The 72,089-nt window shown below is 38.0% G+C and overlaps 1 pseudogene; it reads right to left on the minus strand.

Annotated features, from left to right (window-relative positions):
* Positions 1 to 10,275: 10,275 nt before the first annotated feature.
* On the minus strand, positions 10,276 to 26,590 carry LOC135698497 (uncharacterized; annotated as a pseudogene).
* Positions 26,591 to 72,089: the final 45,499 nt, after the last annotated feature.

The raw sequence follows: 72,089 nt of genomic DNA on the forward strand, positions 1-72,089 counted from the left end.
AGCTTGTGTTCTCCAAAGTTCGGCCTGCGGACTTCACTAAGTCCCAGGATTTTAAGCTTCATACGGCGGGCCTCACTGGTGAGTTGTGCCAATTTTTCCTGTTAGGCTAGCGTCAATACATTCCATGTTCCAATTCTTGTCCGTTGTTTAGCGATAAAAGTCGTTGCCATAAAATCAGTTCGTATTGTTTCACTATAGGTTTCTGTAACAATTTGAAGGTTTCGGAGACAGTAGGTGGTTGACCTAAGGTCTTCTATCCTAGAAATCATCCATGATAATAAATAGAAAAATTATGACTTTGAGCAGTTCTAAAAAAATCCACAGAGAGCTGAAAATTATTCACTTTAACCGATGTTCCGGTTATTCTCCAGTCACAACTCCGAGTTCATTCTGATGAGACGTCTATGATCTTTCAGAGGAGCATTCATGGTCTCCAGGGTCTATTTTCCGATCATAACTCTGAATTCATAATTATAAGACGTCTATGAGTTGACCACTTTTACGGATGTTTCGGATCTTTCGGAGGACCATCTACTGCATAATGGTCCCAAAGCCGTATTTAGGACGACACAAATGTTTGCGCCCAAACCATCAGGCTTATGTACATAGGTTTATCATGAAAGTTTCTTCATATTTTTGGCAGATCTTTTAATGTTGGTGAAATTAGGGTGGTCTATAAAATTGATGAAATGAAAATACAAAGTTTTTTTTTATTATTTGAGATAGACCAATGCAATATTCTAAAAAGTTGTAGAACAATCAATTCGAAGCAACTTTGCTCAATACACCGAATTTCTAACACTTATGGTTCATTTTCAGCAAGGAGTTAGGGTGGCTAATAAAACAGATTTCTTTGAATATCTTTTCATACGTTCATTCCTCGTAACCAATTTAGAACTTTTGATGACGCACAGTTTTGCTTGAACAATTATATTTATTGATGAGAAATTAAATAAAAATTTTCTTCGAAAAAAAAATCTTTTCAATTGTCAATATCTCTCGATAGAGTAAATCGATTTTCAACCTTTTGATTGCTTTTGAAATATCGTGTTCCTCTGCATTTTGGTGAGAGCGTTTTTTGTTTAAAGTATTTTATTGTAAATAAAAAAAAAAGTCTTATTTTTCAGCAAAAACTAGCCATAACTTTTAGTTAGTTGCTTGAGCAAAAATATGCGTCATTAAAAGTTCTAAAAGTATTAAGAACTAAGTTTTACGAGAAATTAACGTATAAACTGATATTTTAATAATCAGATTTTCTAGGGGCCAACTTCACCTGCTTGCTTAAAATAATCATAATTCATGACCATAAGAGATAGATGCGTTCAGCAAAGTTGCTTCAAATTGATTGTTCTACAACGTTTTAGAACATTGTATTGGTTTATCTCAAATAATAAAAAAGTTTGTATTTTCAATTCACCAATTTTATGGACCACTTCTATTTCACTAACATTAAAAGATTGGCTAACAAATACGAAGAAACTTTTCCGAAGACAAAAATATACCTAAAAGTGATGGTTTGGGCGCAAATACTTATGTCTTCCTAAATACGGCTTTGGGACCATTGTGTACTGGTCCCCAGGATCAATTTTCTGGTCATAGCTCCAAATTCATTTTAATAAGACGCCAAAGAGTGTTTAAAAAAAACCAGACCTCTAAGCTCAGTGTCAAGAACTGTACACTTTTATGGATGTTCCGGATTTTCCTAATGAACCATCTTGTGGTCCCAATGGTCTATTTTCCAGTCACAACTCCCATTTTTGCTGATAAGGCATCTATGTGTGATTTCGAAAAATCAGAAGATCTCTTGGATCAGTTTCATGAATTCACCTATTTTAGTGATGATTTGGATCCTCTGGAGGGCCATTCCGTGGACCCAAGGGTCAATTTGCCGATCACAACTCAGAATTCATATTGATAAGATGTCAATGAGTGGTTTTGAAAAAAAAAATCGTGGTGCATCTAGGACGATTCACGATGCACTTCCACAGTTATTAATTGAGAGCTTTCGATGCTTGGTACCATTTTTGCATTGGTATAATTGTGTGGAAAGTCCAATCATGGAAGTCGAGAAATTTTCCAACCCGAAAAATTCCTAGACCGGACCGGGAATCGAACCCAACCACCTCCAGCATGGTCTTGCTTTGTAGCTGCACCTTTACCGACTGAGCTAAGGGAGGCCACCCATCCCGTGGTCACCAGGGTCTTTATTATGGTCACGACTTTGAATTAATTCTGATAACACATCTAAGAGTGGATTTGAAAATATCGCGGTGCCCTAGGATCAGTTTCATGAATCGACTACTGATCGCGCACGAATAGGACCCAATTTGTACGTTGTGTGATAGTTGAAAATAATGATTTACGATCAATTTACTGACCGTCCTGCCATGGCGGAGGTAAAAGTACTACAGACATTTATTTACTGTAACATAATAAGAACAGTACATAAAAAGCTATAACAATGATACGGGGACAAGTGGTGACATCTATGGGTAGGCACAGTACCTATTTTATGTTAAGGGTAGAGGCAGTAGTAGTCGTAGTAACAACTACTTTTACGGATGTTCCGGATGTTTGAGTGGACCACCTCGTGGTTTCCAGTGACCAAATTCCGGTCATTACTGCACATTAGTTATGATAAGAGTTTTATGAGAGGTTTTGAAAAAAAACCGTGGATGTTTAGGATCAGTTTAATGAATTTACTTCTTTAACGGATGTTCTGGATTTAGTAGTGAGCCATTGCGTGGTCTCCAGGATCTATATTCCGGTCACAACTTCGAATTCATTCTGATAAGACGTCTATGAGTGGTTCCGAAAAATACGCGGAGTTTTAGGATTAGTTTCATGCATTGACCACTTTTACGTATGTTCCGTATATTCTAGTGGACCATCCTGTAGTCCCCAGTGACCATATTCCGAGCACAACATCGGATTAATTTTGATTAGACGTTTATGAGCGGTTTCGTAAAAAAATAATTTCCGAATTAATGCTGATTAGACGTCTATGAGTGGTTTTGAACAAACCATGGAGCTCAGTTTCTTTAATTTGCTAGTTTTACGGATGTTCCGGATCTTTCGGTTGACCATTACGTGGTCTCCAGGGTCTATATTTCGATCACAACTCCGGATTCATGCTAATAAAACGTTGATGAGTGGTTTAAAAAAAATCATGGAGCTCTAGTATCGGTTTCATGAATTGACCACTTTTACGGATGTTCCGGATCTACCGGTAAACTACACCGTGGTCCTAAGGTTTAATAGTCCGGTCACAGCTCCAAATTAATTCTGACAAGACGTCTATGAGTGGTTTCAACAAATCCGAGGAGCTATAGGATCAGTTTCATGAATTGACCAATTTTACAGGTGTTCCGGATCTTTTGGTGGACCATCCTGAAGACCCCAGAGTCCAAATTAAGGTCAAAGCTCCGAATTAATTGTAATAAGACGTCTGTGAGTGGCTACGAAAAAAACACGTAGCTCTCAGATCAGTTTCAGGAATTGACTACTTGAAATCCCCTTGACTTCAAATTAAGGTCATAAATCCGAATTAATTGTGGTAAGACATCTATGAGTAGTTTTGAAAAAAAAACATGGAGCTCTAGGATCAGTTTAATGAATTAACAACTTCTACGGATGTTCCAGATTTTTCGGTGAATCATCCCAGGGTTCATTTTCTGGTCATAACTCCGAATTAATTCTGATACTGCCCGCGAACGGTTGGTTTTGTTTTCGCTGGCGCTGATTTCATCTGTTTTTCGCATATTTTTTAATTGTACCAAATCAAACAAATATAAGTTTTCGCGTGTGGATAAGTGTAAATAAAGATCTATCACGTCTTAAGAAGTTTTTTTAGTGATATTGTAACTAACTTGAAAAATCTGGGACAAGAATTTGTTTCGAGTAGCTTCCGGAGGATGCACCCGAATGAGGTGTCAAGCAAAAATTCGGTGCAAATGAACAACTTCGAATGTGATTCAAAATGTCGTGTTGGGTCGTAAAAACAACGCGGAAGATTGTTTCGATTAACGCGAGTGAACAAACCGGTCCTTTTTCGGAGGCAGAATTTGGTGAGATCCATCTGATTTATAATCAATCATAAATGCATATTTTTTATATATATTACTAAATACGCGCCAGATTTCGAAACATCACATTTCGAAATCTGGAAGTGTGTTTGCAGTACCATTATTCATATGATAATGGTAGTGTTTACATGCGGGGCTTATTGTATGTGAAAGTAACCTCGGAATGGACGTGAATTACCAGGCATTCTGAAATGGGTTGCTGAATCTGCAGTAGAGCTATCGCTTTCTAACTCCCGGACTAAACTTGCTTTAAATTATTACATCAAGGATTGTTGTAAGCAAATTTCTTCCATAATACCACTGCCGGCCAGTGGGGGTTAGATTGAATACACACACACACACACACATAACTCCGAATTAATTCTGATAAGACGTCTACGAGTAATATATAATAAATCACGTAGTTGTAGGATCAGTTTCATGAATTTGCCACTTTAACGGATGTTCCGGCTCTTCCAGAGGCCCAGACTTCTGTCTTTCTAGATGCAAAATTGTCTCAATAGGAGGTCATCTATCTTGTTAATAACTTTTCAGAAGACACCAGGAAGTTATCTCTTAAAATTACCCTACAATAAGTGTTTGTCCCCAATTAGCTCTAATCCCATATGATACCCCAAATAACATTTTAAGTTTTATGAAATACTACAAAGCAAATATAAAACAACATTCATAAAACCCTGGTCAAGGCTATTTTGTCATTAATGTATCCACCAAAACCTCATTACGACTAGAATATGTCTAGTTGGCCCACCCTGGAGAAGGTTCTGAAGGGTGTGTTCTCGAAGCTCTTCAAGATTGATTTACTGCAAAATGTTATATGACGAACGCATTGAGAACCATTTGAAAGGTACAACAAAAGCTACTTAGCAACAATAAAAACCTTTTCCGAGCCATTACCCTTAGCCGCTTGCTAAATACACTAAGAAATCATCAATCAAGATAGAAAAGGATTTATGAATCTAATCTTATCAAAATAATTAAAATAGAAACTGATGGTATAAAAATCTTGTTGGATATCCAAATTTATTACAATAGTTCTCATTAAGTGGCAATTGAAATGTACGTGAAAACATCGAAAAAATTAAGTCAACACTCGTAAAACGTCGATTTGACTAATTATTTAAGATTGAAAAAAAAATATATATATTCTTCAGATCGAGCTTGGCCGAGATTTTCATGGGTCATTTGTGGAAAAGTAGTTTTGCCTTCAAGAATTCCTTAACAAATTAATAAGGTTTCAAAATGGCTTTTATGAAGAAAACTTGCAGGCTGAATTGTATTTATCTAAAGCCATTTTGCTTGACCCTAACCCGTTCAGATTTATAGTAGCATTCATGGAGGCAAAGTTGCCTGCAAAAAGTTAAACGTCAAAGTTTGTTTATCTTTCGATAGTTGCGCTGTGGGATCCAGGGTTCTTCCAGGTGGTTTTCTCCCGATAGATTGGGAGCAGTTACTCAGACAGTTTGCGATACTGTTACAACATTTCGCATGTCAAACAGCTGAAAGCGCATTCGTTCCCGAAAAAGATCCCCCTCTTCCGGATGGTTACAGAAGTGCTCCATCCAACGATGCAGGGATGTACGCTTGAATGAAATTTTCGAAGAGTAGATTCTTTCGCCGAATAAAATCGCTGCTATGGATCGGAAACCATATAATCTCCGCTAACTAACAGTTTCAGTGGTTTGCTGTCGGTTGTCATCTAATCGCAAGATCTGGAGAAGACGGGTATGTTTTTTAAACTTTCGACAATTCGAGGGCCCCGCTCAGTTTGCTCTTCTCCGCCAGATGGTCAGTCGTTGATGGTGTAATGGTTCTTCTAAAGAAGTTAATTTTCCTGAAATCGACTTGAATTTTTCATCCTACTTTGTTTATCCTTCGAGATGTCCTTGTCATGAATTTGGCATTTATTAGCTATGAGGAACCATCTTTTAAGTTCAATTTGTAACGAGAGTAATTGAAGGGTTAATGATGCACTTTAAAAAGCCTAAAAAGCAACAATAAATGCTTTTTGCTCTAATGCAAAACCTAATGGTTTTATGGTTGCTTTTATAATGATAGAACACGTTTATAAAGTATTTTATCAAGACATTAATAAAAAATTGCTAATGACGTTTATGCTTGAATTACAGAACAGTTTGAAGGAGGGATTGATAACTGTTTAAATTTATTTTTAAAACAAGACAGTTTTTGATTTTCTTGCCAGACTATAAAAGGTTTTTAAAACAGCAAACAGCAGAATTACTAAGCAGGAATGTTCTACACTTTGAAATGCTATATTTAAACTAAATGGATTGTTCATTGCCGTTATAAAATCATCATAAATCAGAGTGGATGCTAAATGGTTACTGAATTGTTACTTGGGACGTGTATTCGTTAATGCCGGTTCCTATTGTGCGGTCTCTATTAACCGTACTGTAGGAATCTTGACTGTATTTGGCTAATGATGTGTAGGCCATCGTCAGGCCTTCTCCTTTAAAATTTTTTTTTCGAACTTATGGGCTACTTATTCAGTGGTTTCTTTTTTTTAGCACTCTAAACATTGTTTCATCATTCCTGCAGTCTCTATTGTGTGAAAAACACAATTCCATGGAGAAAAAAAAATCCATCCCGAAAAACTCCTTGTCTGCACCGGGAATCGAGCAACTTTATATACCACGCCTTTCCTGACAAAGCTTTCGGGAAGCCCCACTTCAGCGACTTATTGCGTTGTAAATCCAACCCTTCAATCGCATAATGCCGTACCGGTGAAGACAAGACATCATTTGACAGCCAGGCACTTAGCAGTCCCAGGTTTACCACTTACCAACATCCGAACACAAACTGCAGGAAAACTCAGTGGCACTGCTAAATTCCATTGACCTGTTTCTTCCTTCTCGACTCCATTCGAATTCCTATCACGATGACGGAGAGAAATGCCGCGCACGCCAAGCTCCAATGGCACACCGCACCGTACCAAGGCGCCTAACAAATGGAAATCAATTTCCGTCACACGCAATCCCTTCGCACCGGTGCATGCCGTCACGGCACATCCCCACCTACCAAATGTGGAATCAATCGATGAGTGTCAAAACACTTGTAAAACGGTGGAACGACAACCCAGAGAGGGTTACCGGCTCTCTAATCAAATGTTAAACCACATGTTTGACCCATGTTGTTAAGGCAATTGCCTTCCTTGCTGCTCCAACTACGTTCATATCTGCACACCAGCTACGAACGGAAATTGTTGCGTGACATTTGCTAATTAGTTTAGTGCTAGCAGCTATTTCTTTCTTTGCCCTCTGCTAATGGTTGAGGATGGGGGCCGATAGGTATTCGTTTAAGGGGTCAGTAATGGCATGGATTCAAAAAAGAAGTGTCCATATCTTTGATTGAATCAGTGCTCGTTTTTTTTTTGCTTCATTACAATGGTTGGAAAAATGGCATTTGTATGGTGGCATACACGAGTACTTGGAAAGGAATCCCATTCAATTTTAATGCCTTATTTTGATTGACAGTCGATTACTCAGTGCAGAAAGCGGTGCAATTTCAGTTTTACAACCCACCGTAAGCAATTTATCTGGCCATCTGCTGCAATTTGACGTAATCGCCACTATGGTGACCCATTCTTCTTGCTATGCTTCAATACTTCAATGAAATGGCATACTGCTGTATCGCGAATATAATGTTGGTAGTTCGCAATAAATCGGAACGCTTTGCATCACCTTACACGGTACTTTAACATAATAGTTATTTTTTTATGTTTCAATCGATTCGACGATAAGTCTAATCGTAATGCGCATTTAAAGGGCTGGCAGCAGGTCACTCTTAAGTGGCTAGGTCATTATTTTCTTAAAATTCCGTCACTATAGTCACTTTTTTCGATCAATGTTGAGAGTAAAGCATTTGTATTAAACAAATCACAGTAAAACGCTTGCTGTGGTAACACACTTGTGTACGATAGATTCAATGAATATCGAACAAGAAAATTGTGACTACGAACACACGTAACGTTAACTGTCCAATTGGTTATGACTCGCTAATATTGTTATATTTCCTTTTCAACGCATTAGTCTAGACATTTGAAAGGTGGCCAGTAGCCACACAACCGGCAAAACCGGGAGAAGTGGGAATACAAAGTCTAAGAATTATAAATTTAATTTACTATAGCCAAGATATGTTCCGAGCCAGTTCTCTAAAGCAAACCCCACACGCATCAATATATTGACGCGAAGGGGAATTATTGACAATAATATTGATGATGTGAATTCAGAAATATTGTCAATCTCGATATATTGACGTCAATATAGAATGTATAGACAATACGATTATTGTCAATAAAAGTAATCGTGTAGGGTCCACTTAAGCCTTCAACAAAACGCTGGTCACTAGAACTGGTAGAATGATACAAAACACCATACTTACCTATCTTCATGCCACACACAACTGTAATGCCCAAGAATCGATAACTTCGTTGATGCGAAGGTCGAATTGAACTGATTCTTTGACATAGAATGTGATAAACAAGCAGCAATAATACTGATCAAATGCTTCAGTTTCTAAAATATGAGTTTCAGCTAATAAAACTAAAAGAAGACGCATTCGTGAGCAGTGTTGCCAGCATTCCAGATTTATCTGGACTTTCCAGACTTTCAGTCGTCTTGCCAGATACACAGACAGATCAGGTATAATTTAAATATGTTCCAGATTTTCCCAGATTTTTTAAACATGTTGCCTTAAAAATATCACTGCAATTGATTAACCTTCTAATCAAAAAATAAAAGCCAAACTTGCTACTTCAATTATTAACGTTAATCATTACTGCCACATCGTATATGGAATTGTTACAACATGTTTGCATATTGATGGGTTGCAGAATCATGAAAATTAAGACACTTTCTAAAGATTATAGGCTGAAAAAAATCTTCAAAGTTTTATAAATATCGGCCTGATTTTTTTTTCGTAGGATTACGTCTTTTGGCAACATATTGGGAGTGCAATTTCAAAAAACCAAAATCAATTGCATAACCGAAAAGTGGTCAGGTTTTGGCCACTTATAACTCTGTCAATAGCAGATGGATTTTAATTCTAAACAAGCTAATCGATTGGAATTTTTTCTAAGAGTCTGCTAGAAAGGATAGTTTATCAATTTTCAATAGGTCACTATTGAAAACTGCACAAATGTCCAACTGTTACAATAGTGATCAAAATTATCACCGATTGCATGCAAAAAGTGCTTTCCCTAACACAGATTTCATAATCGCATTCCATCCAGTCTCGCCGAACGGTGCTTATTCAATTCAATGAGGTGGTGTCCGATCGGTCATGATCAGCAGCATCAGCAACTGTGCTTTCAGCGCGTGGCGTTGAAGATTGTTCGCCAGTACACAATGAAAGGCTGCCCGCAAGCAACGAGCGTCCATTCACCGAAGAAGCCGCACCGCTACTGATTGGAGTGGTTTCCTTAACACAGTCGCCGAATATTGATACCGAGCACGTAATCCTACGTCAATCGATTGGATCTCTTAGATAATTTATTTCTTTTTGAATCCTGGGTTTAGAAAAACCTAAATTTCATATGGAGGAATTTTGATAATTTTGGAATTTAGAGATATCTAAAACTGTTCAGGATTAAAAACAATAAATTGAACTTTGGAAAATTAGCAGCTGATTCAAAAATTCAAAAGCAGCTGATAATTTTTAGCATTTTTTAAAGTACCTGATAATATTGAGTTACTTTAGCAGTCTGAATTACCTTAGAAAATAGTTCAGAGTGAAGTGTGAAGCGAATTCCTTGTGAATGGAGATTTCAAGATAATTCTAAGTAGAGTTCTATGCATTTGCTTCGTATCCTTGAACCGCCAATTATTTTTGTACACTAGGGCACTGAGGGAGCCGAAAAAATCCTTAATGGGACGGCACTGGGGCAAGTTGGTCTGGTTCCTTTCTTTCGGCATGTATGGTATAAGATACTCCAGCGTCTTCATGGCGTGATGGGAAGACGCCTTGTCCGGCCAGAAGACATACTTCCCATCCGCAAGATGCTCCTTTAAGAACGACAGAAGAATTTTCTCAAGACATTCCTCCTGGTACACTTGTTGATTGACGGCCAGACCGCTCGGCTTAAACCACGGTTTTGAAATCCCTCTGTCCAATATGGCGATGCACAGCACAACTTTTTTTTTGTTTTCAAATGTATGCTTAAACTTACATTTTACTTCGGGGGTGTGGCCGACTTGTGGCTGGAATAGTAGCTGTCATTTCCTGGAATGTGGGTCTTCGAGAGCGGAAAGTAACTTTCGTCGTCCAGCACGAACGACGTCCCGCGGTAGCTTTTCGTCATCCACAGGCACTGCGATTTCACGGTCGCTATCGCCTCGTCCGTGTACTCGGGGGACCGAGTCTTCTTCCGACAGATGATGCCCTCCATCGAGGGTTCGGTGAATCAAGGTATGGGAGCAATGATATTTTCGGCTGGTGTCTCGCAAACTCGTTCCGTCCTTGTTGTCGAACAGCTTTTTCAACGCTTCCTTTTCCTTCTTCGTCATTATCTTCGCCGGACGGCCGCTACCGGCCTTCCGCTCCACGCTCAGGGATGCCAGGATCCGGTAAACTGTACTCACGGGCACGTTTTCGTCTCAAAAGTGGTCTACCGTAAACTTTTTTCCACGATGACCATGCGTTTCGTAAAACCGTACAGCACGCTCGCGGAGTGCTTGCTGTTTCGACGCCATCTTCGATTGAACTGACAACACCCCAACGAAAAGAAACATGTCACCCAGTTTGAGGGAGTCCAGAGAGCAATTCTCTTGGGACTTGGGACTAATAAATCTGGGAGAAATTCAATGAGTATGCTAATACAAATCGTGCGTTTCAATGGAATTCTGTCCAATTAGGAGATTAATTTAAATAAATTTTAAAAAAATATAAAAAGAATTATGTGAGTAGAACATCTAGCAATTTCTGGGAAACTTTCAAGGCCATTTTGATAAAGTACTTGAGTACTTAGGAAATACTGAAGATAATTTCAAAACAATTGTGACATTACCTACAAAGCAGTTCTACAGCGAATTATCGGATAAGTCTGAGAAGTGTGTGACGGTCACTATGCGAGTTATTGGGAATTATTACCTGTTTGATGAAATAACATGTTAGTATTGCTAAAATCGTCAAAAAGTTAAAAACGTACTGACTGGGAGATTGGCATATCAACTTGATTTCAATAGGATTTTTTAGAGCATTTCAGATTTTTCCAGATTTTATATTTTAACTGACCCAGATTTTTGTAAAAAATGCCTGGCAACGCTGTTGGTGAGTGACTACCGACCGAGTCGGACGTGTGTGCTGTTGCTGAGGCGTACAGTGTTTTGTGCTGGTTACAGGAAAGTGTTCTGCGGAAGCCGGTCTGGTGGTACGGATTAGGAGACGGTTTGTTCGTTGGTGGAGCGTTCACCGATAGAGTGTGATGAAGATGCGGTGAAGACCGGAGTATTAAATGCGAGGAGGAGTCCATTGTCAGCGGTGAAAATTATTCAGCAAGTAGAATAAGAAGCAAGATGAAGCTGCAAGTGTGTGTCTGTGTTTGGCAAGATAGGTGCAGAAGGGTAATCGGCAGCATCAGATGGCCCAACGACGGGCATACAGTGAGCAGATGGATAAATAGGATAGTGTTGGAGGAGTGTTAGGAAATTAATTGAAATCCAAACGGCGTCATTGGCAGTGCATTAAATATTAGAAGAAGAAGAAGAAGACGAAGAAGAAGAAAAGAACAATTGTTATACGTGGCGAGAAAAAGCAGAAAAAGCGGCAACCGAAAGCGCATGTTCGAGGGGCGTAGGGGCAGGCTCATCCTCATCCTCTCGAAAACGAAAACGAAAAATACTATTGGCATTAGTGATTCGTCATCTTCTAATCTATGGGAGCTCTTCGAAATCACCGTGAATACATGGATTCCTTTACAACATATCGGGTGAGATCTTTTCTTTATTGTTCTCTTAACATTCATTCTATTATTAAATGACTGGGTATGGGACGGTCTATCCATGGCACCTGATTGAAGCGATTTGGATGGGGAAAGTGGAGTTGCCAACTTCCTGTCGTTAACTGATCGTGAATTGAAGGCGGGCCCTTCTTCCCCACTCATTGGGACATCCCCTCGTGCGATGGATCTTTCATTACCGGGTTGTAAGATTTTATTGTTAGAAGGAGATTCTGTTTGATCCCGCGTACTAAGCGTAAGTGTCTCTGCTTACAGGTTCGCCCTCCATTTTTGGCCCTTCATACAATGGTAAATTGAATACAATCAGGTGTTGTACTTGATCAAGTCGTACGAGGTGGACAGTCCACTGTCTAATGGTTGTGCCTGCAACAATGTGTGGTTTCCTTTACATACATACATACATACATACATACATAAAACTAAAAGATGACGTTTTACCTCAACAATGTGACGTAATGCTACGTAGTTTGTTGACAACCTCGCAATATTCAAATACAATTATTTTTAGTTTTAAAGCTTCAAAAAGTTGCTGGAACGATTAAAGCCGAAGAGTTTCGTCCTATCAACATGTTGCACACTTTAGAGAAAATCTTAGAACTTTTTGTTAAAGGCCAGCTTTTTTTAAACTTTATAAGGCCAGCTTGTTGGAGTTTTGAATAGCAACTCTTTGTTGATACCAAAACAATCAAGATATCGGGAAGGTCATTCTTGTGAAACTGTGTTGAATTTGGTGTTAGCAAAGTGGAAAGACAACTTGGACCGTAAACATACCATTGTTGCTGTTTTTTGGATCTGAAACGCGCTTTTGAAACAATTTCTAGGCCCTTAATGTTAAGTACAATCAAGCGCTTTGGAATCACGAGTACTGCATATAAATGATTTGAAAACTATTTATCTGACAGAACTCAACGGACTGTTTTTAATGATTCTGTTTCCAGTCCCGTGAGGAATAACCTTAGAGTTCCCAAGGGAAGTGTATTAGGGCCCCTGTTATTTATTATGTATATTATTTGCAGATGATACTGTATTATTCATTGCAGCTAAGGATTTAGAAGTTACCGTCTCACACTTGAATGAAGATTTGCAGTATCTAAGTAGATGGTTGAAGTGTAAGCAGTTAAAATTGAATACAAGTAAAACTAAATTTATGGTAATTTCGCGGAATCGATTAAATGAGAACGTCTCTGTTGTAATTGATGATGAGACTATTGATCGCGTTCAGGAGATTAAATATCTTGGCGTGATTATTGATGACAAACTTAAGTTCAACTCTCACATTGACAATGTCATCAAGAAAATTGCCAAGAAGTATGGAATTCTATGTCGATTGAAAAATGATTTAACTATTGCTAATAAAATACAGCTATACAAATCAATCATCTCTCCTCATCTAGACTTTTGCCCTTTCATTTTATAACTGACCAATACAACACAAATATCGAGATGACAGCGCTTGCATAATAAACTAATGCGTTTGATTATGAGATACAATAGATTCAATTCCTCAACTAACAATGGTTGCCGGTGAAGCAAATAATTGTATATTTGACTATGGTGTTAATTTTTAAAGTAGTTAAGGGTTTGTGTGATCGAATTGAAAGAGTAAGTGACTTTCATAGATATAATACTAGAAACGCGGTTGAGATAAGACCACCACATTCCTTGATTTGTGCTTCACAAAATTCATTATATTTTAATGGAATAAATGATTTCAATTCGATGCCTAGACACATTAAACGTGCAACAACATTAGCATAATTTAAGATACATTGCATTTCACACGTTAAAACTGTCTTTTAAACGGTTAGCCAGTGATTTTTTTAATGATGTATCTTGACGAAAGTATTTTTATCGGATTATTTTGTATTGATAGCTATTAAAGGGTGTCCACGATGAAATTGCCACACACAAAATTGATTCGCAAAATTCGAGTTTTCATCCGATTGCCATCAAATTTTCAGGGATTGAGAAATAACTATTAAACTTCATTTTACCATTTTACTCGTATTTTATTTACAGTCCATACGCAAATGCCCGCACCTTGGCCTTAACCCCGGCCATAAGATTCTGCACAACCTGTGAATCAACCGTTTTTTGCATGTAAACCCATACTTTCTTCAGTTCCTCGACTGTCTTCACTACCTTAGGTCGTTTAAGAAGGTGCTGCTTCATAATCGCCCAGTACTTCTCGATGGGGCGGAGCTCCGGAGTGTTGGGAGGGTTGAACATTTTCGGCACGAAATTGACCTTATTGTCCGCATACCACTTCAGCACGTCCTTGGAGTAGTGGCATGAGGCCAAATCCGGCCAGAACATTGTTGGGACGTTGTGGGCCTTCAGGAGAGGAAGCAGCCGCTTCTGGAGGCACTCTTTTATGTACACCTGTCCGTTCATCGTGTCCTGGGTCACGAAAGGTGCACTCCGCTTCCCGCACGTGCAGATGGCTTGCCAAACCAGGAATTTCTTCGCAAATTTGGACATCTTCTGAGTGCGGACATGCTCCGGAACGCTGAACTTATCCTTGGCCGTGAAAAACAGGTTGCCGGGGATCTGTTTGAAGTCGGCCTTCACATATGTTTCGTCGTCCATGATGCAGCATTCAACTTTCGTCAGCATGTTGAGGTACAACTTCCTGGCACGGGTTTTGGCGGACTTGTTCTGCTTCTCGTCGCGATTAGGGGCCTTTTGTACCTTGAACGTTCGAAGCCCAGCCTTAGTTTTGGCCTTCTGGACAAAACTTCGGCTTAGGTGCAGCTTCTTAGCCACATCCCTAACGGAGGCGTTCGGATTTCGGTTGAAGGCCCCAACTACGCGGTTGTGATTTTTGGTGTTGTACGGAATACTTTTTCCTTCACTTCTGGGCTTCCGATCGATGGTCAACCGTTCCTCGAACCGCTTAATCACTCGCGACACCGTGGAATTCGCGATTCCCAACGTTTTAGCGATGGAACGATGCGAGAGATCCTTGTTCTCGTGATGAATGCGCAAGATTTTATCACGCACGAGCTGTTCTTTCGACTCCATTTCCGCAAGTTTTGATCACAGGACTTTAAAACTTGCAGGATGTAAATAATGCACTATGAACTAAATCCACCCAAATTTTCATTAAATTCTACCCAACGGTTAAAAAGTTAGAGCAATTTCATAGTGTGGCAATTTCATCGTGGACACCCTTTATAACGGCTTTTTATTAATTATTATAGCACTGCAAACACTATTTTAATCGCCACAATGGTGATGATGATTTTTTATATTTGATTAAATAGTAGTATTAAAAAATTGTTTGAGTCGTCTGCAAAGATTTTAGATAAAGAGGACTGAATTTAACATTTGAAAAAAAATAATTCAATTTTGTAGCTTATTTGGAAGACACCTTGAGTTAGTAGCAAGTTTTCTGACAAATGTTGGGGGTTCGTGAGCATTCCTGACATTGCTGAAAATTATGATAGCATCAGATTGCGGGGTTGCTAGTTTAATAGGATACCTTTTTGATTGTTCATTAACTCTTGATTGCTTGTAATACTTATGAATATTTTAGGTGGACAAAAAGGTGAACTAAGAGCTGGACGCCTGAGCTTTTCCACATTTATAACGCTGTGAAGCAACTGTAATTTCTATCTGTAAATGTAACCAGTTTGTTTTGTTCGATAACCTAGCTAAAATGTTTACATATAATTATCTTAAAGATAAATCGTCCAGCTCAAACCTTTGTAGGGGCAAGAGGTGGGACCATCATTATTATTATCAAAACAATGTTGACACCACAATGACAAGACTCAATTATTTAAACAAGGCTGACATGGTTTATTTTAAATTGAAATTTAGTGAAAGTAATAGTTTCTAAGTATGTACGTGTGCGCAGAAATTTTTAAAACGGTGTACGCAAACTAATAACACTATCGGGAAGAGGAGACTTTCTCCCATCCGATGGTGTTTGTTGGTTTGGATTGCCGAGGTTCGTTTCACGTCCAAAGGGCATTACAAATTTTGTTCGCAAAATCTGATAAGCCCATTTCAATTGTTGGTCGAGAATTGTGTGGGTCAGATTAAGACCCAGGAATTGTTAAGAGTAGATAGAAAAGGCGAATTCTAGAATGTTTTGTTAAGGAAAATATCAATTTACCTAGAGAAAAATCAAAATACACGTAAATACGTCCGTCCCTAAAAGGGCAAACCTATAGAATATTGTTTTACAACAACCACGGAATTTTTAATCTGATTGCCAGTATTTTTTAAAATCTACCCGGTTTATACCACCCGAACCACCGCTAAGCGACCCAAAGCAAACTTCGAAAAAACGATCCGCAAATTTGTTATGCTTCCGCACACAGAGACATCAATCGATCCGATATTATTATGTGCAAACTCGATCCATCTGCACTGCAAAGCGCACTCTGACCCTTCCAGTTATTTTGCCTCGGTCGATGGGTGGGACCAAAATTTGATAGAATATTTATGCATTCATCACCACCAACATTGCTGCAGTCATCTCGGATTCATCATCATCGTCGATATCAACATCATTCGATCATGCGGAAGCACATAAAATAGTTTGAAATTTTAATAAATTGGCTCCTATGGATGCACGGGGGAGGACCTAGATTGTGTTTGTCTACAATGGGTGCTGTTGAGCATATCCAGATTAATTCACGCGAAGCTCGAAGAGGAATGTTTTTGTAATGCATACGCACGTCCCTATTTGAATATCATTTTTTTAAATTGGGGAAAAACTGACAAGTTTTAAAATAATAGATTTTCAGTGGACGGACATACCAGTGTCATCAGCATCCATAATGACAACTATGGTGAAATTGGTTATGCATACATTTTAATTAAAAATTAGTTCAGTATTCATACGGAAAATGTACCCCGGTGGAAGCGACTTCCAACCCTCGCACAGGTAAGCAGGTTTACTGATAATTCCACACAGACTCATATCTAACTCGACGTACCGTGGGAGCTCGCGAAATGCGCATCAATAGATTGGTCGTAAATGAATTTTGAAAAGCAATATTTATTGCACCTGAACGCAAAAAAGTGTTCCCCGTGGTGGGAGTGGTACGTGATTAGAGCGATAAATCCAACACGCACGTTATGAAACACGTGGCTGTATAGTGTTTTAATTAGTTTTCAATTAGCACGGTTTGTTTAGGGTCTACTACAGACAAGTAAACAGCGGGTGAATTATGAAAGTGCTATTCGATGTGCTAATGGCAGGATTTCGTATTTCTGTAAGCATGCCGAGTGGGATATGGATTGATTTCACAAATAATTTGCCGTGTTTTCCGGATGGGTAAATAATATATTTCAGACGAGATGATAATATTCCTTTTTTATATGTCATCCGCGGCAAGGAGCGGTCCTCCAGACACTGTTGATAGCGTTCGTCACATGCTACGACTTGGTATAGTTTGCTGTAAGTGGTGTGAGAAAACCATGCGACCTTTCTCGGGTGCTGGGTAAGAATAATCCTAGTCACTGATAGTCGTGCGCCAAATATCAGGAATTTGTGAATGAAAAGGTAAACCATGCCACCAGTGAGAACGGTACAGAATGTCCGTCGGATTCAGCCTACGAGAATACTTTAGAGCAGCGCTGCCCGCGGGCAGGACGTGCACTCTGAATCTCAGCAACGTTATCATTCCAGTCCAATTTTATTCATAATTATGAATTTTAGCCCAGAATGAATGAGAAATAAACAAAATGCATCTTGAAACATTTTTGAAAATTCAAGTTTCAATGTTAATCGATTTAAAAAAAAATTCAAGTTTCAAGTGGGGCAGGCTTTCTCTTGAGCAAAGTGGGGCAGGAGGAAGTACTAAGTTTTAAAATTCAGGTATCAGTTGAAGATTGTTCTTATACATTTCTCGATTGCATTTTCGAGGGGACGCCCGGAGAGCTTTGAGATTTGAGCGTTGTTGCTGTTGTGGGCAGACACGTTGATCGCCGATTGCTCCCAGGTAGAAGCTCAGTCTCGCAAACAGACTATACCAAATGATAGAGGAATCATGCCTCTGCCTGTTTGTTTTGTTAGTTTTTGAGAATGAGCTTTGGTTCGCGGGAGGTCGTTGATTGACGTATTTGTTTCGTTTATTTGCAGAGGCGATTGCACCCTGGTCTCAAAGTTCTCCGGACGTGTCTGCTTTTGTGGGGGGGTGCGTTTGATAATCGGTTTGGTGTGACTGATAGCTCGCCCGCACGTGCTGCACCGCTAACAGGTAGGGGGTGGTTTTGACGACGAAATATGATAGAGAAAACAGTCGTTTTAAAACGCAATAGATCGGTCGAGATAGCTTAAAAGATGTGTAATATTTGTACGCTGGTAAAATCCTCAAGCGTGAAGTAAGGGAGGTACGGTAGCTCAAAAATGTGAATGTTTTATGGATTCTGTTCCCGTCTTAGGCCGCGGCCGAAATGGACGCGACGCGACCAATTCAAGAGAATCTTATTATTTATTATTATTTCTTGCGTGAGTCGCATCGTGTCGCGAAACAACAAACGTCGCGTAAAAGTAGAATTCAATGAAGGCCTAAGCACTTTTTTGTCTCCAAATTTAAAAGATTATCAGTAGTAGAGGCTTATTCTTGTGTAAAGGGCACCACCGAGGAGTTTGAGTTTGAATAAAACCCAGATCCTATTATATTATTATCACAGACAAAAAGACATTACACATTGAATATTTTTCAATATAAAACATCGTTCCTTAAACACTACCGCCATCTATTGATTATACTGTGATGGGCAGTATACTGAACAGATAGCGATAGTGTGTAAACGTCTAACGCAAGAGAATTGATTATGCGCGCCACATGTGGCGGCATGCTTGGCATGCACAGTTGTACACACCAGTAGCTCATTTGTTAATAACTTTTAACTCGGTTTTTCAAATTTGTTTTTTTTTTAAGTAATTGATTGATTAGAATCATAGCTTACTATAGATATGCTAAGAGTAGATCAATCTGAACATTTGAATCAACACCAATGAATTTTTACCCTTAAGGTCTGAGATGTGCAGCGAGTTTATTTCTAATCATATGTATGTATGTATGTATGTATGTATGTATGAAAGTAGCCACCATCCTAGCTTGGGTCTTGCCCTGCATGCGGCTCCACTTAGCAGAAAGATCAAATTTTGTTATCGTGCTGAATTCAACATATTGCTGTATGAAGGGCCAAAATGGGTTGAGCGGATCCGTAAGCAGAGACACTTGTAAGTAAACGCGGAACCCGTGGAAATAAGAGAATCTCCTTCCAACATTATGATCCAACAAAACCAATAACGAAATTCGCAAAACTAGCTAAGATTTCCACGGGATGGTTTGTTTCAGAAGGGCGTGTTAACTTCATTGCAACTGTTGGAGTAGAATGCACATGATCACTATCGAATCCGTAGGATAAAGAAAATGACAGTGTACATTCCCTCCTAGACTCCAGTTGGCACTCCACTCCATTGTCCAATTGCAGCTTCAATGATGCCCTGATGCTCCCTCCCATCCCATCGTTTAATAAATTTAGTGTATGAATTCATATATTATCATGCAATATTTATTGTAAGTGCAGTATGCAATGATATTTTATATATGTTCAATAAATAATTATATAATTATTAAAATAAAACAAAATACAAACAACTCCGATTTTAGTGTCGCTCAATTTCGTTAAACCGAAAACAACAAATCAAGAATGTGTATGTCAAATGGTAAATGCTTAATATTAAATGATACATGTTAAATGTAAATTGTTAATTGATACATGTTACATGTTCATTTGTCTTCTTGTTAGTACCAACTTTTAGTACTCAATTTTGAGTAGCTCTAGTTTCGATCTACTCAAATTCCGTCGAAACTAGGGCTACTCAAAATTGATACTAACAAGATGACAAATGAACATGTAACATGTGACAATTAACAATTTACATTTAACATGTAACATTTAATCTTCAGCATTTAGCGTTTGACATACACATTAAGCATTTAACGTCTAACATTAAACATTTAACATTCGAAAATAAACTTTGACATGCACATTTAACATTTAACAATTAACATCTTACATTTATACAATTACCATCTATCATTTGGCATTAAACATTTAACATTCATTTGAAAATAACCAATTTAATATATAACACTTAACATTTATCATTTAACATTTAAAATTTCAAATTCAACATTTAGCATTTCACATTTAAAATTAATCATTTAAAGTGTTACGTGTAAAATGTAACAATTAACATTTAACATTTAGCATTTGACATTTAGCATTAAACATTTAGCATTTAACATTTAACATTGACAATTTCCATTTAACATCTAACATATTACATTTAGTATTTAGCATTTAACCTTTACCATTGAGCATTCAACATTAAGCATTTAACAATTACCAAAAATATTTAAAATTTTACATTTAACATTTAACAATTAATATTTAACATTAAACAATTAACATTTGACATGCAACATTTAACATGTAACATCTAACATTAAAAATTTAACATGTAACATTTATCATGTAACATTTATCATGTAAAATTTAACGTGTTACATTTAACATTCAGCTTTTAGAATTCATCATTTAGCAATTAACATTAAGCATTTTTAATTTTACATTTGAAATTAAGAATTTTTTTTTTTTTTATTATAGTCACTTTAACACTCTTGGGTCATTCGTGACTTGTCCGGGGTGAGATTTGAACTCGTGACTTTGGCGTGAGAGGTAAGGATGTTAACCACTACACCGGGGTCGCCCCCAAAAATTTAGAATATATTATGTAGCATTTAACATATAACAATTAACATTTAACGATTACCATTTAATATTTAACATTTTACATTTAACAATTTCTTATTAACAGTTTGTTAAACATTTAACATGTAACATTAAACAAAACAACAGGGGCAACGTAATCGCAGTTTCCTAGTCGATCACCAGTTAAGTTCGATGGCACTACAACAGTCTTTTGCGTGCACGTGCTTGAAAACACTTCAAGGAGTGCTTTGACGCTATTGCTGACGCATCGCAACGCGTGTACTATGACATGTGTAAGCGTTTCACCAAGCATTTTGCATCAGCGGTGCCAGATATACAGATATGTCAGTATTTATACAGATATTTGAACTTTCGTACTGACCCAATACAGACTACAGACATTATACAATTGGTTCCTGAAATTTAACATATTTGAACAGCTTCATGCAATTATGGACTTGAAACCATTGAAAATGCTCCACCCGGCTGCCACACGCTGGTTGTCATTAGAGCAGGTGGTGAAACGGATGCTAGGAAGATTTCCAGCTCTCAGAGTATACTTAAATTATACTAATTCGAATGTGGACTTGATGCCGAGAAGATGAAAGAAATCAGCGGTATCTTGGAGAACCCCATGACGGAGCTTTGCTTGAGGTTTTTGGAATTTGTTCTACCAAAAGTTAACAAACTAAACCGCTTGTTCCAATCGGAAGCGCCTTAAATATTCCAACTCAATTCTGAGCTAGTTCGTTTGCTCAAGAAAATCCTTGATAATTTCATGAGACCAGACTACATTGCGAAGCTTGAAGACCTGGATTCGTTAATTTTGCAACCCAGAAACTACTGTGGAAAAAGTTTATATGGGTACTGGCGTACATAAACAGTTGGATGATGTCAAGCTTGAGGATCTGCATCACTTCAGAACAATGGCGATGAACTTCTACATAACGCTTGTAAATCACATCGGGAAACGTATCAATATGGATGATATGATTCTCGTAAACCATTGTCAGGTTTTTGAGGTAGGGCATTGACTCAAAAAATCTCAAAAATAAAACGCACCCCTCAATGTACCCAGGTTTGCGGATGTTCCCAAATGTAATCAACGAATTCGAAATGCAAATGGTAGACGATGAATTCTGCGAGGTGAGAAACATGGATTTGCCAATGGATACTAATTTTGATGATGGTGTTTAATTTTGGGGAGTGGTACAGGCCACCAAACGGGTGAATGGCGAAATCGATTTTCCTTATCTCAGACGATTAGTGCCAACCCTACTTGCATTGCCACACTTCTCAGCGGCAATTGAGTGGATGTTTTCGTCGATCACCCTAAACAAAACTAAACTGCGTAACAGGATCGATGCAGCTATGATGCAGGGAATCCTAGTGTCCAAGGAATATGGAAAAGCCATCAAATAAAAAAGGAATCACTGAAATCATAAAAACAGCTTTTCGACTATTTTCAAGCAACATGTATGATAAGACGGATAAGACTAAATAATAAAATCTGTTCGGTAAGTTCTGATCAAACGGCGCCGGTGGTGTAATGGTAAGCGTGATTACCTCTCACCCCAGCAGGCCTGGGTTCAATCCCAGTCGGCGCCGCCGGGATGTTCTGAGGCATAACATCTCTGATCACGCCTTCCTTCGGATGGGAAGTAAAGCCGTTGGTCCCCGGTTCATGACTTGATGGATCGATAGGTAAGGTCCAGGTGTGGGAGCTGCCTTCCTGGCACGTCGGTAGCGTTGGTGCTCAGCACGGAAAACAAGATCGACGGAAAAAAACAAACCAAAGGAAAAAAAAAAAAAGTTCTGAACATTTCTCTTTTATTTTTATTTGAAATAATAGATTTTCCCTTCTTCTAGCCTTACCCACATGCCTATGTTCCTTTTTTACGTTGACACTTAATTCCGATGGTTCGGTACATGGACATTGAATGGGATTTTTTTTCTCGTGATTTTAAACAGCAAAATGCTTTTTAAGTTTTGACTTCGAATTTTTGTACTAAAATTTGAAAAACCGCAAAAACGCACTTTATTAAGTTTAAAAATGCTTATTTGTTTAGTTTAGTGTGTGGCGAGTAATTTAAATACATGTATAAAATACATGTGGGAAATACGAAATCTGCAATGTGGTGATTTTTCTAGAATACAGACAAATACAGACATATTTTTTGACACTCATACAGACTTTTGAAAAAATCATCTGGCATCACTGTTTTGCATGGACGTGCGTGAAGTAAAGCAAAACAAAAAGGTTGGAAAAGTGGAGGATTTTAAACGAACCGTTTCGAACGATTTTTCAATTAATTTCTATGATGGTTAGTACAAACTGAATCATTTAACTTCCGTGATGCTAATTTTACATAATGTTACATAATTATTGTTGTGCAAAATACCATTTTTGACTTTTGAAAATAAACCGTTGTTGCCAGTAAAAATTTAAAAGCTTTTTTAAAACTGAAAAATATGAATTAAAACTTACTTTATCGAATAAAATTACTATTGGCTATTGTAAATCAACATGTTTATTAGAAGTGGTGAAAAGCATTCTGATCGCAAATTATTTTTAATAACTAATGTATGCATTTTTCTGTGACCATTTCTTTCACTCTCAGGAGCAATCAGTGGGTGTAAATGAAACCTGCAATGTGCCTGTGGATCTGACGGATGTTTTCAACTACGCTGCCGGAGGAAGCCGTTTTGTCGTTGAAGGCGAAAGGGTGTTTAAAGCTTGACATTTGCTGATTGTGGGGGTTGAAGAGATGTACAGTGATGGTTTCCGAGTTTTTTTTTCTACCTGCCTCCAATCATCATCACCCAGCTCAGAACCGCATACAATCAAAATCCGGACAAAGAAAACATGCTCCTGCAAAGCTAGTAAAGGAAAGTGTAAACACGTCATGGCAGTTTTGTATCATTTGCTGAAGTAAGTAGTTCGCATGTAATTGATGATAGTCAACTAATTATTCCAATTGTTTTGTTTGTAGGAACCCCATTCTGCCTATACTGACTGTGACTGATTTAAAACAGAGGTGGGGCAAAATTGCTGTAAAAACTGCTTCGGATATGTACAAGGCAACACGCCTAAAGGATCTTTGTTTCTGCAAACAGTGGTTAGGCGATTATACTCTTGTGGATAGCAGTATACTAAACGATTCTGTAGTTGAAGAAACTCCAATCATAAAGCGAGGTATAGCATATCAGATTATAACTACTGATGAGACCGAAAACTCGGAAATTTTTAAACATTTCACTGAAGGTGAGTATTGAGAATCAGTGTGACTGTTCAAACTTCCCCCTATTTTTTATTATTATAAAACCTTCCTTTTGTATTATTTTTCTCGTTTTCTAGTTTTCCCAGAGAGCTCTATTGGCTTTGAAGTTTTTGGTAGGCCATCTATTTCTGCAATGGAGAACAATGCAAGAGATATTAATGCGGGTAATGTGAACGAGCTCTTAAATCTCGAATTATCCAACAAGAGACTTTCCTCGGATTCACTATGTTCCCTCGTATCATGTGATGAAGACTTTGATTCAGTGGTATTGAAAACTCACCTACGCAAACTGTTCGAGATGGATAATGAACTCCACTACAGGGACTTTATGGGGCCTCTGGAAGCAGATTTACACGTATTTTATGAGCTCAAAATTTGCGTGTCTTCTCGTGAGAGCGTCAGTATATGTCTTCAAACTCTTCAGCAGAACACGGAGGAGTGGATAGAAGAACGAGCTTTAAGGATCACAGCCTCTAATGCGTACCAACTATTTACATACTTTGAAACTGAATCTTTTAAAGACTGGAGAAGGAAAGTTACCAAGCTTATTATTCCTGGTGAATTAACCACTCCGGCAATTGACCACGGACGTATATGTGAAGCCAAAGCTTTGAATGCTTATATGTACACGACAGGAAAGACTGTCATTCGTTGTGGACTGGTTATACCGCCTCATGTGCCATGGATTGGATGTTCCCCAGACGGAGTGATGGTCGATGAACGTAGAGTAGTTGAGATTAAATGCCCTCTGGCGGGTAAAACCACCCCCATTTCTGATATATTGAAAAGTTTACCTTATTTAACTAAAAATTCTTTCTTACTTCGTAAAAAACATAAGTATTTCTGTCAGGTGCAGTTTAATATGTTTATTCTTAAGTGTACAACGGCTGACCTGGCAATTTATTCGGAATTTGATAATAAGTGTTACATAATTACAATTGATTTTGATCAAGAGTATGTAACTAACCTGTTGAACAGTTTGAAGCAGGTTTATTTCAATGTGTATTTGAAGTATTTGTATACATTAAAAAATTAAGAGTAAAATAAAAACAACAATCGTGATCAATTAAAATCTCTTATTCGATAATATAGGGTTGGACAAATTAACTATTGCGCAGGCAACAATCATGAGTTCATCCAGGACTGGCAAGAATCGAGTGTCTACCTTGGAGTTAAAAAACGAAAAAATCCTTATTCGTTGTATAGCACGTTCGACATGCACTCTAGCTGCTGCTATAGAAATTTTTAGGGTTGCATCCATCTTACTCAACTGTTTCTGGGGATCATTTAAGAAGGGTGGTCTTATAAGCTTAATGCCTCTTTGTTTGCATTCGTCCCCAATCATGAATCCCTTGTCAGTCATTACTGCTTGTCCAGGCTTGCAACAGTCTAGAATCTTCTCTTCCACAATAATTTGCTTGTCGTAAGTTTTGCCACCTTATCCAGCACTAACGAATGAAATAGTTCCACCAGGTGTTACGCCAACCAAATATTTTGCAGTCTCGCAGAATTTATAGTGTGAATACGTATTGATTCTGCAATGGAGACATTTTGGTTTCATGATTGGGATCTCTGTACAGTCCAGCACCACGATAACGTCTTCAAAATCAGGCCTGAAGTAGTAGGGGATATTTTGTTGTATTTGCTCCTCAGTCGGCCAATATATGAGAGGTTTCAGAGCAGTGCTTAAGAATGGTAAAATTCTATGGAAGCAAGAAGAAATGGAAGCAAGAAGAAACCGTCTGAGTATGCAGCCGTAATAGCACAGATCGGAAGGATACATTAGTTTTCAATTTAATGAAAACAATTAATATTTCCTCTTCTAAGGCGACCGAAGAGTGAGGTCTACAACAATACTGCTTCAATAGAGTAACAGCTTTAACAATGGCTTCAAGCATGGCTCTTGATTTTAGTCCTGTCCAGGCCAATAGATCGTCATCGTTTCCAAAGGAGAGCGCAGATGTTCGCTTCACTTTAAGGAAGTCCAGATCGTATGTATCAACTTGGACTTCGCTGTCCACGTTCATCAGCAGTAAGGTCCTGGTCAGGATGCTCCATTGTATCTTCAAGGGTACTTTTATTGCGCACTCGTTTAGCAGCACGCTCTGCGCGTTCCTTCTTTAGAATTCTTTTGGCTTCCGTTATAGGAGCTTCGGGTAAGTTTTCGTCAGGAACCGCGCATGGCCTCAAAATCAGTCTATCAGTCGATCGATTTATTACTATGAATGAAAAATATATTTAGCTTGTTTAAATTAAGGAAAAAGCGATGTAAATAGTGCATACTTACTGGGTGGAATAAAGTTTGCCGCTGCGTATGCACGAGAGTACTTTGCTGGTTCAATCTTCAGTCTCAACCGTTGAATCCATTCCGAGTACCGCTCTTTATCCGTTTTCGCTGGGAACGAATGAAATGATATTCCCGGCCGATATCTGAAGCTGTTATTATTTTCATCGTCGTGAACCTCGCCGTCAGCATCACAATCTACATCACCTTCCATGTTTTCCGGGCAATTCCACATTTTTTTTAATATCTATTTTTCCCCAGTTCTAATAGAAAGATTCCAAACGACAAGTATTCCAAGTATTGCTATGCCATTGATCGTTGCTACGTATTTTGAGCATTTTTAGAACATTTAACCAATATTTCCATTCAACATTAAATAAAATAAAATTACCTTCGGCAGCGATCACCTTAAGCATGGTTCACTCTTTCGTGATAATTTTACACATTTGTATTAAATAAAAACGTTAAACGATGTGAAAAAGCTTCTCAAAGCTCTATTTCATCACTATCACTTCATAAAACAGTGAGATACTGCTAAAATTCTAGGTAACAACTCACTCAAATTGTAGTTAAAAATCCACGGTTTGTTAACTTTTTCTTCACTCACTCTTAAAACATCTGTAGATGGCGACACCGTACCTTCGATGACGCGAATGTCATCGGCCTTACTATGTCATCGGCCAAAGACTAGCACAATGCACAACCGTGCGCTACACGATTAGTTAAATGACTGATTGCACCATGCAGTCATGCACAAAGGCGAAGATCATGCTTCGGGTAGTTTCCTCATCGCATGTATATGTATGTGTGGGTGTGCGTTTCTTTGATCATCAAATAATCGATACACGCTGACTTAAGTATATTCAAGTCGTTTTTATTATAAGACTACACGCCAAATCAAGTTTACTCAAGGTATAGTTATCGTTATTCACTATGATTATTATTCTGTGCCAACTCTATCTACCACAGTGATGAGTGTTAATTGCTGCATGCAAGGAAGAAGGAAAGGATCATCTAAAGGAAACGACGATAAGGAAGGAGGTACGTTGTATGGTGAAGGTCGTGTGGAGGTCGGAATCAAAACAGTCGGGCAGTTTTCCGACAATTTGTTTTCCGTCAATCTTGTTTTTCGTACTGAGTACCAATGCTACCGACGCCAAGGAGACAGCTTCTATACCTGGATCCTATCTATCGACCCATCAACTCATGGACCGGGGTTCAACGGCTTTACTTCCCGTGATCAGATATTGTATACCTCCAACAATCCCGGCAGCGCTGACTGGGATTTAACCCAGGCCCTTTGGGGTGAGCTTACCACTACACCACCGGCACCGCTATCTGTCAAATTGTTATGTTCCATAGAAGATCAACCGAAGATCTTGGTAGGTAGTACAGTCCACCCATAAAAATGTCTTGAGTGTCCTCAACCAATTAAGCAAATTTTATGGAGGAGCCAAGTTTATGGTTAATCCTAATCATTTACAATAAAATCAACTCAACTCATCCAGACATCTGAGAAATTGCGGTAGGAGAACGGCTTGATCAGCACAAATAGATTTATCATGTATTAGTTTTTTTCATAATTTAGACATTTTTTGAGTTATTTGCAAATATTTAATTTGGCTTGTCCCTTGATACGAACCCACAGACCATTCAGAAAATTTATTTTTTCTCTTCCCTGAATACGGACTCAGCAATTTGGCCGAAATTTAAATAAGTAATAGGTATCAGGATCAGACCTCACCATAGGTGGATACATTCTGGCTATCAATATTTCTGTTATTTCACACGAAAAAGGCATATATAGCCGATAGGTGGAATGATGTGGGCCATTATTTTCCCATTACCAAATACAAGCAAGAAAAAATCACCGGTCGTGAAGTACGCATTTCAACGCTGGAACAGTCATTAATTTCATAGATACAACTTGTGGTCACAGATTCACCGAAAAACTTGTTAATCCTTTTCAAAAACTTTTCCAGACTGTCCCTTCATCACACAACCACACATTCTTTGGAGAGTTGAAAAGCTGTGGAAAAGACATAGCTTCCTCATTGGAGCCCCACCACAGTCAGACACGAAAGCAAGTTGCTTCATGTTATCTCCCTGGTAAAACCGCAAAATAAACTACACAACAGTTTATTCGTCGTTTGTCGAAACTTGAAACCTAGGTAGGAGCTTCTTCTTTTTGTCCATTACGTCCCAACAGGATCTTTACGCCTTCTCACATTTGCTATTTAACAAGTCAACTAAGTCTGAACCATTTATTGCATTCTAAAGTTGGTAGCACACATTTCAAAACTCGAAGAAAATTTTGATTAGACCAGGAGTTGAACCTAGCGCATAAAGCATAATTTTGTAGTATAACAGACGAGGCTAAAGGTGGCCCTAGACCACTGTATGCAGGTAGATACCAACACTTTTCGTATCTAACAAAAGACTCTTTGAATGACAATTCGAAAGGACTCACTTCACTTAAATGACGCCGACGAGCACAGGCCCCTTTACACAAAATCCACCACCTACACATTCTCCTCTGTTCTCTCACCACACTCATGCGTGCTATTGTTCTGTGAAACCACAATTCCCTTTGCTTTCGTGCTCTGGTCCCGACCGGTAAATTCGGATGAATCCAATCGTCGTAGTCATCACTTTTCTTCTGCTGGCGGGAATCTCGACGGAGGCGTAGGTATGTGTTTGAATCGAAAACCACTCGGCGTTGGCAAGCATTGTACCTGTAATACCGGCAAGAAGAACCAGACTCACATTCGTAAAGTTTTCCACCCGAAAACGTGCCAAAGAACATTTTCCGAATGATTCGGTTTTCGGTGTTTGCTTCTCTAGAGTAAGATAGGCACTAATGGTTACGCGTATGTCCCGGCTTAGATTATCAATTTTGACCGTAACAGCACTCTGACTGAATGAGTTTGCACTCTGGTCCATACTCTATCAAGAGAACAATCAGTTGTTTAACAACGTTCTCCGGAACATAATCAATGTGATTGCTTTCAAGTGCACGGCACGTCTCTCTTCTCGATGAAAAGTTTTGACGATTTTTGATGGGGTTCAAGAAAGGCAAGGCATAATTCTGCTATGAATTCAACAACTTTGTGTGCATTCTGCAACGAGTGTTACACCCCATTTACTTCAATCAACGACCACTGCACTCCCAACTCAATCCTTACATTTCATGGTAAACGAACGTACTGCACGTTACCGATGATTGATCTTTGCGGTGCAATGTGCTGACAACTGTAAATTTTTCCAAAACAACATAATCAATATGCCCCCACAGCACCGTCCAAGGCCACGGTGGTTGGAAAAGTATTAAACCGTGGCATAAATAACGGACTTCATTGGTCTTCACTTGGGGATATGCTTATGACAATCGTACATGATGGAATTACAGAGACAAATCAAAATTTTTTGACATTTTTGTCTTCTGAGCGCCACACTGAAATTTCTTAGAGATATTGTTCATATCTGAATTAAAAAATAAGGAAATGGAAATTGAAAATATTTAGACCGTTCGTTCTGAACAAAATTGCAACTAAGTTTAAAGAGCTACATTACTCGGTTTGTAGCTAGAGTGACTTTGGACAAAAAATGCCCAAAAATTTAGTCTCCAAAATGTTATCAACATGTCATAAACTACAGGTCTAATGAATAGATCAACATAAATCCCAAGTAAAATTTTTAGTTTTATAAGGGTTCTGTAGACCATTATTAAGACTTGTAGACTCCTTCAAAGCCTCGATAAAATTTGCAATGTTATTTGGGATATGTCTTTAAACAGCCATTTCCCATAATGCTTGATAAATAAGTTAGCAATACCGCTGCCCTAGTTGTGGAATTCCGAACCTATGTGGTTTGACTTAAGGCCAATGAACTAAGAATCATCTTTGTTGAATTATACGCCACGATTTAGTTCCTTCCCGACCACTGTGCGACGGCCTGAAGCCGAAGTTTTCTGATAATTGATGGCTGAACGAGGTTGTCGATTCGAAAATTCATAGCATTAAAAGGTGGTGCTTGGCATGCCCTAAACTATGGAAATCAATTGATTGATCGTATTTGGCATCACTGGCGTGCTCCCCATGCTGGTGCTGGTGCTTTTGGTGATGGCATATAATCCTAGCTCAAACGAATAACAATGCAGCCCAGTAAGTCAACAACATAATTTATTATTTACTAGGTACGTGCCCATATAATTCGGGGGTGAATTGATCACTCTTTATCGGAATAAATATCTAAAGGGAAAGCTTTCAACACACTGATTACGTTGTACATGTAGGGTATACGTCCCTAACCTCGGTCTAATATGCAGCCATCGATTACGTTTTTAATCATAACTCATCAATGAATTTACCTGCAAACGATATTCTACTGCTAAATGGTATGCTTAGATATGCTTATCATGTCGTTTGCTATCAGAAACCACGAAAAGTTGAAAAACTTACTTTTTTTAAGACAATAACTCACGAGGGAAATGTATGTAATATGGGTCTATTGTCCCCAAATTGGGTCTATTTATGGATGCAACTTCGTCCTATCTTGTTTGATCCTCAAAAAAACGCTCTTGGTAACGTTTTCTGATGTATTTTTTTTATCACTATCACTGTTAACTTAATGCTCTTCATTCCTCAAAACATTTCTTAGAGAAAATTTTACGAAAACTACATTAAATCACTCAATTTAAAAATTTAAAATTAAAAATTTCGCTTATCGTCTTTTGACCGCAGAATATCTAAATCAGAACATTGTGATGTTCATTATACAGGTTTGGCAGAAAAAATCTCCCTTCCTGTTCGTTCCTTATCATCCAAATGCAAAACAACATTGTTGACGTTACTCTTATTGCTATATGCTGTCAAATGAATTTCATGGGCCATAGTTAGGAACATAGAAAAGAAATGTGTCCCTAAAGTTGGGTCCATGTTTTACTTGTGAAAACGTTGTTAAACAATTAAAATAAACATAAAATATTCAAACAGCAACTGTAAGTTTTACGTCTAGTGTGTATTATCAGGTAATTCCAATCAATAAATGCCATAATCAGGCCATTTGATGATCGTCAGTCAACCTTCCCATCTTAACCTTATAAGTCATGGCGGCTAAAAACTCCGAACATTGTGATATTCTCAACCAGTTTTATTACTTACGAGAGCTGAAAATGTATTGAAATGTTGTGATATAAATTGATTTGTGTGTGGTACACATTTATCAACCATCAGTGATCAATATTTTCCTTATTTTTTGTGTAATATTCCTTAATTAATTATTTATTTGCGTGATAGGCCGAATGAAAGGACTAGACCCACATTACATACCGTAACCCTACATGGATGCTTTTCACTTTGGGTGCATGAGAATTTAATGGAAATATTTGAATCATTGGGATTCTAAATTTGGGATCTCTGCAAAATTGGCGGGCTCACTCGATGTATGTTTCTAGATAATAACTAGATAAATGCAGAAAATGGCAATGAACAGAACAAGTTGGTAATATTTTCAAATGACCCTTACACGTGACAAATCAATAAAATTGTCAAATGTTTGGGTTATCTAATTACTGTATTTTTCACTGATTTTTAAACTTTTACCAAACAGTTGTTTAGTTGATTGTTTTAAAACTAGTTCGATTATTTGGAAGGCTCAATTGCGTTAACTTTACGGAGCCGATAGTTCATTGTTCTTTGTTTGTAACAAAATTCACTTAGTTCTATGCCTAGTAGGAGTTGTACCGAATACTCGCGGCTTACCCGAAATTAGAGGGGTACATTGTCAAACGATAGGAAAAGGGGAGGAGCTTGGGGGTATGTTTTCGTTGTCTCATCAGAGCGATGTCAGCAGTATGTACGGTAGTGTGGCTCTAGATTCGTCTAGAGTTCGACCGGCTATGGTGACCAGTGAAATAAAAATTGTTTGAAAGTTTGTTTGGAACACACACGGCGGACGATAGGAAAAAAATCAATGGGGAAATTTTGGTAATGTAATTTTACCGTTCCGATTAGGGTTGATAATCGATAACCATCGATAACGTCAGTGTCTGCAATGATGAATTAGCATTGCAGATGTTATAAACGGCTCATTATTTGAGTCAACAGATTAATTGTTTTACAGTTGCGCGTCAGAAGGTGATTTTCGACAGTTATTAGTATGTTTTTCCACAAACTATTTTCGTAGGCATAGACTTTGTGGGTCTCGGCATGAAACGAGGTGAGGTGAAACGAATACAATTTAGTCGAAGCTCTGCATTCGCATTCGTTAAAGTACATTGAAAATATTGTTTCGTTAATAAGCGTGAGAGGTTATTTCGTAGAAAGAGTTTTCCAACTCCCCGGCAAGGTGACAGATAATCTTAGTTTCACGTACCCACTTGCAAATAGTAGATGTCGCCACACAACGCAAACAAAAGGACTGCCCTTCACCGCCGCAATGGTATTTCTCTATGGGAAGGCAACTTTTTGTTTCACCATGTGTGGATGTCAAGCAACAAGCAAGAATGTCATGTGAAAAGAGCGATTTATGATTTTCGTGGTGAAATGAAATAAATCTAAACAAATTGGAACAGATTGATGGAAGTTTTTCTTATATAATCAAATAGAAATAAAAACACATTGGTTAATTCTATTATATTTTGCTCTTAAATATTATCAGTCTTGAGAATAATGTTTCTGAGCATACTTGTGCGGTGAAGACTTGCAATAAAAAGCCGTATCATTAAAAACAGTTTACTTCCCCATCTTTCTATTGAGGGGTGAAAAAAAAACACAAAATTGATTCTTATTCGCGGTGAGTAGCAGGTTTGCTGTGTGAACACTAACATTTCGTATATCCATTCAAACATGAAGAAATAAATAAAATAAATTAAAATAAGCGTCTCTCAACAAAAGATATTCATAATGAGCTTCTAAAACGAATAAATTTCAGTGATTGTCTTTTGTTACACCCGTCCGTTTAATTACCATTGTTCCCCACCAACTTGAAGTTTCAAGAAACAGATGAGGCTATCTGTTTTTATGTTCAGTATTTTATTTACTTTATTTACATATCTGCATTCGCCCTATTCAGATAACACTTCTGAAATTTGTGAGTTTGACAGAACCACCAGCACCAAATTTTCGGAGTACACTGGAAATGTACTGGACTTGTCAAGTTGCCCCCGGGTTGGAGTTTTCGTACATAACACTATTTTTTTGTGGATCATACGATCATGCATGTCATCGGACGCTCGAACATGGAAGCTTTCCGCCTGATGATAGTGTTAGTGTGTTTATTTAAAAGTTGTGCTACGATACAATCGGTTTTCTCCTCCTTGTTGTGTGCGTTTGTGTTGCAAAACAAAGCAACGGTCTTCGGTGTGATTGTGTTCGTAGAAGAAAAATATTAGTGAGTGTGTAGTGCTGCCGTACAAATCTGGAAGAGCGGGCGATAGTTAGCTGGCGAGACGGCGATGTTATCATCTCAGGCGTGCTGTGGCATATGCTGACAGCAACGTTCAACTTCATGTGCGAAAAAAAAACATCACGATAGCGATAAGTGGCATGCTGTGTTATCATGGTGGAGAACTTGGTGAGAATGTTCCATTACAACTATGTTTTTTGATTTGCTGTTTTTTTAAATATTAGGTATCGACATTTCCCTTCTGGTTGCCCGATTTTTTGTTCAACCTCTTGTTTGCTCACTTTACATACCATGTAACTTTATTGTTCCCAGCATCCATTAATTACGTCACAATTTGATTATTATAAATAAACTTTCCCTTCTCATTTTCACTACGCTTTTCCTATAACAGGGGCTGTTTGTCACAGATTTCTAGAACCCTCATCGACTCTTCTTAAAGCGTGACGTATTGAATGGATGGCCCCTTTTGATGCTGCTCGGCCTAGAAATTTTTCCTGTTTGTGTATGTTTCTTTCCCCATGACGATGTAAATGTAGTTGTCTCGTGTTGCTTTTGACTCATGACTAGTAGAGGAGAACGAGCGGTGTGAAACTGGTCGTCCCTTTCTTTTGCTCGTGTTTGTATGGTACAACGTGGTGGACGAACTATTCAGTATTTCAAACGAATTAGATTCTTCCTCTTATTGACATAAGTTTCGCATAGCATAAACTTTTATGCGAGTTTTTATGTGCGTGGTGCTCCAGAGCTGCAGTGTACGGGAGCTTTTTTAACAAGTGTTAGCAGAATGACCGACGGTGCTTATAAGAGCTAGATGAATGATTTTCCATTTCCCTAATAATTATTTAAATCACTTTTGTCCAGATAGTATTTATTTATTATTTATAGGTTGTGAACCAGGTTTTTGTGTTGGTACTTCACATTGTAATTAAACGGAATACATCATTCTTTAACATCAATATTTCTCATTTTGTTTCAGTCAAATTAGAAATCCGTTAGCCCACAATGCCAAATGATTGAATTAATATTATACAACATACTGAACAATATTACACAAAAAGCATTATTTTCTATTGGCCTAGCTTAGCTGTAAATATGTTGATTTCTTGAATACAATTTTTCAGTTCAAAATACCTGCATACATTTGTCAAATAAATTTTATTTGTCATTACCTTGATTATTCGTTCAAATATTAATTTAAATTTTATTAGGTAGTCGCGAGGGACGTCAAGTGATCTTATGCCCGCCTTAATTGAAGACACCAACGTGTTTGAGGTATATCCCGGATTCCATGGTCTCTACAAGGTTGTCTGTTGAAAATTATACTTATGTATTAATTTGTTTAAAATCAATGTTTCTCCAAAGTTGCAGACAACAAATTATTGTTATGAAATTTCATTCCTTAACAATAAATGTTATTTTATATTGGCTAAAATGATGATATGTTCTTTTTTATTTTTTTACATAATTTTTCAGTACAACAAACCTGAATATATTTTTCATTTTTAGAATAAAGTTAATGATTCGGTAGGATCCTTGTGATTTTAAAACATTAATGCATTGCTATCAACATGAAAACATTTCAAACAAATACTAATTAATACACTATTGTGTCATAATTATATTAACGGATCTTCTCACAGTAGCAGCACATTGCACCCCTAGTGGCTTTAGATGGGATTGATTACAAGTCTTCAGAAGTAAGTGCCAATCTTTAATCCATATTGAATTTTGGGTAAATAGAGAATGTTTTTGATTATTTCATTATTCTTTTTCAATCGTTGCTACAATGTCATCTTTTATTTAATGGTATTATATGTTCCATCAGACTGCATATTATTATTATTATTATTTCATCTCATTATATTATGCTACATTTTTAATTACAATTTATGTTCGTTCATCACATTATGTATTGTTTAATAGTATTGTACTATGTGTAAATGTTATTACAGACTTCATGTTATATTATATTATTATACATGCTTATTTATTTATTTTACTATTATTCTTTACTCCTTCTTTTCATATGAAATTGTGTTATATAATATTAAATTGCATTTCATCCGTTTATGGTTTATTGCATCATGGCATTAGTTTTCAAATTATGTGATATTAGCTTTTTATATTGAATTCATGGTAAAGCATTTTAGATCATCCAGGGCATCTGTAGGAGGGATTTCGTTTTCTAGTTATCGGATTCCAATAATTTAAATTTTGATATTCAATGACAGCTGAATGATTTTATTTTTCTTTTTTTTCAGAATTAACATAACTGCAATATATAGATACATACATTTGTTTGATATTATTGCTCATATACTGTCTGCGGCTGAGGAATAGTTCTAGCGACGTTTCATCATTACCTGCAGCCCCGCATTGCCAAAAGCATTTCCAGTCGATGGTGTGTTATAATGCAATTCTTCTTTACCCAACTATTGTATTGCTCCTCTCAAACGTCAATTGATTGCATGTTAATGCAATTATGTGTTAATTTTCCATCCGCTGATCCGAGTTTTTCCAAACACTGATCTTGATATGTGTTTTTCAGCCTTTTTTCAACTTTTTCAACTTTTTTCAGCTCTTCAAAGGAGAAACATCTTTAGATTTGTATTGTAATAATTTATTTTTTCAGCATTCGTTCAGGTTAATTCAAGAATAGTCTAATGCATCGTACTTTGACGCGAAGCGCTGTGCATTATGAGATGCTCGATGACCCTGGAGGGATCGTTTTTGCTTACTGAGCAGAAAATCATGGGTTCAATCCCAAGCTCTCCGTCATGACACTTTTAAAATTCATGATCACTAAACAAAATAAATATGTTCTTTCGATAGCCGGCTATCGAGAGAATAAAAAAAAAACAACAACAAATAAACAATACATACTTTTGGTTGCATCGCCAACTTTTCGGAGATGAACCAGCCTGCGGCTGAAAATCTCCTAAATAGAGATAATAATAATAATAATGCATCGCCAACTTGAGGTGAATCCTGCACATGAACATACATATTCATGAGTCGCCTTATATGAAGATCCTGAATATTACTACATACTTTGATATATTGTTTTACAACCTGTATTGTTTCTAGAGCGCGCTAGGCGTTGATTTATCTAAATGTTGCTTGATAAAATTAAGCAGATAAGGCAGAGGAAGCAACAACAATACTTAACATTATATGCTTATAATTATTATACAGGTACCAACGACCAATGATTTATAAATAACAAAACTTGTTTATTTTTTTTATATTTTGTATTTCACTACATATATTATATAAATTATACATTGCATGATATACTATTACTATCAGCTTAATATTTCAGTTTACCCAAGCAAGTCATCGAAATTAATATGAAGCTGATGAAGCAGAGAAAATAACAACATTAAAGTCATGGCAAGTCATGTTAGTTATTTATCACAATTTTTAGCATAATTGTTAGTATCATTTGGGCAAAATATATTTAATTGCTTAATATATCCTATACATTTCAGTGTTGCATCCACTTACCATTGTGAGCTGAGGAGGTATAGAGCTGCATCTTATTATAAGTAAAATACTTCTTCATTGCTGTAGCAACTCTATTATCCATATAAATGTATTTCATTATGTAATATTTTAATGTTCTGATATATTTCATTTCTCCATTGCATATATTTTCATTATATAAATAAATACTGGGTTGGGAGGGAGCATCAGGGTATCATTCAAACTGAAACTGGACAATGGTATGATTGACAGCCGGAGTCTAGGAGGGAATAAACACTATCATTTTCTTTATCCTACCGATTCGATTGTGGTGGTGTGAATTCTACTCCAACAGTTTCAGGGCGATTGACGCGCCCTTCTTAACAAACCATCCAGTAGGAAGCTTAATAAGTATTGCAAATTGTGTTATTCGATTTGTTGGAGCGTACCGTTGGAAGGAGATTCTTAAATTCCCGTGGATTTCGCGTAAGTGTCTCTGCTTACGGGTCCGCCCTTCCGTTTTTGGCCCTTCATACAGCGATATTGTGAATTCAGATCGGTAGCTCAAATTGATCTTGCTATTAAGTGGAGCTGCATACAAGACAAGTCTTGAAAGGATGGTGGCTACCTTACATACATACATACATACGATCATGCATGTCATCGGACAAAATGTTAACTTTACGGCTTATTTGTAAAATACACGAAGTTACTTTCGTAAAATCTGCTTTCGTATGTGATACGAAAACAATTCGTGTATACATGCGCTTATTAGTATGCGTTGTGAAAATCCGCTTTCATATAAAAATCCAATCGCATTCAGTTCATTGCCTTCTTCGCGACGCGTTCAGAGTTCGCTAAGTTCTAAGTTCTCTTAGCTAAGTTCTGCAAAAAGTGCGTTTTTAAGTGAAATTAGACAGGAAGAAACACTTACGAGCCAAAACTGAGTAAGTACCTAGTTACAGAGTTTTTTTTTCTCGTCCACTTCTCCAATGGATGCAATGTGCAAAATACAGTGAGAAATCCTTATTCCCGGATGGTTTTTTCGTACGTATTCTTTTTTGAGGTTATTTCGACGTGACAAAAAAACATCCGGAAATTAGGATTTCTCAGTATTTTGCATATTGTATCCATTGGGGGAAGTAATCAAATATCGCGTTGCCCAACTGTCTTCCAGTTCCCCTGATATTAATTTAATTAACTGCAATGATCGATTCTTTTCGTCGATTTTCTCTTGTTAATTTTTTAATTTATTTATTTATTTATTTGAGAGGGAAAATCCTGCTTGGATTAACACTTCAAGCTGAACAAAGCATTAGGTTATATGTAACATTGACAAATTCTCTTTGCATCCTCACGGCCATGTTAAGACATTCCCAACTAACACAGATCTATGAAAAAAAGCTATTATCTAGCTTCTAATACAACAAACATCCAATTAGGCACAAAAGCATTTGTAAACAAACTTTCTAAGGCCCTTTACACGCGAACCGAAGTACGCTCACGCAAACCAACATTATCATCGGATGGGAGCAACTCTCACCTTTCCGTAAGTGGTATTGGTTTACGTGGGCGTACTTTGGTTCGCGTGTAAATGACCTTAGAAAGTTGGTTTACAAATGCTTTTGTGCCGTTATTAAATGTTATGCCTGAAATATCATATTTTGTCTGACTTTCAGGTGAGTATGAACCATACACAGAATCATACATATACGAAAATATAAGCTTTTTTTTGGTGTAGAGTCAAAGAAATGGATTGCTATATTTGTGGTGTTCGCTTTGACCCTATTCGATTTATGACAAATCATTTCAAATTGTTCCATGAATTTCCTGAAAAACATCACTATCAATGTACATTTCATGGTAACTGCAACACCTTGTTTGGTACTTAAGTTCATTGACTCGTCACTATATAGGCCACACCCAAGATAAGGTTTCAATTGACAAGAGTGGTATTAAATTCACTCTTAAGCTTCACAATAATAACAATTTTACTCGGAAAGATGTTTTAAACATTCAAAAAAGCGTGATGAATGAAATTATTAATCCAATTGTTGGCTCAGGTAAGAAATTTTTTGAGCCAGCATTGTAATAATAATGACTTGGAGCATCGCTTACAGTTAACGTCACTCGTTCAAAAAATATCAAATCCATTCTACAGATGTGAAAATGAGCAACAATTGTTCAACTGGCTTTCACAAAATGACTACGTAAGCGGTTATGAGGAATTCGAAATCAACAAATAGATTGGTGAAAAATACTGTCGGGGAGAAAATGTCTACGATGAGGTTGATGTTACGGGAGTTCTACTACCCCTTTTATTTCAATTTCGTAAAGTTTTTGAGAAAAATGACTTGCTTCTCCATACACTTGAAAATATGGAATCGATTGCTAATCGATCGTTGCTAAATACACATTTTATCAATGGCGCGTTATGGCGTGCAAAAAATAAACCATTTGTTGATGCGGGAAAAATTGTTTTGCCGTTTTTTCTTTACATTGACGATTCTGAAATCAATAACACCCTTGGGACGCATACTGATCCCGTATCTTTTGTATATTATTAATTTCCGGTAGTAGAAAACTCTGAAATTTACTTGGCAGCAATTATCAAAGGACACGATTACAAGGAGTTCGGTAACGAGAAGTGCCTAAGCGCCTTAATTCGGTCTATTCGGGATATGGAGGAGAATGGAATTCTCATAGAAACATCAAAAGGAGAAAAGAACGTTCATTTTGTTCTAGCACTTTTTATAGGAGACAATTTGGGTCTAAATAAAGTTCTTGGATTCACCTCATCATTCAATCATCAGTTTTTCTGCAGATTTTGCAAAACTCCTAAGTCAATTACGCATATTTTGAGCACAGATAAATGAATTTGTCCCGTAACTCCCAAAATTATTCTGAAGTTGTAGCGGCCAATGACCTCAGTTCAACAGGCATTAAAGAACAATGCATTTTTATTTATTTATTAGTCGTCAATCAGTGTAGACCGTTTTACAGTTTTACTTAAACGCTAATTGTTACAATTTTACTTCAATTACTTGCATAGCATTTATATTTTATTATTGATGCCTAGCTAACCTCGTGAAGAAATTTTTTTTAAGCGTACTTTTATTCATTGTTATGTCAATATATTCACAGTATGTATTATAGCAAGACATCATTCTATTCAATGGGCTGTTTTTGGCATAGTCTGTTCTTTGATTGTTGATGCTAAACAAATTTCTATTCCGCAGTGAGCGAGTGGGAGCATAAAAATTGATATTTTCCAAAATCTCTGGACTGTTAACTCTTTGCGAAATCACATCGTTTATAAAAGCAATCATTGCGAACTCTCTTCGCTTTTTGAGCTCATCTAAATTAATTAGCATACAACGCGATTCATAAGATGGAAGTGGAAAACTCGTCCAACCCAACTTTCTTAGAGCGAACAACAAGAACTGCTTTTGAACTGATTCAATGCGGTTTACATGTGTATCATGATATGGAGCCCAAACTATGCTACAATATTCGAGAAGAGGCCTCACATATGCTACGTAAAGTGTTTTGATTGTGTAGGGATCATTGAAGTGCAAACTAAATCTTTTAATGAACCCGAGCATGTTGCTTGCTTTGTAGATAATGTTATTGTAGTGATCAGCAAAAGTTAACTTGGAGTCGAGGATAACACCTAAGTCTCTGACTTGATAGGATCTTTGGATTGTTTTCTGGCCAAGAGTAATTGTGTCGTGTATTACAGCTTGCTTTCTTGTGAACGATATAGAATTGCATTTATTAATATTTAGTTCTAACAAATTTTTCTTACACCATGTGTAAAAAACGTCAATTTCTTGTTGAAATATTTGAAGATCAGGTGCTTTAGATATCTCCATGAAAAGTTTCATGTCATCAGCATATATAGAAACATGAAGAAATTTAAAAATATGTTCTATATCGTTGACAAATAAAATAAACAGTAATGGACCAAGATGTGAACCTTGTGGCACACCAGATGTTACATTAACTATGGTGGACAGATTTCCTTCAAATTTTACCTTTTGCGTCCGCCTTGATAAGTACGACTCGATCCATTTCAGTAGCCTAGGACTGAAGCCTAATTTGGATAGCTTAAACAGCAAGAGTGGTATATCAACTCTGTCAAATGCTTTACTGAAATCAGTATATAGAGTTTCTACATAATTTCCTTTATCCATTGAGTTTAAACAGTATGACACAAAATGTATCAAGTTGGTAGTTGTAGATCGTCCTTTAACAAATCCGTGCTGTTTGCTAGTAATTACCGACCTAATCTGTAAGAATACATTGTCATTAATGATGGATTCGAATAATTTAGGAATGCTTGATAATATAGCAACTCCACGGTAATTTTTTACATCAGACTTTTTACCACTTTTAAAAATTGGAATTAAAAATGATTCCTTCCAAATCGGAGGAAGTACACTCGACTCCAAGGATAAATTAAACAGCCAGAACAAAGGTTTTGCTAGCTCCTTCGAAAGTGACTTTAAAAAAATAGGTGGTAAACCATCCGGTCCAGCACCTTTTGAAGCATCCAAGGTTTCAAGACCACGTATAATTTCCTTGAGAGTTAAATTATCCACTGCGATGTTCTTCATTGGCTCGGGGAGATACGAAAAATATTGATAATCTCGCTCATTCTCATCATGAATTGTATAAACGTCCTGAAAGAAGTCAGCAAATAAGTTACTAATCTGACTAGGAGTATTGCCCAACTTACTGTCTAATTGCATTTTGGATGGAAAGCTCTTGGATTTTTGCCTTTCTTTAACATAGTTAAAAAAGGATTTTGGGTCTGACTTAATGTTAGTTTCAATCTTTCTATTGTGCTCTTCATATGCATTTTCAATTTCTAAATTAAGTTGGTCACAAATAGTAAGATAATAGGTAAAATTTTCATCATTTTTGTTTCTCTTGTACGCTTTATGAGCTTTCTGCTTTCTGTTTCTAAGATTTATTATCTGTCTATTGTACCATATTGGTGTTTTTGCTTTGGCTTTTTTCTTTTGCTTCATGGGCACTGTCTGTTCTAGAATAGAATAAATAATCTGATAGAACATCAACTGCATGTTCTGTATCATGACTACGGATTACAAGTTGCCAATCTATACTGTTCAATTTATTTTTGATAGCTCCATAGTCTGCCTTACTGAAATCGAAATAGGGGTCTGACAAATTATTATCCACCATTGCGGTTTTTTCAAGTATCATTATGGAATATTCAATAGCAGTGTGGAACACTTCATTTTTCCAAAGAGGAGAAGGTGACTCTGATACGCAAAAATCGTCAGTCATGGTAGTAAATAGCAAATCTAAATATCAGTTATTTTGATTTTTTATATGATTTACTTGATTCAATCCAATTTCTGCGCATTTTTCAAACAAAGTATGAAGTGTTTCATTTTCCCCCATAATCGGAATCAAAATGGATTCATTTTCGTCATCTACAATAAAATTAGCTGCCCGTTGATTAAAATCTCCGTATATGTGAACGTTTGCTTCAGCCTCGAATTCCGACATAATACTGCTAGCAAGACCAAAAAATTTTTCAAATGCTTCTTTTTTAGCATGTTCTGGTGGAAAATACACAACCGCGAAAATATGAACACGATCACCAATAATTAATTTGACCCATACATGGTCAAACTCCTTGTTCTTGCAAGATGAAATTTGCTCAGATTCATACTCCACGCTAACTGCTATTAACACACCTCCACCGCATTTTTTGTTGGATAATAATTTATCGCGATCATCTCTATAAACATTAAAACGATCGCCAAAAACTTCTTCGTTATTAATACTAGAATCCCAACTTGTTTCTGTTCCTAAAATCACAGGAAAAGTGCAAGCATTAACTTTCTTGTAAATCTCATTCACTTTGGTGGCGCTTCTCATTCTATTAAAATTCTGACAGTAAATGACCAACTCCTTACTTTCATCATTAATACTATCGAGTCTTTCCACGTGACTACCAACTATGCTGTAGATTTAATGCACGACGTTTTTGAGGGTGTCTGCCACTACGATATTTGTCATATCATCGGATACTTCATATCAAGCAAATATCTAACGATAGAAACATTGAACACACGTAAACATATGTTTAACTATGGGGAAATAGAGATTGACAATATATCCCCTGAAATTACCCAAGCTCACTTAAACAAGTTCCACTTGAAAATGACCGCGAGAGAGATGATGTGTTTTATACATCTATTTCCTCTTATGGTTGGTGACCTCATTCCGGATGACGATGAAGTATGGTTGTTTCTTTTGAAATTGCTAGAATTGATTGATGTTCTTCTTTCTTTTGAAATTTCACATGATTTGGCAGAACGACTACGTTTTATAATCAATGAACACCACCAAGATTACGTTCAACTCTTCAAAGACACGTTGAAGCCCAAACACCATATTCTGTTGCATTATTATACAGTGGTTCTGCAATCAGGACCTCCAAGGCATTATTGGTCTTTTCGTTTTGAAGCGAAGCATAAGGAATTCAAGACGTATGCTCGCAACATATCAAGCCGAAAAAACATATGCATCTCCATTGCAAAAAAGTATCAGCTGAAATTCGCCCATGCCATACTAGAGCCTGCTAAGCCAGCGTATACCGTACAACCCCATCACGCTATCATTACAATACACTTTGATTTGATTCAAGTCTTCTGTGAGAATCATAACTTTGATCGTAACAATTTTCTAAGCTATTCAAAATGCATCTATAAATCAAAAATGTACAAACAAGGTTTTTATATTTGTCAATATCTAGATGCAGTTTCAGTTGAAAATGTTACAATATTTCAAATAAACGAAATAATCTTATTCGTGGATTCTCCATGTATCCACGTTTGTAAGAGAATTAAAGTTAATAACTATTATGAACTTATGCAATCGAAACGTGCAATCCCTTAGAACAGAGCGAATACTACATTTTGTGCATCGACAATTTAGCTGGCCCCCTATCAACCTCCACAAAACGGCTCGAGGGTTGAACATGATAAGGCCGAAGCAATATTGCTAAATTAGCATATTCACACAAAAAATAGTATGTTTATCGTATTCATGTATGTCTCAAAGCTGTGCTATCGCTAGATGATGGATACCTCACAAGAACAACCCGATACACCAATGATATCAACGCAAAATAGTCCAGAAACAATGACGCAATTCGTGAATTTAGCAGATTTTTGTCAAGTTCCTGTGATAAACATAATGAACGTTGAAAACGAAGATAACGTAGGTATTAAACCCGGATGAAGACGAATCCCGGGCACCGAATCTTGATACAACAGACGGAACATGTACATGCCAACAGCTTGTCCAGCAGTACGGAAGCACCGATACTGATATACTCGAATCGCATGCGTTGCTCAACAGTTGGTATCTTGGGGGATTATAGCGTTAAAGAGTCGCAAGAGGCGTTTATTATGGTTTGCGCCACAGAAACTGAATACAAACAGAAATATGATGAGAAAGTTAAAAAAGAATCCTCTATGCCGCAGTATATGACGGTCATAGGAACGTTGGAAAATTGTTTATATATATGGTAGACTTCGAAAACATAACCTTCAAATTTTATAGCCTCGCAAAGGCTTACCATCCTTTTAATTTTGCGTATTCATAAAGATGTGAGCCCATGTGAGATTTTATCAACAGAACGTTCTACCATATTAAGTATAATGGGGCCAAAACGAAACCGCCCACCTATTTGTTGCTAAATGAAATAAAAGGTAAATCCGATTTTCTTACGGTTAAAATATGTTTTAAGGAGAAGATTAGTAGAATCCATAAATGGCCGCTATCATGACTGAACAGAGCAAATCAGCCATGACAACGGCCATTTGTGGATGCTACACACTTAGAAATGGTAACCGACTTCGGTAATTTTTACCGACCTTTCAACAGCTAAACTGTTCGGTAAAAATCAGGCGTTAATTCATTAGTTTTAAAGTTTCAAAACAAGGAAAACCCTAATATCAAGACTTCTTTATTTAAACAAGATCGACTGTGTTTCAAAATTTAAATTTAGTGAAACAGCTTTTGAAAAGTTTTGCCGAACGTTCAGCTGTTAAAAGTTCGGTACAAAATTACCGAAGTAAGCAATAATTTAATATAATATAATATAATAAGTGTGTATCAACTTTGTCTTTAACGTACTTCATCTTTTGCAGCTGCCAAAACTAAACAGAGCACCGTAAGCTGTGATCAGTCTTCGGTAGCATAAATTTAACTTTGCTTATACAGAACAATACGATCCTATGTGCGATTTGGACAACTGAGAGTTCTAGGAGATAGAATATTCCGGAACCTTCGCGAAACCATCTTAACATCCAACATAATTTTCAACAACATCAAAAAACATCATAAAAGCACCGTGAATCTTCGATGCGTAAGCGTAAGCGAATGGAAAGTTACTCTATAGATAATTCCAGTGAGGGTCGATGGAAAACCGGTTTTCGCATGCCAGTTATTATAAGTAAATCTCTAGATTTAAATGTAAACAGAATATCTATTTAACATCTACATGTTCAAAGAAAGACCAACCTACTAAAATAACAGGAAATAAATATCACTTGAAACTCTATACTATAGTTGTTCACTTGTGTTAATTTTTTCAATTTTCATTGTATGTGGAGTGGACGAAACATATTTGTTGAAAATTTTCCCAGTAATGCATCATTACAATATAATAACAGTCAACTCTCACTTACTGGATCCCTCCCTAACTCGATGGAAATCCTAGCTCCACAACTCGTTATGCTCCCTAACTCGATGGTCCCTTCAATATCGAGTTTTGAAGAGTAGACTGTACATTAGAGTGATGCAAAATTTGAAATTTTCGCTCCACAATACTTTAACGATTCCATATCGGATCCTGACTAACCTCTCAAAATTTGAACCCATTTGGTGAGAAACTGAGATGGCACAAACCATTTGAAGTTTGTATGGGAATTACTATGGTAAAACCAAGATTTTTGTTCATGTCTATCTAATAATTCACCATATCGGTTTGCTTCAAAAACTTTCAACTGTACTTGTAGAAAATTTTCCCAGCTACAACTTTGTTGAAGACCACTTTTTGATTAAATGCAAGGATCGAAAGTTATCAATGGTTCAATGCGCTGATGTCTTATGATCATGCTCAATCAACTGCTCAGCAGGCAACATTGGTGTTTCTGGGGCTTTGAATAGGACACAAAAATCATGGCTACTATGTCACACTACAAAATACAGTGTTGCCTACAGAGCAGCTGCTTAATCTTGTCATAAGTTTACCAATCTCTTAAATAACTAATAACTTTTTCCTGTCTCGTTTTACATAGAAATGAACTTCAGTAAAGTTGTAGCTGAGAAAATTTTCTATAAGAGTGGCTATCGAACTGTTTTGTAGCTTAATATGGAAAAAGACTAGAAGGCAATGAACAAAAAGTTGGGATCTCCCATAGTAATTTACATGTAAACTTCAAATGGCTTGTGCGAAGTCTGTTTCTAACCAAATGAGCTGTAACTTTGGGTGGCTAATCAGGACCCGATTTGAAACCATTTAAGCACTGTGGGGCGAAAAAGTCAAATTTTGCATCAGTCTACTGTACATCTTATCTTAAGTATTATTAGGCCCGTTCCCGTACTTGTTTTTCTGTTTTGCTGTAAGTTGCTTGTTCTTATAATATGCTGCTGAAAGTAAGGAAACATGCTTTTGCTTATTCATCCCAAGAACATCCCAGAGTAACATTTGGTTTCAGTTATATCAGAAGAATCAATATACAAAATCTCTAAATTATTGTATCTAGTATTTTAATCATAACATGCATTTTTAGGCAAATTTACTCATCGCTGAGTTCCTGCACTTTTAGAGATTTATGAGTAAACTGATCTCAAATTTGGGTTCATTTTATTGGCAGTGTAGCAAAATTTGCTGGGTTGCAAAATCGAAGCCATCCCAGACAACCAGAATGCACGTATATTCAAAGTTGTTTTCGTGATATACAAACATATATACAAACAAACAATTCGTATATAATGCAAAGAAATGGCTTATACGTACAAAAGTGGAGGCCATATACGTGCATATTTTAATTTAATTTTAAAGGAGTTGATTTAACATCATATGCGATTTAATCTGTAATAACAAATTCATTTTGAAAAGTCTTACGATGTAATCCGATTTAATTTGTGATACAGTACGACGGAAAAAAGAGTCATCGCATATAAGTCGGAAATTGCATTCTATACGATTTAATTTAAACATAATGCGAGGTATGCCATTCTTATATGCGATTTTGACTTAAACTGTAGCAATTTACTATACTATCTGTACATTGTTATACGACTTCTGGTTGTCTGGGATGTTTTGGTGTAGTGGTAGTGGCGTGATGGCTTCTCACCCAGTGTGTCATAAGACATACACATGCATGTGCGAGGGAGACTTAAAAACACACACATACGCAATGGATAAACATACACATGCAGGTCTTGCGATCCACATAATGGCACATAAACATAGTCGTATTGGTGTGTAGTATTTTTTTTGTTCCACCGCGGGGTCGTACGAATGTTTTCGTATATCCAACGAAAACCATGAATGGCGTTTTATATTTCAACGAAAATTTCATTCCACTTCATGGTTTTTCGTGCAATGTATGCATGTTGTTTTAGGGGAATACAAATAGTTCGAACTATTTTCAATCCAGGGGTTATGTCGTACGAATAATTCGTATTTACATAATAAAACATTCGTTCCCAATACGAAATATAATCAGGAGCGAAGGTTGCAATTTTAACGAAACTACCTTCATAAAAAGTACGAGTATATTTCGTTGCAGATAACAACGAAAAGATTCGTGGAGCAAACGAGCGATTTCGTTGTATAAACGAAATTCTATGTTCAGTGTATGTGACCTAGAACTTGCTCAAACAGTAGTAACCGAGCACGACAACAAGCACGAGGTCGAAATAGACATAGCACATCGACTCAGACTACGATGGCGTGTGGAGAACGGAGCCGTTGCAGTTAAACTGTATGATCTCTCCGAAAGGATAACTCATGGGCAGGTTGCCGACTATCTGAGTGCGTTTGGAGACGTTCTAACAATCAACGAGGAAATGTGTGACGAAGGAAAATACATGTTTGGAGGAATTTCAACTGCAACATTGATCGTTAGGATAAATGTGAAGCGAAACATTCCTTCATACATCATCATCGACAGTGATATCACGAACGTTGCGTATTACGGGCAACGGCAAACATGCCGTCACTGCGGAGAGTTTGTACACAATGGTGCGTCCTGTGTATAAAACAAAAAAATTGATTATTCAGAAGATAGCTACAGATTCAACTAAACCGACATACGCGAATGTAGCCAAATCGTCGTCGTTAGCGTTGTTATGATATACTTCGTAGATTGGATACTAGCGACAATCACGACTCTTTTGAAATTCTCAGTCAGACTACTTTCATGAATAATGCTGGAACATAGATTCCAATCTAAACAAGAATTCCAGAAGCATGGCTGTCACTATTCTCCGCCACGCCCATCTTAACCATAACTAGGGATAGGGAAGGAAATGTTGATGTATTACTTACATAACAAGAGGCCACCAACTTAGCGATATCCGTATAAGTGTTACGGAGTTGGAGGTACGGGTAAGGTATTCGGTTAGTGTTGGGACTTCGGACCAACTCTATTTTTATCACTTTTCGGCTGGGTTCTCAGATGGCAGTAAAGCTGCCAACACGTCGATGCTGTTACAGCACCAACGAGAAACGTCATAAATGAAGCATCGTGTGGAAAAACAATAAGAACCGCGAACACGCGTAATTTTATAATCGTCTTGTTTTATTGCAAGCAGATCAGGACGTAGATGCTTGTTCACTTTAACGGCTCCATGTAGTTATGTTGCTCATGTCATCTAATTTTGTTACTAATTTAGTTAATAAGAAAATCTACACATCTGGACTAACAATAGAAAAGGACCCAACAGCATTTGTAAACTGGGCTACAAAATTGTGAGTTGACAACATGGAAGAAGCGGAATACCTAGCTCCGGTCGTCACAAGTTCCTACTTCACGCCTCCCCGAGTCATATGATAACAAAAGACTACCAGCTGAAACATGAGACACAGCTGGGTGGCGCAGCCTGGGCAATGTTGCCAGTCCGGCAATAGCAAAGTGAAGAGGGGCGACGCGAACACTTGCGTGGAAACCATAGTACGGTGATAGTGGAAATGCTTCATCAAACTTGAGCGTCTGTTCACCATGGAGGTGCGGCTCAAAACGGCGTCTGTTCTCCATGTTAGGAGCGACTGATCACCGTCCTAGTGCCAACGTGGGACTCTAAACAGAGCTGTACACGATGGTCCCCCGGCGAGACAGGAGGTTGGGGCAGGCCCAACAAGCCGCCCTGGGAAAAACAGTTGCTTATACTGAAGAAAGAAATACGGATCGGAATAATCGGCACAGACCTACGCGACGAAATAAGGACTACGATTGGAAACTCGGAACTGCAAATCGCTCGGCTTTCCGGGCTGCGATAGGTTAATCTATGACGCACTTCAATCACGCAGCTTCGAAGTCGTAGCACTGCAGGAACTTCGCTGTACGGGACAAAAGGTATGGAAAATCTGGCATCGAGCGGAATGGAACTTTCTACCAGAATTTTGGCACCACCAACGTGCTGGAAACCGGCTTTGTAGTGCTGGGTAAGATGCGCCAACGCGTGATTGGTTGGCAGCCGATCAACGCGAGGATGTGCAAGTTGAGGATTAAGGGCCGTTTTTTCAACTATAGCATCATCAACGCACAGACCTGACGACGAGAAAGAAGCGTTCTATGCGCAGCTGTACGCAACGGGACGTCACAATCGTCATCGGCGACATGAACGCTCAGGTAGGACGGGAGGCAATGACCGGCAATCGGGCCAAACAGCCTGCATGCCGTATCGCACGACAACGGCCAACGATGCGTGAGCTTTGCAGCCTCTCGGGGTATGGTAGTTCGAAGTACCTTTTTCCTCGCAAGGATATCCACAAAACCACCTGGAGATCACCTGACCAACACACAGAAAACCAAATCGATTACGTTCTAATCGACGGGAAATTCTTCTCAGACATTAACAAAGTCCGCACGTACCGCAGTGTGAACATAGATTCGAACCACTACCTAGTTGCAGCATACATGCCCTCAAAACTCTCGACGGTGCATAACACCCGTCGAAGTCGAACGTACCGACCCTACATTAAGCAACTACAGGACGCCGGAGTTGCCCAGGATTACGTGCAGCAGCTGGAAGTTGCACTACCCACGGAAGAGCAGCTTGGCGCAGCTTCTCTTGAAGATGGCTGGAGGGACATCCGTTCTGCCATAGGTAATACTGCTGCAGCGGCACTAGGTGCTGCGATCCCGGACCGAAGAAATGACTGTTTTGACGGCGAATGCAAACTGTTAGTAGAGGAGAAGAATGCAGCACGGGCGAGAATGCTGCAACACCGCACGAGATTGAATGTGGAGCGATACAGACAAGCGCGGAAAAGACAAAACTAGGTTTTCTGAAGGATGAAGCGTCAGCAGGAAGACCGAGATCGCGAGGCGATGGAAAATCTGTACCGCGCAAATGACACATGGAAGTTCTACGAGAAACTATATAGTTCGTGCAAAGGCTACGTGCCTCAAGCCGATATGTGCAAGGACTTGGACGGTAACCTTCTCACGAACGAGTGCGAGGTGATTGAGAGGTGGAAGCAGTACTATGACGAGCACATCAACGGTGATGCAGCAGAAAACGAAGGTGGCACGGCAACAGACCTTGGAGCACGCGCAAAAGACGACAGGCCACCGGCCCCTGATCTTCAAGAAGTTGAGGAGGAGATCGCTCGGCTGAAAAACACCAAAGCAATTTGTGTAGATCAACTACCAAGTGAGCTATTAAAATACGGTGGTGAAGCACTGGCTAGAGCGCTGCACTGGGTAATTGCCATGATTTGGGAGGAGGAGATATTACCGGAAGAGTGGATGAATGTGTCGTATGCCCAATCTACAAAAAGGGCGACAAGTTGGATTGCTGCAACTACCGCGCGATCACATTGCTGAGCGCCACCTACAAGGTACTCTTCCAAATGATATGCCGCCGCCTGTCACCATTTGCAAGAGAGTTCGTGGGGCAATACCAGGCGGGATTCATGGGTGCCCGCGCTACCACGGACCAAATTAACGCGAATTGGCAGGTTCTGCAGAAATGCCACGAATACAACGTGCCCACACATCAAGTCTCTATAATAAAGAAATCAATCAATCAATCATCGATTTCAAATCTGCATACGACACAATCGATCGAGATCAGCTATGGCATCATGGCACGGAACTTTGAGACGATGGCGGAAATGTACATCAGACTGAAGGCTGAACCTAGGCAGATTGGACTTGCCATCAACGCATCAAAGACAAAATACATGAAAGGAAGAGGTTCTAGGGAAGACAATGTTAGCCTCCTACCCCAAGTTCAGATTGACGGTGACGAAATCGAGGTGGTCGATGAGTTCGTATATTTAGGCTCACTGGTGACCGCCGAAAATGATACCAGCAGAGAAATTCAAAGACGCATTATGGCAGGGAATCGTGCCTACTTTGGACTCGGGAGGACGCTCCAGTCGAATAAAATTCGCCACCGCACGAAGTTGACTGTCTACAAGACGCTGATTAGACCGGTGGTCCTCTACGGCCACGAGACCTGGGCTATGCTCGTGGAGGACCAACGCGTTCTGGTATGTTCGAACGGAAGGTGTTGTGTACCATCTACGGTGGGGTGCAGATGGATAACGGGAGGTGAAGGAGGCGAATGAACCACGAATTGCACCAGCTGCTGGGAGAACCATTCATCTTTCACATTGCAAAAATTGGGCGACTACGGTGGGCTGGGCACGTCGTAAGAATGTCACACGACGACCCAGTGAAAATGTTTCTAGAAATCGACCCAACAGGAACAAGAAGCAGAGGCACGCAGCGGGCAAGGTGGATCGATCAAGTAGAAGGCGACCTGCGGACCCTTCGCATACTACGAGGCTGGCGAAGTGTGGCCATGGATCGAGTAGAGTGGAGACGACTGATTGTTAACGTAAGTAAGCATTTGTAAGCAAACCGTTATGAAGCCCTTTCCTCACAAAGCGAAGGCCTCCCACGCAAACCAACACCATCATCGTGTAGGGGAAACTTTTCCCTATCTGATGATGGTGTTAGTTAGCGTGGGCGGCCTTCGATTTGTGAAGAAAGGGGTTTAGAATGGTTTGTTTCCAAATGCTGTTGGACCCTTTTCTATTGTCTATCCAGACATGTTCGTCACTGACAGCATTGTCATTGACAATTGACATGGTTTGCCTTGACGATGACTGTTAGTTTAAATGAGTGACCAAAGCAAAGTTGTTAATATCACCGTGTATTGTCGAGATTTTGCAGCACTGGTCAGCAGCAGTGCAGTTCGTCAAACGGTAAGTTCAATAAGCAATGACATTTTTGCTCCACAATGCTCAAACGGTTCCAAATCGGGCCCTGATTAGGCTCTTAAAATTTGAACTCATTTAGTGAGAAACTGACTTGGCACAAACCATTTGAAATTTAAATGGGAATTACTATCGAGAAACCATAATAACGGGTCATATCAATCTTAAAATTCATCATTTCACTCTACTTTAGAAAATGATAGCTGAACTTGTTGAAAATTTTCTCAGCTACAACTTTGTTGAAGACCATTTTTCGATCAAATGTAAGAAACAAAAGTTATTAATGATTCAAGTCACTGATGTCTTATGATTAAACTCAATCAACTGTTCAGCAGGCAACATTGGTGTTTATTGCGCGTAGAATAGAGGACAAAAATCATGGCTACTATGTCACACTGCAGAATACAGTGTTGCCCACAATACAGTTGCTTAATCTTGCCATAAGATTATCAATCTCTTAAACAATTAATAACTATTTAATTTGACGTTTGGCTGAAAAACGATTTTCTGCAAAGTTGTAGCTGATACAAATTCCCATAAGAAAAGCAATAGAATTTGTTAAGAGTGCAATATTTAAAAAGGCTAGAAGACAATGAGCAAAAAGTTTTGTTTTCCCATAGTAATTTCCATGTAAACTTAAAATGGTTTGTGCCAAGTCAGTTTCTTATCAAATGAGTTTAAACTTTCGGAGGCTAATCAGGACCCAATTTGGAACCGTTTAAGCACTGTGGAGCGAAAATTTCAAAATTTGCATCAGTCTGATAAGCATCCATCGAAGCCCGGCTTCGGATTTGCCGGAATCGAAACGAAACAAGCCAGAAACGTATCAACATCACCCTGCTGGAGCTGTACAACAATGCACTTTAACCGGGAATGCACGTATAAGCAACACAAGTGCAACAATTGCAGTCTCGTCATCGGCTTTCAAGCGGCAGCGGACCGGGAGCTGTCTCAACGAAAACAGTCAGTCTTCTGGTAAATACCGTTAACAAAAAGTGTCGTTTTGTTCAAGCTCAAGTCAACAGAATGGATGCACGTCTTCAGTTGGATACTGGGTCTGACATCAGCGGCGTGTCGAAGCGGATCTGGGAGAAAGATGGCAAGCCACTCACAATGCCATCTACGGAACGAGCCACAACAGCATCAGGAGATCAGATTCTTCCAGGTGGAAGCCGACGAAGGTATCCGGGATCTTCTTGCCATCAACACCCACCGAGGATTGTACCGCTACAACCGTCTACCGCCAGGAGTCAAAACTACACCGGGAGTATTCCAGCAGCTGATAGACACAAAGTTGGCTGGTCTCATGTGCACTTCTGGGTACCTTGATGACGTGGTTGTTGGAGAAAAAGACGCTCAAGAGCATTGGACCAATTCTCGTTTCTCAATTTAAGAATTCGGATCCACCATCCGGCCAGAGAAGTGATCGTTTGCTCAGCCACAAATCAAATATTTGGTTTACCTACTCGACCGCAGTGGCTGCAACCAGATCCAGCGAAGATTGGTAAATTCGTCCATAGAATGGAAACTCTTCGCTTCCCGTTGGTCAAGCTACTCAAGGCTGGCACCGAAATCCGTTGGACAACACAATGCCAACAGGCGTTCATGAGGTTCAAGGAGATTCTTGCTTAGGATTTGCTCCTCACCCATTACAACCCGAATCATCATCGACATCATCGTATCGGCAGATGCTTCTTCTGTCGGTGTATAAATTCCTGGATGGCACCATGAAGGTCATTCAGCATGCGTCGCGAGCAATCACACCGGCCGCGCGGAACTATAGCCAACCCGATTGTAAAGGCCTAGTTATCATATTTGCGGTAACGAAGTTCCACAGAATATTCTTTGGTCGGCGCTTCCATCTGCAATCGGATCATGCACCTGTTTTGCGAATTTTCGGCTCGAATAAAGGCATCCCAGTCTACACGTCCAACCGATTGCAGCGCTGGGCCACTTCACCATCGAGCACGTTCCAACAGCGAAGTTTGGCAACGCGGATGTGCTTTCTCGACTCATCAGTTAGCACGTGAGACCGAATGAGGATTACGTTATCGGCTCGGTTGCCCTTGAAGACGATATCAGGACATTTTTTCGGGATCGGGATGTGGGATCTAACACCACTGTGACCAGTTATTTGATCTATTGTAGTATATCCCGTGTCCTTAGTTTAGTGCATGTTGTATTACTCCATTATTATTGAGAAATGATGAAGTATTAGATTTTTTTTACAGTTGTCATTCTTGCACTTATTACTTCCGGTTTCGGTATCTATAGTGTGTGTGTGTGTGTGTTTGTGTGTGTATGTGTGTGTGTGTGTGTGTGTGTGTGTGTGTGTGTGTGTGTGTGTGTGTGTGCGTGTGTGTGCGTGTGTGTGTGTGTGTGTGTGTGTGTGTGTGTGTGTGTGTGTGTGTGTGTGTGTGTGTCTGTCTGTGTGTGTGTGTGTGTGTGTGTGTGTGTGTGTGTGTGTGTGTGTGTGTGTTTGTGTGTGTGTGTGTGTGTGTGTGTGTGTGTGTTTGTGTGTGAGTGTCTGTGCGTGTGTGCGTAGCGCTGGCCAGCAACGACGGGATTCTGCAGTGGATGTGGTTTTTCGGCGGCGGATGAACGGTCTGTTCACAGTGGATGGCGGTGCTCCACGGTTGTCACCGTGTGGCACGACGGATGTGGCACTGGGGCTCGATCGGGTGATCGCTGGTGATCTCCCAGTGGTTGTCGGTATATTACCGATGGATGCTTGCTACACGGGTGTTGGCGTGTTAACGGACGCCCTCGTGGTTTAGCCCGTAATTAATGGGTCCTGAGGGGAATATGAGAGGTGGTCTTAGGGCTGGGAATTTCGCTATCGGGTTATTAACTGGGTCCTACCTGACTCTGTATTCGATGGTATTAGCCGGTATTTGTTGGCGACTCTTTATTTTTCACTTCTCTTCAAAACTTTTAAGAAACTTTACTTGGCAGATCGATCTATCTCGCGCAATGGCTGAAGTGAAAGAGACCCTTCTCTTCAGTTCACCCAGTAGCTTCCCTCTTGACCTAAGCCCATTTCCACCTCCCTCCTACTTTTCCACCACCCCTTGTCTATATCCTTCTCCTGTTTCCAACGCCCACCTTCATCCTTACTCCTTCCCGTTATGTGTTCTGTTGTTGGTGTGACTGGTTACAATATTTAATTGGACCGTTGGTTTGGGAGTGGCCTTTCATTTGCCTTACATATTTAATTATATTTACATTCAAAACAAGACAATATTGCATACAAGAAACTGATATACAGATTGAATTCACAATGAACGCACATATACCCTATTCCTCGCTCTCGCTATCTCCTGATTTTTCTCGCTCGAAGAGAATCAATAGGGTACAGGAACCAAAACGGTAACAATATTTCTTTAGGAAAACGCATTTATTTTTCTACAAATCATCCTCGAAATATTTTTGTAGGACTTAACATTATTGAGTCATACTTTTTTGAAGAAAATGTTATTAAAATTCTGCCCTTTCCAAATGTTGGTCTAGATTTTTTTTAAAGAAAATAAGTGTGCAAAGTTGCTTAAGTACAAAGATTCATTGAAATCTGAGAGGGTGATGCCAACCATTTGTCGAGTTATCGTGAAAATCATTTGATGTAAACGGCTACATTTCTGACACTTTCTGACATTTTTCGGACGAAGAGATAAATCGTATACTATTTCACAATAATGAAGAAATTTATGTGGATTCCAATCGGTTTAATTGGGTGAGTGAAACCGAGGTACGATAGAAGCAATTAGTGACTAATTGCGTTTACTTTGTTTTTTTTTTCGGTTTACTAACACAACAATATTTTACAATCTGCTCTCTGTACCTCATAGGGTTTGCGACACATGTGAATGTCTTCATCCTGAACTGAACATGGAACGATGAGACAGCATAAACAGTTTGAAATCCACTGAATTAACTGGAATCCGCCTCCAAACCCGTTATCCTCCTCGGGTTGTACTTTTCGAGTGCTCTAGCATCCATCTCCAAAACATTCGAACCATTCGATTAAATAGAACCGATCATTCTCTGAGCCCCGAGGAACATAGCTGCTACTGACGACCTAATTAATCATTTTCATCTCAATGTACAAGACTAAGAAGAAAAATTCATCCATAACAACAAAAAAACCTACCCCTAAGCGAACACCAAAGCAGGGCTGATTTAATACCATGCTCGCGTGTTAAACAATAATTTCAATTTCCAAACTTCACTTCCAGCATCGCCTCTTGACTCCGAATGGACTAAATTGACGTCCGTAAGGGGAATTGATTTAATTTCTAGTTTCATCTTTTTTCTTCTTTCCCATTTAATCTCCACCTCACAGCTGGTTTGCTTGCCATTGCTTCATGATGCGATGGTGGGACCAAAGTGGGAAAATTGATGCAGCTTCGCTTTTGACTTGACTTTTTCCGGATAAGCGTGAGAGAGATAGAGAGAGTCAGTTCCGATAAAAAGACTTGTCTCGGAAGCTGGCAGCTTGTATAAATAAAACTGGGATCAGGTCAATCCTCCTTCGAAGCAATGGTCCAACTTCCTACTGCTTCCCGTTTCGTGTGGGATCAGTTCGCTTGGATTGCACCGTGATTACGAGTGATATTGCCCGAGGTTGCTGAACGGTTGGTTGGTTGGCAAGCGAAATGGAAGCAAATAATTAGGACAACACAAGCTTAAGTAGAAGCTTCTCGTTTAGCCCTGGGAGCAGTAATGGATAAAATCACAGCTATTATTTAGAATGAGCGGAGGTGGATAGCGTTTAAAAATACTGGCTTGAGATGTGGTGAACATTGAAGAAAAATGTACCATTAAATGCCATTAGTTGTAGGTGTTTGAAGTAAATTAACAATGCAAAATAGCCGTTTTCCTCGAAAGAACTGTAATGCGATCATCCATTAGACCTAAGGGCAATTTCATCCACAGTAAATTGATTACTTAATGTTGGTTGGAACGCAAAATTGTGTGAATCAGTAAATCAAACACCTATTGAAAGGATATTCCATTTATTTCTGTCTTGTGATATTCAGCATATCTTTTTGTTGCAGCATGCAAATAGCATTAACCGAAAGTTTTCCATTTTTTTCTTCAAAATATAATACAGCAATCCTCTGAAGAGCGTGGTTTCCATTTACGTTTCGAATACAAATAACCTCTTAAGTTAAGTGTGTCTGTGAGCTAGAGTTTCCATGTCTTTAAGTCTGCACCGGCTTGTATAGTCAGAAATATATACTGGATCATCCCACGGAGCATACCGTGGTTCCGATTCTCGATTTCTGAAGACAGGAAGCTTACGTAGGACATCCTGACTCGTTCACCGGTTTCAGCGCTGCAACGATCAACCATGATTTAACACTTACCATCATAACTCTGGGACGCAACGATGTTAACTCCATGGAAGCCCCTAATCCCCCCACCACAGTCGATCTTTTCCCGCCTTCGTTTACCAGTCGTCCTGACTCTGTGTGTAGGATTGGAGATGGGGTCTTCCAACCCGCTATGCACGATGTTTCCACGATCTCCAAGAATAATGCTGCTGCCTCTATTGCTTCTAGACCACCACCATCACCACCGAGACACTTCGTGGATAGCACTGTGGAAGCCCCCGATTTCTCTGCTTCAGTCGCGCTTTTTCCAGCCAGCGCTCAGCATAGTCGTCTCGGCCTCTACTGGCAAGTATTCTGACGATTCAGCTTCCCTTTTGCCTGATACCGCTTCAACTTCTAGCTGTTCTGTGGCCTCCGCACTAGCCACATCATGACGGTCCTGTGGACGGTAATGGTATCGGGGGCTTCCGGCCTGCAACCTCAGGTGAGTATGATTGCGATTCCGAGCTTTCGGAACCTGATGTCCTTTCGATTTCCAGTTCCCGTGATTGCTCCTCGAATGGTCTCCGGATCTACTACCAAAACGTGCGTGGGCTGAGGACTCGTTTTTCCTGGCTGTTGGAGAGGCCGAATATGATTTGATTGTGCTGACGGAGACGTGGCTGGACGACCGAATTTACTCGTCGCAACATTTCGGGTCACTCTATTCCGTCTTCAGAACTGATCGGGCTCCCCTAAACAGTAAAAAATCGCGCAGTGGCGGAGTCCTGATTGCAGTATCAACGAGACTAGCCAGCTACGTAAGTACGTCACCCATTTCCAGTCAACTGAAACCGATGTCAATCATACAAGGTCTGGAACAAAAGGCAGCTTGCTGGTGTTAGAAAAAAAAACCTAGGGGCACAAACGGAAGCTTGATGTAGGACCGCTAGTGGATGGAACAAATGTGAAGAGCATTTAGTGATTTTAATTGATCAATCATCAATTATCTCAACTCTTTCCATTTTTTATTTGTTAGCATATCAAATTGTCAAATTATCAATTTGTAGTATTTTTTCAAAGAGAAAGTTGATGAAGAGAATCAATCAAAATCGCTTGCACCCCTGCTTCAAACTTTGAACACAAAATTACAACTCTGTGTAGTCGTTGGGCGCCTGTGGTTCTGAACATGGACAAACATGCACAGATAAATTATATTCCAACTCTTTACTTATAAGCTTATTGGCCCTGAAAAGGCCGTTTTATTGTAGACGACACCCATGGCCGCTTACGCTTGGCGTGTTCAGAGTAAGAGACAGCATCACGGATCACATTTTCCAGGAACACCTTCAGCACACCTCGTAGATCAGACCGGAGATACGCTTCACACCACCACGGCGAGCCAGACGACGGATGGTGGTCTCGAAAAACTTTGCGATGACGCTTGGTGCCTCTTTAACCAAGATCTTTTCCTCCTTTGCCACGACCAGCTAGCCAATTGTTACTTGTTGGATGAAGAAGAGTGGACTAGCCACGATCTTCCTACTGCTGCTATTACCGACCACCACGCCGCCGTCCGAAGCGAAAATGAACTGTTGCCATACAGCAGCGCTGTTTTATATATTTTCAGGTTAAAGCAGAATGATATGCAACCAAGTGGTACTCGATTATGAGGACTGAGATTAGGAAGAAAGTTTAACAGTGATACAATTATCACTTTTTATTTGTACATTGGACAATGCTTGAAATTACCACTTTTTCAATAGCTTCTCCTTAAAAATCGTCAGTCGGATGCATTGCTATAGAAGCGTAGAAATATTTCAGATCGATTGGTGTTAAAATTACAGAAATTTGTATAGGTGCAGCTGAGTAATTAATGTTCAAAATCTTTCATAATTTTGTTTAATGTTCCATTTTCGGTTTTCACAAAGTGTATCCCCATTATAGAAATGAAAGACGTAGTCCTACGTCAAAATGTTATAAACATTGCTGAGTAAGCGAATGACGATGTCACTGCAGCACAACATTCCATACTGCGAATGGCAGACGTGTCGTCACAGAAAACAGCTGTTTCATGCAAAAAGATAAAATTGCGATGAAATACGAACACCACTAATCATTTCCACATTTCATCAATACCAATAAGCCGGGTGGGCCAGACCTTGTATAATTGACATCGAACTGGAACAGCTGTGGATTGTCGTAGAACTTCCACAAAGCAAGCTTAGTGTAGACGCACTCTACCTGCCCGACCGCAAAAACGATTGCACGATCATCCGTGAGCATGTGGAATCATTAGGCTCGATTCTTCTCAATTAAGTCCCTGCTCTCCCGCTTTCGTATTTGGTGACTACAATCAAGCTGGTTTGCAGTGGCGCTTTACAGACAGTGGCACACCATTAATTGATCCACTGCGTTCGATCTTTTGGACGGTTTTAACTTTTACGGGTTCACACAAGCGAATACTTTTCCGAACCGAAATGGGCGTTTGCTAGATCTTGTCCTGGCAAATGATTTCGCATTACCGGGCACTTCTGTTTCCTTGCCGGTCGAGCCACTGATTGATCTAGATGCCGATCATCCCCCTCTCATCGTGTCATTTAGTTTACCTTCGCCGATTGTTTTTACGCCGTCATCTGAGTGCTACTCTTTGGACTTTCGCCGAGCTGATTATGTTGCATTGAACAATGCGCTTGTGGAAATGTATTGGCAATTTATCGAAACAACCGCTAGCGTGAATGATGCTGTGGATTTTTTCAGTGCTGCACTGAAAAAAAATGCTATTTTCCGTATTCTCCCAGCACGACGACCCCCGCAAAAGTCTCCATGGTCTAATCCACGCCTACGCGTGCTAAAACGTCAACACTCTGCTGCCCTCCGAAAGTATTGTAACTCTCACTCGCCGTACTACAAACGGCTGTTCAATTTTGCGAGTCGTACTTACCGAAATTTCAATCGTTTTCTCTATAATTGACACGTGAGACGCACGGAAGCGAACCTTCGCACTAATCCGAAAAGTTTTTTTTTTTTGTCGTTTGTCAAATCCAAGCGGAAGAGTGTTCACTCGGCTGTCGACAAAAGCAGGCCACTCTCGATGTGTGCTACGCGATCGTCTGTTTCCTCGGCAGCAACCATTGTGTGGTCCTCCTCATTGTTCTTCATCAGCAGTTCTTTCGGTCGATGCGTCGTCGACTTTGGAAAGCAACCGTTTCGTGATGAGTGTGTGAGTGCTGACCACATTTTGCGTCCATTGCTGCAATGGACGCGCTCTGACCCTCGTTGGCGTACAACAATTTGCCATACAATGAAACTACTGGAAGCGGCTCCAGTTCTGATGGAGGAGGCTTTTTGGATAGCGGAAGATAAAGTGTTTATTGTGTTGTACCTTTTGACTATAGTTTTAAGATGTATTGTATAGTGACCAAGAATCCTCGGCTCTGTAAAGTTAATTCGGTTGAGCCTTATCAAATAAATTATTAAACAAATCCAAGCGGAAGGAATCCGGGTTGCCTTGTTCCATGTTTCTCGGGAATGACTCGGCTAATAGCGAAAGAGAAAAGGCGACTTGTTTGCTCGTCATTTCAAGCAAGTGTTCCACGATTTCTCCGCTTCGCCGACATAATTGCTACTGTTGGGATGCTACGTGATATGTTTAGTCTCGATATTCCAAGCATTTCAGAAGATATGGCAATAGCCCAACAAACAATTCACAGTCACAAATAAGCATACACATTGAATAAATGCTGTATAACAGTGTACAATGCTTAATAAAGCAGGATGTCGAATTATGTGCTGAAAAAAGCTCATTGAGATCGATAGATGTGCCTTTATTCCGCCATTTGCTCTGATATGATTAATTTACTTATTAAAAGCTTTATAAACGTTGACTGTCTTCCTGATTCAGAACCAGAAGTTTGATCTAATAACAAACTGAATAAATGTAATTTGCACATACATTGACGCTTTAATTTGACTGTTTGCAATTGCTTTAATAAAATGCTTTATTAGACGTCTTATAAATGCTGTATAAAGGTGAATACAGTCAGCAAAATAGCTCTTATCCCACTATGCGCCCATGTTTTATTTGAATGCCCACTCTAAACTTTGTATTTTTCCTAATATACATATAAAATTCTTAGTGAAATCTTAGATACCTAAAAATACATAAAAATACTTAAGAAATATCTAGCGTTAGTTTATTTGCTTGGTTGCTATGTCAATTTGATTTGCTTGTTTATCCAATGTCAGACGTTTTGTGTAGATATTGGTTAATTTGTTAAGCAATTAGCATTCATTTGATTAGGAGCATGACAGCTATAGGTGTCCCGGTCCATCTTCGGTCTAATATGTTCACCATGTTCAAGAAAGGATTAATTCTGATAGGCATTGGAACCTTTTTGTTGTTACTCGTTCGAGTTCCATCATTTGTATAACCAATCTAATAGTGACTTTTGTGTTGTTCTTTTGCCACTCGGTTCTTGGCTGTGTGACTATGACAATGCATGATAAGAACATAATCGGTTATACGAAACCATGTGACCATACTATCACCCATATTCTCGTTTACGTCAGGATAGTATTTTAAACGAGAATATGGGGGTATTGCGGAAACGCAGATCTCTTAGCTTTCCACCTTCTAAACGCAAAACATGCTTATTTCAGTAGATAATAAACCATAAATGCCATTGGACACATATAATTTAAACAAGTAAATTGTTGTGTTCAATGTGATATAAAAATAACATTAATTTTTCAAAATAATCTACATAGGAGCAATTCTCTACAGATTGACGAATTTTTTATTTTTTTTAAATTTGTCGGCTCCGATTTTGATGAAAATTTGCACAGTTCAGTGCCAACATTTCAAAGGGGCGTAATTGCTTTTGTAAACAATGACTTTAGCCGTCAATTTCTCGCGAATGAAATCTTACCTCTCCAAAATAACAATGCTAGCTGGTAGAGGAAACATTCCTCTACCTGCTGGTGTCATTATTTTTCATGAGTGAGATTTTATTCGCGAAAAATCGACGACTAAAGCCATTGTTTACAAATGCAATTACGCCCCTTTGAAATGTTGGTACTGAGTTGTTCTTTTTTAGTAAAGATGCCAATTTGTGTTATCAGTTCTTCAAATTGAATCACGACTACTTTTCTAACAGGGCCTGTGTAAAAATAGTACTAATGAGTTAAAAAATTTATATTGCTGAAACGCTTTGTTCGATTAATTTTGTGTCTTGGGCAAAGTTGTAGATATTATTTTGACAATAATGTTTAAAATATACACTGTAAAAAAATTCGTTTGTTTCAATGAAAAAAAAAATATTTCTTATTAAAAAAATTAATTTCTCAAAAAGCACATTTTTGAAAATTTTGGTTTTAAGCCTCATTGAAGCTCATAATATTTGCTACAAACTGGCAAAGTTTGGTGATGGTAAACTCAAAAACAAAAAAGTTATGATTTTTTGAAAATTTCACGATTTTTACATTTACATTAAAAACACATGTTTTTCAACCGTGTATATTTTTTCAAGAATTGCATTTTAATTTTGCACAACTTTCTCGAAGACATCAATGCAATCAAGCAAGCCGTTTTTGCAATATAGATATGTTTATTTCATTAGTGTTTTTCTACACAGGCCCTATTGAAAAGTTAGGATTCATTACATCTGATACCATGAAAAGGTATCGTTACTAACAAAACTAAAAAATTCATTTGATGAATATTGAGCTAGAACTAAATAAAAGTGAAATGATGCTCAAACTAGCGATTAATTTTCTTTTTTATTCATTGTCTTCAATTTTGCATAGTTGTATCAGTGATCTTAATGGTAATAAGTCAAATACTCAACACTGTAGTAGTGAACACCAAAAACATCTGTCTGTACCTAATGTAGAAATTATACCTATCGATCTGATACTTAAATGACTTTGAATGGTGAAAACAAGCAGTTGATCACAAAGATTGCTTTTTGGAAAGTTTTCCAATGCATCCACTGCAAGTAGTGAAAAATTATTAATTTTATCGCTATTGCCTTATTCATGGTCAACACAAAAAGCTATGGATCAATTTAATGCTAGTAGATATATTGCAACAGAGGCTAAGTTGATAAAGGAAGGTCATTCGTCAAAAACCGCAAAATATGGCACAGCCTTAAGTGATGAAACAAAATTGGCAGTCATAAATTTTTTTGAAGATGATGATATAAGCCGGGCAATGCCTGGTCAAAAAGATTATGTGTCTGTGCAGAAAGAAGGAAAACGACAAGCCATTCAAAAAAGATTACTAATGATGACTTTGAGAGAAGCTTATAAACGATTCAATGAAATTCACTGCAATGTAAAAATTGGATTCTCTTCATTTGCAAAACTCCGCCCTAAGCAATGTAAACTTTTAACCAGCTCTGGAACCCACAATGTTTGCGTGTGCACAACGCATGAAAACATCAATCTAATTTTACACAGTTTGAAAAAACTTAACCATTTAAATGATGTAAAACCGTTCACTGACAGCCTACTTTGTGAAAAAAAAGACAACATATTGCTATCTACGCTGTTGTGAAGATTGTCCAGACTCTTCCGCATTAGAAAACATTTTATTAAAACAATTAGAGGAAAAATGCATTGATCAGCTTTCATTTGAACAGTGGGTTACCACGGATAGATGTGATTTAGAAACTATTGTAAAGCCTGCAGACGAGTTTGTTTCATTTTTCTGCTTGAAATTGACAAGTTTGATACCACATGATTTCATAAAAACACAGCAATCTTATTTTTTGAAAACTACACGAAATAATTTGCAAGAAGGTGAATTTTTAGTTACTTGCGATTTTTCCGAAAACTACAGCTTTGTGTTACAGGATGAAGTTCAGTCTAATCACTGGAATGTCCAACAAGCTACCATTCATCCATTTGTTATATATTTTAGAGAAAATATGCAAGTTAAACATTTAAGTTTTATTGTAATTTCTGAAGAGTTAAGGCATGACTCAGTGGCTGTTAACTTGTTTATTTCTAAAATGATAAGTTTTTTACGCATTAACCAAAGTAAAAATATCAACAAGATTTATTTTATGTCCGATGGAGCCGCGTCACAGTACAAGAACCGGAAAAATGTTGCTAGCCTTTGTAAATTTAAATCAAAGTATGGAATTGAAGCCGAATGGCATTTCTTTGCAACATCACATGGGAAAGGTCCTTGTGACGCTATTGGAGGTACAATAAAAAGTATGGCTACTAGAGCAAGTTTGGCCAAAGAACGTGAACATCCAATAAAAAATGCAAGAGAGCTTTATAATTGGGCAAATAATCGAAAAGAAGAAGAATTAACAAAATTATCATTTAGTTTTGCCACAACAGAGGAATACGAATGTATGGCTTCACACCTCAACGAGCAATATAATAATGCAAAAATAATTCAAGGAACTCAAAAGTTTCATTCTTTCATTCCTGTATCAGAAAATAAAATTAAAGCCAAACGATACTCAAACTGTAATGGTAATGATGCCAAAATATTCGATGTATTTAAGAAGTGATGTAAATAAAAATACAAAGTAAGTGTATTACAATGAAAATAAATTATGTATCATTTGTCCATAAGGTTTTCGAATAAAAGAAAAGTAAAAAAGAGCAGATAAATGTATTTTGTGGATTTTAGTTGAGATTTTAAATAAAAAAGTAGTCGGGATTCGCTATTACAAATTGAAATAGCGAACCCCGACTACTTTTCCGATAGGGCCTGTGTAGAAAAGCGCTTATAAAATAAACATTTTAATACATTGCAAAAACGGCTTGCTTGATTGCTATGGTGTCTTCGGAAAAGTTGTGCAAAATTAAAATGCGATTCTTGAAAAAATATACACGGTTAAAAAAAATGTGTTTTTAATGAAAATGTAAAAATCGTGAAATATTCAAAAAACCAGTTTGTTGAGTTTACCATCACCAAACTTTGCCAGTTAGTAGCAAACATTATGAGCTTCAATGAGGTTAAAAACGAAAATTTTCAAAAATGTACTTTTTGAGAAATTAACTTTTTTAATAATAAATATAATTTTTTTCATTGATACAAACGAAATTTTTTGCAGTGTATATTTTTTTCACAATTGCCAAAATAATATCTACAACTTTGCTCTAGACCCCAAATCAATCGAACAAAGCGTTTCGGCAATATATATTTTTAAACTCATTAGTACTATTTTTACACAGGCCCTTTTCAAAAAGTAGTCGTAATTCAATTTGAAAAACTGAGAGCACAAAATGGCGCCTTTACTAAAAAGGAACAACTGTGCAAAGTTTCAGCGTAATTGGAAATGATCGGTCAGGATCGATTTGCGAACCTTCGTGGAATGCCTCATAGTAGTTTATTCAAAAGGAGAGTCAAAAGGGCCAAAAGCTTCCGGTCAGAAACGAATCACGATCATTCCCATTCAACACCCGGTAGATCGAGTGATCGACAAACTTTTCTTCCTGCATTTGCTCAGGTCAGCAACACGTTTTCACGGGTTCAGATCCTCGATACTGCAAAAACAAAATCGCAGTCAGATGATTCGCTGCTACACAGTTAGAAAAAAGTACCCAAAATTAAGTTCTTTTCACTCATCTCGGCACTATAGTGCAGGAACCCAACAGTAGGTAATACCCCGTTCACATTACAGCGTATATCACGTGATATACGCTGTCTTGCAATGAGCACTCATACATCTAGTTTTCACTGGAAATCCTATGTATGAGTGCTCATTGCAAGACAGCCTATATTACGTGATATAGGCTGTAATGTGAACGGGGTATAAAGCGGGTCAAAGTAAATTTAATTTACTTGTGTGCAATTCGTATGGAATTTTCCACTGGCTTTTTAACCAAAAGTAAGTTAGTTGTACCCAACAGTAGGTAAATATGATAATACTCAACGTTGGGTTCCCACACTTTACTATCCCTGTTGGGTGGTTTTGCTCCTCCGTTTTTGACAACATTAGAAGGAGAAAAGGAGACAAACTAGTCAAAAGTACACAGCTAAAAAAAAGTAGTGTAAATTTCCGTTACTATGATGCACATAAATGGAGCGTCATATATCAAACAAGTTTAGATTATAGATCGTGTAAATTTATGAGACATGTCATTCGATATTCCACATATTGTATGCAACTGTCCACTATTGTTTGCAACATTTCTTGCAAGCTGCTAGTTTACGTGAAAAGTAAATTTACATGTATAAATGTTTGCATGCATGGATGTTTACATCGCCAGTAAAATTCAGAATTTTTTGGTGTGTAGGTAAAAGTGAACTTTCCGCTGGGTACTTTTTTCTTACCGTGTAGGTAGGTCAACGGTGATTAAAATGTTTAGAAATAAGGTGAATTCCGTCCTGAGCGATGTTTCACGCGCAAGGCGAGATTTTGCGAAGGTATTAGTTATCTCTCTCATGCCATCGCAAATTTTGCTCCGGTCAGCTAATGCACGCTCATATCTGAATATACCACACGGTAACCGCAAAATACCCAATAATGACTACAAAGTAAGCATTTTCGAGGGAAACTGGGACTACCCATTAAATGAGTAAAATTTTACCCATTGTAATAAGACTTGTGATATCTTCCTTGACATCAACAATCTTGTTTGACGGTTCAATCTCGTCTCTTTATTCCTTTGCATTTCAGTTTACATGTCACTTAAATTCTACACATTTACATTTCTCTACACTTAGGTAGGAGGTGCCTGGAGTTGCTTCTAATCTTTGCTTAACCAATAAGGAATCGATTTGTCAAAGAGAAATCGACGCTAAAGCCAAACGAGAAAGAGAGTTCGGCGCCAACACGTGTAACATGATGCGCTTGGCGCTGGTCGTGCATATTCATGCGCACGCAATAATTTATTGATTGGGTAGAAGTGTCCTGTGTGGGAACTTTGTGTTATGATAGAGAAAGAGTCGTATTACGTTTGGTCTTGTTTTTTTGAAGTGGCAATAACATGGGTCGTTGTTCTACGTTTCCCACGTTACATGAGAAAAAGTGTTTGCAATAATTTAGCTTGGAGTGGAGGTTTATACTTGTACAACAAAGTCATCAATTATAAACCTTCACGAAGCTAATGGTCAGAAGTATGGGAACATACGATTCAAAAATGAAGGCTTGGTTAATATTTGTAGCATGCATGTTTCGTGTCATTTGCGCTCAACCTAATTTCAAGTCATTGGATATGCTACAACCAAATATGCTACACCTTCCCCCTTTAGGAGAATGATGTAATAAAATGAAATCATTCGTCAAAGCTATTCTCCAAGAACCTCTTTAAAATTGCTCTTAATTTTTAACCCTAACCGAATTTCGCACTTCTTAGTTCAAGACTAAGAATTTTCACCTAACCCATTTTTTCACTTATTCTTTCTTGTTCATTATTTTTTTTTTTTTTTTGGGTGTTAGGCTCGGTTGATACTTAAATTCTATAATTGTTCGTATAGTAGGTGTATAATTTTACAAAAATATAAGTTTTTAATGTATTCAAATTTTAATTGTTCTATTTTTGTGAACTATTGTTTCTTTTTGAGATTCTCTATGTTTGATTTTACAGTTTGGGTTACTTATTTCGGTTACTATGAATGGTCCTATGTAAAATGGATCGAGTTTTTTGCGGTTTTCATTGCTGAGATATACAAGATCTCCTATTTTTAATTCTGTTGGATTAGTGTTTCTATTGCATACTTCCTGTCGTTTTTCCTTTTGCTGACAAAGATTTCTTCTAGCATTTGTGTTCGTATTTTGTAATCTGAATCTAAGTTCTTGTAAATATTGTTCTGGATTGTACATTGGTTGAACAAATGAAATGTTATCCTGTAAATCATGTGGTAATATAGCTTTTCGTCCAAATACAAGCTCGTAAGGAGTATAACCATGTTCAGTATTAGGCGTGGTATTATAAGAAAAAGCATAAAATTTAGTCCAATCATCCCAGTCAGAATGATGAACATTGGTAAAAGTTCTCAGATACTCATTGAGACATCTGTGATTTCTCTCCAATGCTCCTATAGTCTGAGGATGATACGCTGTTGCAAATGTTTGTTTTATTTCTAATAGTTTACAAATCTGTTCAAATACTTCATTATTGAATTCAGTACCTTGATCAGATTGTAATTGAAAAAATTTTCCGTAAATTAAAATAAAATCATCAACTAATGCCCTTGCCATAACGGTGGCTTCTTTAGTTGGTACTGGGATTAGTACAATGTATTTTGTTAGATTACATTGTATAGTTAAGATGTATCGATTTCCGTTATCTGTCATACCAAATGGTCCTGCTGTATCAATCGAAAGTAATTCGAATGGTTTCGTAGGAGTTGTAGTTATGACAGTAGGTTCCTTAGTATGTCTATGAATTTTGTTAAGTTTACATTTTTCACAACTTTTCACAAAATCCTTTATGTCATTTTTCATATTTTTCCATGTAAAATGTTCTCTTAACTTAAGATATAATCTATATTGTCCAATATGACCTCCAACGGGTGTCATATGATTATTAATTAAAACGTTTCGTATGTCTTCTTCATTTTGAAGGAATTTCGGTGGTTGAAATAGTATTAATTGATAACTAGAAATGGCTCTGTTAGCGATTTCTTTTAAAGTTTCAATCGAAATTGATGTAAAAAGCTCATCTTCCAACGAGATGGCAACCATGGTTCTTTTATAGTGTTTCAATAACTTTTCGAGTTCTAGAAGTGCAAACTCTAGTGCTTGACTTCCATTTGTATTTATTTTGTACGCGCGCGTTAGGTTAATGTTAATTTTTCCTAAAATTTTTCTATAATTATGATTAAATAATGTCATCTTCAATTGATTATGGTGCACAACACAACCAATCTTAAGGTATTTTCTAACTTCCGAAGGATTCTCAGTTTGCCAAGCTGTAAGGTGATCAATCTCACAATCTGACATCGTTGAATTTTCGGATTTTTTCAAAATAGTGGATTTTAATTTTCTTGTCATGGCTCTAGTGTTGACCATGAGCACGGATAATGATTTTAGATCTTCTGAATTACCGGGTATGCGAGATAATGCATCAGCACATACATTGGATTTACCTGCTAGAAACTCAATATTAAAATCAAATTCTTCAAGGTCTAATCTCATTCTAGTTAATTTTGACGTTGGGTTTTTCATGTTGAATAAATAAACTAGTGGTCTGTGATCCGTTTTCACAGTAAATCGTCGACCATATAAATAAGATTTAAAATAATCAACAGCCCAATGAATAGCTGTCAATTCCTTTTCAATTATTGGTTTGTTTCGTTCTCCTTGTGTGAAACTCTTGCTAGCAAAAGCAATTGGTAGTTCACCTTCTGGATAACGCTGAGACAGAACTGCGCCACAAGCGACATCAGAAGCGTCTGTGGTAAGAATGAATTCTTTCGAAAAATCTGGGTATCGCAATATATGCGGTTCCATTAAAAGTTTTTTCAGTTTTTGGAAACTGTATTCTTGGATTTCTGTCCATTGAAATACTGTTCCTTTTTTCAACAATGCATTTAGTGGTCGTGCTACATCGGCAAAATTTGGTACGAACTTTCGGTAGTAATTACAGAAAGCTACAAATCTACGTACTTCATCAATATTTGTTGGTTTAGGATAATTCTTTAAAGCTTCAAATTTAGAGTCATCTGGAAGAATTCCTTTATCAGTAATTTTGTGTCCAAGATAAGTCACTTGATTCAAGAAAAATTTACATTTCGCAGGATTTAGTTTGAGATTGTACTGTCTCAAACGTTCAAATACTCTGGTTAAATTTTGAAAATGATGGTTTTCTGAACAACCGATGACTATTATGTCATCGATGTAAATAAATGCACATTCGGGGTTTAGCCCTGCCATAGCGATGGTCATCATTCGCTGAAAGCTATTGGGACTAATATTCATACCGAATGGTAATCTTTTGAAATGAAAATGACCATTAGGAGTGGAAAAAGCAGTGTACTTTCTAGACTCTTGATCTAACGGTATCTGGTGGAAACCAGACATTAGATCTAGTGTACTGAAGTACTTTGCTCTTCCTAATTGATCTAAAATTACATCTATTCTTGGCAGTGGAAATTTATCTGCCAACACCTTTTTATTTAATTGTCGAAAATCAACTACCATTCTCCATTTTTTGTTTGAATTATTGCCAGATTTCTTAGGCACTAAGAGAATTGGTGAATTATACGAAGAAACTGATGGTTCGATTATTTCATCTTCCAAAAGTTTTTGAATTTGTTTAGCCATTTCATCTCCTTGTGAGTGAATGGTCTTATAATTGGGAATATAGACCGGTACTTGGTCATTTAGAACGATGTTTTGAGAATAAAAATTGTTATGTGTCAATTTTTCATTTTCTAAACTGAAAATATCTGAATATTCTTCAATCAACTTTTTTAATGATGAATGAACATAAGCGGGAATTTCATTAAAATTAATTTGTGAAAGAATGCTTTGAATTCTTTCCTGTTGTTTAGGTAGATTTCCTTTTGATTTGTTTACTTTAACATAATTACTTAAAGATTCACATTTAGGGTTGAAATTTGAAATTGCTACTTGTTTATGCGTTGTATTTACAAATTTTATATATGGTGAGTTAGCTGATACAATAGTGTTTCCACAGAAAACACCTGGAAGTATTTCTTGTGAAAGAACAATTGTATCTTCATTTACTCCGAAATGTGGTAATTTTCTAATTACTTCACATCTTGGTGGTAATATTATACTATTATTAATTTTATCTTCAATTGGTATAGAAATTGAATGGTTTTTAAAATTAAAATTTAATAACCAATTATCATAATCGATGGTACACCTGAATTTGACTAAAAAATCACGTCCAAGTATACCGTCTGTAGGTATAGGAAAGTTCTCATTAACTAACTGAAAAGCATGAGCTAATTTAAAATTATAATCAAATGTAAGATAAGTTTGAGCTTCAGCTATAGTTTCTGTGACTCCAGCTGTTACGCCTGTAATTTTTAGTTTTTTATTTAAATCTACTATTTGCATTTGAGG

Source organism: Ochlerotatus camptorhynchus, unplaced genomic scaffold, assembly GCF_037179485.1.
Source record: "Ochlerotatus camptorhynchus isolate MF236.1 unplaced genomic scaffold, CSIRO-AGI_Acam_v1.1 ptg000087l, whole genome shotgun sequence".
Taxonomy (NCBI): Eukaryota; Metazoa; Arthropoda; class Insecta; order Diptera; family Culicidae; genus Ochlerotatus; species Ochlerotatus camptorhynchus.